Source organism: Hyla sarda, chromosome 8, assembly GCF_029499605.1.
Source record: "Hyla sarda isolate aHylSar1 chromosome 8, aHylSar1.hap1, whole genome shotgun sequence".
NCBI classification, from domain to species: Eukaryota; Metazoa; Chordata; class Amphibia; order Anura; family Hylidae; genus Hyla; species Hyla sarda.
Genome location: NC_079196.1, coordinates 106861269 through 106931388, shown reverse-complemented (window position 1 = coordinate 106931388; position 70120 = coordinate 106861269). Strand labels below are relative to the sequence as shown.

Genomic DNA, 70120 nt, shown 5'->3' with positions numbered 1-70120 from the left:
CATGAAAAAAATTAATAAAAAGTGATCAACAAGTCCGATCAATACAAAAAGGGTACCGCTAAAAACTTCAAATCACGGCGCAAAAAATGAGCCCTCATACCGCCCCATACACGATAAAATAAAAAGTTATAGGGGTCAGAAGATGACAATTTTAAACGTATACATTTTCCTGTATGTAGTTATGATTTTTTTCAGAAGTACGACAAAATCAAACCTATATAAGTAGGGTATCATTTTAACCGTATGGACCTACAGAATAAAGAGAAGGTGTCATTTTTACAGAACAATTTACTGCGTAGAAACAGAAGCCCCCAAAAGTTACAAAATGGCGTTTTTTTTTTTCAATTTTGTCTCACAATGATTTTTTTTTCATTTCGCCGTAGATTTTTGGGTTAAATGACTGATGTCATTGCAAAGTAGAATTGGTGGCGCAAAAAATAAGCCATAATATGGATTTTTAGGTGCAAAATTGAAAGGGTTATGATTTTTTAAAGGTAAGGAGGAAAAAATGAAAGTGCAAAAACGGAAAACCCCCTGGTTCTTAACCCCTTCATGACCCAGCCCATTTTCACCTTCAGGACCAGGGCATTTTTTGAAAATCTGACCACTGTCACTTTAAACATTAATAACTTTGGAATGCGTGGGCGTGGCTTCCTGAGCATGGCGGTTGCTCTGTGAGTAGAGGAGAGGTGCACCGCTAAATCTACCGGCCTGAACTCGGCACAGAACGGCAGAAGGGACTAAGATTGGAAACCTGACTTATGTTGAACTAATAAATATTGGAAATTGGACATTGAATATCTGCCCATCTCATTCGCCTAATAGAAACAAAGGTAACACCCGGCTACCTCTGCCGTTGTCTACCCTGGATATACCTGCTGCACATGACGCGAACAAGATCTAAGAAAAACACAGAAACTCCGGTTAAAATGACAGCTTTCTACTCACCCGGCGGGGAGAAAAGTGGGAGACGCGGGAGTTTGGGGCGGTTCCCTGGCGATAAGGACTCCCAGGCATGAGCTGGATGGACGGGGAGGCAGCCTGGAGGTGGAGGCTCGCCGCTGAGACCCGGAACGCCGGGGAAGCCGGCTGAGAGACCCGGAAGCGCTCGGTGTCCCCTGGCGATGAGTGCCAAATCACAGAAGAGACACGTGACTGGGCCCAGCGGCGGCAGCAAGCTCGCAAAGGGAGGAGATGCAGGCTTCCCCAGTGGACACTGTGGGGAGATGGATGCCGGGAGCGGGTGGCCGCCCCTCCAGGCAGGTGGAGAGGGGGCTGCGGATCGCCGGGATACTGCACCTGAGGCTGGCTGTGACCTGACGGAAGCGGCAGAGGTGGTGAGTGATGCTGAAGTGAATGAGATGGAGGGACTGTTTAAAAGAAACCAGATTAGATCTGTAGAAAAGAGTATTAACATGCATGAAAAGGAAGCACAACACGGGGAAGTACCAACGCTGGCTAGTTTATCTGCCCCTGCAGCTTTTGGCGCAGTAGCCCGTAGACATTCAATGGGAGGCAACCCCAATTCAGACACTGCATGTTATAAGTGGGGGCTGCGAGAAGCTGCAATTAAAGAAACAGAGAGATCTAAACTAGGCAGTGATAATGCAACTGTCAAATATGACCCTAATGCACCAGTATCAGAAGCATCAATAAGATTACTGTTATCAGGCCTGCAAACTTCATTTACCAAAGCTCTCCAAGGAGCAGTTTGTACTATACAAGAAGAGATACAATCACTGGGTACCCGTACCTCCCAGGTGGAAAACAGAGTAGAAGAACTATGCGGTGTACAAAATAAAATGGCAGATGCAGTTCAAAATCTAGAGGGGGAAGTGGCCTTTCTGAAAGTTAAATTAGCAGATATGGAGGATCGCTCCAGTAGGAATAACCTCCGAATCAGGGGGATTCCTGAAGACGTAAAAATGGAAGATCTGAGGGGATTCCTCCTGGAGTATTTTGGAACATTATTACCACATCTTTCAACATTGGACTTAACCTTGGATCGGGTACACAGGTTACCGAGACCTAAATTTATAGCCTCTACTTACCCGAGAGATACTATTCTACGAGTTCATTTTTATAATGTGAAGGAGATGATATTATCAGCAGTCAGAAACCCCCATGTTATGCCTGAAAAATTTAGTAAATTGGCCTTATACCCTGATTTATCCGCAACTACCCTGACAAGACGTCGGGAATTTGCAGAGGGGACCCGCCTGCTGAGAGAAAATGGGATTGTGTACAAATGGGGGTTCCCTGTAAAAGTACTGCTCACTTACAAAGGAGAGAAATACATTGCCAATTCACCACATGCTCTGATAAACCTATGTAAAGAATGGGGTATAACCTCAGAGCGCCGAGGTGAACAGGGAAATTTACACCAACCAGCAGAATGGACGACTGTTAGCCATGAACAGAAGAAGAAGAGGGGGGAATAGAGGGATGTTGAGAGATAATTAATAATTGGAAGTTATGCTTATATGAGTTTCTTATCTCCCTTTTTCTTTTCTTCTTTTTTTCTTTTTTTTTTCCCTCCGTGTTGCTGTTTGTTCTTTTTGAGGCTTTGAATCCCTGTAATAGCCGGTTTAGCTTACGTATAAATATGTTGGAATTTGGCCAACATACTGGGCTGTTTGTGGCCCTTTTGTTCACAGTGTGGTTGGTATGGAGGTTCTGGGGATTAAATTATCTTCAGCAAGAAGAATGAATGTTGTAGTATGTTTTTTTATATCTTATTGGTGTTTAATCGCTCCTCTCCTTCCCACCCAGGATTACGACAGAAGAATATACAAGGCGTAATAGGGAAGAAGCCAGAGGTAGAAAAAACAATATGGCATTAAGGTTAGTGTCCATAAATTGTAAAGGATTGAATTCCCCCCTGAAAAGGAGAAAAATGTGGAACGAGGCTCTGGACCTGAGGGCAGACATTTTATCTTTACAAGAAACACATTTAAAAGTAGAGGATGGCCACAGATTACACCACAAGGAATATCCCCATATATTTCAGGCTCCGGCCCCAAATAAAAAAAAGGGGAGTAGCACTGATCTTTAAAAAATCATTGGCAATTACCAACTTTACAATAGATGCAGATGAAGGCGGTCGATTTATAATATTCAAGGGAAATATAAATAATGTACTTATGACTATAGTAGCGATTTATGCACCCAACACTAAACAAGATAGGTTCTTAAGTACAGTACTATGTAAGGCAGCCTTCTCTACAAAAGACAAAGTAATAATAATGGGTGACTTTAACCATCCGGTCTGGCCATCTGTAGATTCTACTTCGAGAGTACATCAAAATGAATCGACACCTATATTTAAAACCATTTTGAAGAACACATTATTTGATATTTGGAGAATTCAACACCCTACAGAATCAGATTTTACTTTTTTTTCACATCCACATCAGGTTTACACACGGATAGACTATTTTCTTATTAGTAGATCACTATTGGACTTAGCTATATCCTCGGAGATTAAAACCATAACATGGTCGGACCATGCCCCAATCCTATTAACTTTGCGGAGTCTGGAAGTGGGCTACACTCAACGCTTATGGAGAAGTAGTCTGCATATACTACAAAATCAGAAATATAAAGAATCCTTGTCAGATTTTGTAGAATCATTCTTTGAAATAAACAAGGGCTCTGTTTCTACTATGTCTGCATTATGGTGCGCTTTTAAAGCAACACTTAGAGGTAGAATAATAAGCCAAACGGCGCACCATGGGAAGCAGACAAAGTTAAGAAGGCAGGGCCTTTTAATTGAACTGGCAAATTTACACAGACAGAATAAAAAGAAACATAGTTCTAGCATAGTTGCACAAATTCATACCTTAACCGCTGAATTGCATAACATGGACTTATATAAGTTTGAATTAGCTCTAAGGGAAAAGAAAATGGATAAATATTGGTTATCAAATAAGCCAGTAAAAAACAAGTAAAAAAGGAAAAGAGGGAAAGTAAAATCTCGTATATTAATTTAAGTAAGGGTAGAAGGGTCTTTGACCCTAAGGGGGTAGCAAATGCATTTGCCAGTTATTATGAAGCCCTTTATAATTTAAAAGACGATGTGGGAATACCTCAACCAACACAAAATGTGATATACGAATTTCTAACAAAAGTATCACTACCGAGCCTGACGGGCCCTCAAATTATGGACCTGCAGGTCCCATTTTCTGGAGAAGAAGTTGCAAAACACATTTATGCTTTAAAAAATACAAAATCCCCGGGACCCGATGGATTAAGGAATGAGTTTTATAAAATACATATAGGAAAAGTGGTCCCCTACTTAACTGATCTATTTAATGAGATTTTACTCTCTGGAAAAATGCCTAAGGAGATGCTGGAAGCAGCTGTGGTTGTGCTTCCTAAAACCGGGAAAGACCCCACCATATTGGGTAATTATAGACCTATTTCACTGCTAAATAGCGACATTAAGTTATATGCCAAATTATTGGAAGCTAGAATAGGTAAAGAGCTACCAAGTTTGATTAATATGGACCAGGTGGGATTTGTTCAAGGTCGGCAATCTCTAGATGGGACTAGAAGGCTTTTGAACCTTATTGATGTGGCAGTGCGTGGTCGGGTGCCTTCTCTTCTTCTAGCTATAGACGCTGAGAAGGCATTCGACCGCGTCCACTGGGGGTACTTGGAAGCTGTGCTGGGGAGGTTTGGGTTTACCCCTGATCTGGTGAAGGGAATTATGGCCCTTTATGCTGGGCCTTCAGCAAAGGTTTGCGCGGGAGGCTCTATATCTAGAGACTTCTGCATTACGAATGGTGCCAGACAGGGGTGCCCTCTGTCCCCTGTGCTCTTTGTCTTAGCGATGGAGCCATTAGCCCAGATGATTCGGGACTCTGAGGGGATTCGGGGCATACCTGCTGGTACTAAAGTGCACTGCATAAATTTGTTCGCAGACGACATATTAATTATATGTACAGATCCCTGTAATTCCTTAAAATCATTAATGACCCTGTTAGCGCAGTTTAGTGCTGTGAGTTATTATAAAATAAACATATCTAAGTCCACTATATTACCATTATGTATAGACAAGGATATCAAAGACGAACTGCTATCGAGTTATTCTTTTGACTAGGCTGCAGGGTCCTTAAATTACTTGGGGATAAAATTGACAAGGTCTCCTAAGTGCACCATGCAAACTAATATAGAGGTATTAAAGACACAACTTAATGCAGACATAGCGACATATTCCAAATTACCATTATCTTGGCTTGGGCGTATTGCAGTCATTAAGATGTTTTTACTGCCAAAAATACTATATATTTTTCGGAACCTGCCAATTGAAATTCCCCAACAAGTGATTAGGGGCCTGCAAAATACACTATTGCGATTCGTCTGGAGAAACAAAAAACCAAGAGTATCTGGTAAAGTACTGTACTTGCCTCTCAGAGAAGGTGGGTTGGGTTGCCCAAATATTTTAGCTTATTATCGAGCATCTTTACTCACTCAGGTACAGAGATTATGGCAGAATGATAACTCCGCACACTGGGTGTCATTGGAAACACATTTAAACAAATCAATATCACCAAATTGGTTATTATGGGGATTGACACTATTCAAAGAAACCAAGTGTATAAAGAGTCCAACACTGAAGGCAAGTGCAGGAGTCTGGCTATATGCCTTGTCACATAAAATAATCAACCCTATCAAATATGATAAAACACCGTTAGAAGTGATCCAGAGCTTCTTGCCCGCCACAGACCTCTCCCAGTGGATAAGTAAGGGAATAAAAACCCTTGGGATATTAGTGAGGGCAATATCCTTTGGTCCTTTGAAGATATCTCTGTTAGGTTTGATATACCAGCTAGGGACTTTTTTAAATATTTGCAGATGCGTCACTGTATAGCATCACTAAAGTGGGGAAGGGGGGAAATCGATGAGACCCTAGATCTGAGTAAGCCAGTAAGGAGAGGAGGTATATCTAAAATGTATAAAGCCCTACAAAAAGCAGAACCACAAATAACAATGAATTTTCAAGAGAAGTGGGAGAAAGACTTGGGACGCACAGTTTCTAGAGAATCATGGGTCAGGACATATCTAATTCCATCTAAGGCATCTCACTGTGTGTCGCATTTGGAGTCCTCCCGCAAGTTGCTGTACCGGTGGTATCTCACACCAAACAAAATGGCTAAAATTAACACGGCAAACTCCTCAATATGCTGGAGGTGTGGGAGAAGGGAAGGAACATTTATACATGTTTGGTGGGAGTGCACAGGGGCCCATCGACTGTGGGAGGAGACCAGGTGGCTCTTGCGGGTTGTCTTGGATGTTGAGATGGGGTTCACCTGGGGACCAGAGGTGGCATTGCTATCACTGGGATTGGAATTAATGTCGCGCAAAAATCTAACCATAGTCTTTCACATATTAGCAACAACTAGAAATGCAATAGCTAAGTGTTGGAAGGACACGGAGTTACCTAATATACTAAAAATAATAACTTCCCTTAAACAAGTATGCATTATGGAAAGACTGTGGTTGGATAGAATGGTAAACACCAAAAGACAGGAAGGGGAAGTTAAAGTTTGGGAGAAGTTCAATGCAGATTTGGGAAAAGCTGAAAAAATGAAGCTAGGCGCCTTGTGAACAAAGGCCTGGGAAGGAGGGGGAAAGAGGAAGCGATCAGTGAAGGAAGAACGAATGATTGTAGGAGTGAGTCAGTATGTTTTGTTGAGTGATGTATTGTCAATGTGGCTGTATCAACTGTATTGTTTGATTACTTTGTTTGTATCTTATTTTATGTATGTACTACGAAAATAATAAAATATATTTAAACATAACTTTGGAATGCTTTTACTTATCATTCTGATTCCGAGATTGTTTTTTCGTGACATATTCTACTTTATGTTATTGGTAAAATTTCACTGATATTTGCATCCTTTCTTGGTAAAAAATCTAAAAATTTCATGAAAATTTTGAACATTTAGCATTTTTCTAACTTTGAAAGTCTCTGCTTGAAAGGAAAATGGATATTCCAAATAAATTACATATTGATTCACATATACAATATGTCTACTTTGTGTTTGCATAAAAAAATTGACAAGTTTTTACTTTTGGAAGACACCAGAGGGGTTCAAAGTTCAGCAGCAATTTTCCAATTTTTCTCAAGATTTTCAAAATCGTAATTTTTCAGGGCCCAGTTCAGGTTGAAAGTGGATTTTAAGGGTCTTCATATTAGAAATACCCCATAAATGACCCCATTATAAAAACTGCACCCCCCAAAGTATTCAAAATGACATTCAGTAAGTGTTTTAACCCTTTAGGTGTTTCACAGGAATAGCAGCAAAGTGAAGGAGAAAATTCTAAATCTTCATTTTTTACACTTGCATGTTCTTGTAGACCCAATTTTTGAATTTTTACAAGGGGTAAAAGGAGAGAAATCACCCTAAAATTTGTAACCCAATTTCTCTCGAGTAAGGAAATACCTCATATGTGTGTATGTAAAGTGTTCGGCGGGCGCAGTAGAGGGCTCAGAAGGGAAGGAGCGACAATGGGATTTTGGAGAGTGAGTTTTTCTGAAAGGGTTTTTGGGGGGCATGTCCCATTTAGGAAGCCCCTATGGTGCCAGAACAGTGGACCCCCCACATTTGACCCCATTTTGGAAACTACACCCCTCTTGGAATTTAATAAGGGGTGCAGTGAGCATTTACACCCCACTGGCGTTTGACAGATATTTGAAACAGTGGACTGTGCAAATGAAAATTTTTATTTTTCATTTTCATAGACCACTGTTCCAAAAATCTGTCATACACCAGTGGGGTGTAAATGCTCACTGCACCCCTTATTACATTCCGTGAGGGGTGTAGTTTCCAAAATGGGGTCACATATGGATATTTATTGTTTTGCGTTTGTCAGAACTGCTGTAACAATCAGCCACCCCTGTGCAAATCGCCTCAAATGTACATGGTGCACTCTCCCTTCTGGGCCTTGTTGTGCACCCCCAGAGCACTTTGCGCCCACTTATGGGGTATCTCCGTACTCAGGAGAAATTGCATTACAAATTTAGAGGGTCTTTTTTCCCTTTTACCTCTTGTGAAAATGAAAAGTATAGGGCAACACCAGCATGTCAGTGTAAAAAATTTATTTTTTTACACTATCATGCTGGTGTAGACCCCAACTTCACCTTTTCATAAGGGGTTAAAGAAGAAAAAGCCCCCCAAAATTTGTAAGGCAATTTCTCCCGAGTACGGCGATACCCTATGTGTCCCAAAACTGTTGCCCTGAAATACGACAGGGCTCCAAAGTGAGAGAGCGCCATGCGCATTTGAGGCCTGAATTAGGGATTTGCATAGGGGTGGACATTGGGAATCATTGGCATAGAATACACCTAACAGGGTGCCTCCAGCTGTTGCAAAACTCCCAGCATGCCTGGACAGTCAATGGCTGTCCGGCAATACTGGGAGTTATTATTTTGCAACAGCTGGAGGCTCAGTTTTGGAAACAGTAGCGTACCAGACGTTTTTCATTTTTTTGGGGGAGGGGGGCTGTGTATGGGTATGTGTATATGTAGTGTTTTTTACTTTTTATTTTAGGTTAGTGTCAGTGTAGTGTAGTGTTTTTAGGGTACAGTCACATGGGCAGAGGTTCACAGCAAGTTTGCCGCTGGGAGTTTGAGCTGCAGCGCAAAATTTGCGCCATCTCAAACTTGCAGCACTCACTGTAAACCGCCGCCAATGTGAGTGTACCCTGTACATTCACATTGGGGGGAGGGGGCAAACATCCAGCTGTTGCAAACTCCGAGCATGCCCTTTGGCTGTCCGTGAATGCTGGGAGTTGTAGTTTTGCAACAGCTGGAAGCACACTGGTTTGGAAACACTAAGTTAAGTAATAAACTTTCAAGTGTTTTGCAACCAAACTTAGTGTTTCCAAACCAGTGTGCCTCCAGCTGTTGCAAAACTACAACTCCCAGCATGCATGGTCTGTCAGTGCATGCTGGGAGTTATAGTTTTGCAACAATTGCAACAGCTGGAGGCACTGAGGTAGGAAACGGACAATGTTTCCCCACAAGTGTGCCTCCAGTTGTTGCAAAACTACAACTCCCAGCATGCCCAGACTGCCCAGGCATGCTGGAAGTTGTAGTTCGGCAATATCTGAAGGATCAGATGTTGCCGAACTACAACTTCCAGCATGCTTGGGCAGTCTGGGCATGCTGGGAGTTGTAGTTTTGCAACATCTGGAGGTCCACAGTTTGGAGACCACTGTATAATGGTCTCCAATCTGTGCTCTTCCAGATGTTAGAGAACTACAACTCCCAGCATGCCTGGACAGACTGAGCATGCTGGGAGTTGTAGTTTTGCAACATCTGGAAGAGCACAGATTGGAGACCATTATACAGTGGTCTCCAAACTGTGGACCTCCAGATGTTGCAAAACTACAACTCCCAGCATGCCCAGAAAGCCAAAGACTGTCTGGGCATGCTGGGAGTTGCAGTTTTGAAACTCCCAGAGGCAGCAGTGAGATCGCTTTACGGCGATCTCACTGCTGCCAATGAAGATGCCGCACTGCTGCCGGAAACTCACCGCCGGGACGCAGCGCCGTCAGGACCGCCTGGAGGACGTCGCTCGCGCTGGGACAGCTCAGGACTTCGCATGGCCGGGTAAGTGACGCCGAGGGACGGGTCAGGGACACTTAGCAGAGCGGTGTGTGTCCCGATCCCCGTGATCGGGACTCACACACCACGCTGCTAAGTATTCTGATAGCGAAACGCTGCTATCAGCTAGTCAGATTTGACTAGATGATCGCAGCGATCGCTGGGGGGGTGGGGGATGAAACCCCCCGTGGTCGTATGGTAAGATGGCTGGCTATCTGATAGCCACCATCTTACCGGGCGCTGCGGGATGCCACGAGTAGCGGCAAAAATGTTCATGACGTACCTGTATGTCATGGGTCGGGAACACCTTGCCACCCATGACGTACAGGTATGTCATAGGTCGGGAGGAGGTTAAAGGGGTACTCCGGTTAAAAACTTTTTTTTTTTTTTTAAATCAACTGGTGCCAGAAAGTTAAACAGATTTGTAAATTACTTCTATTAAAAAATATTTATCCTTCCAGTACTTATTAGCTGCTGAATACAACAGAGGAAATTCTTTTCTTTTTGGAACACAGTGCTCTCTGCTGACATCTCTGTCCATTTTAAGAACTGTCCAGAGTAGGAGAAAATCCCCATAGCAAACATATGCTGCTCTGGTCAGTTCCTAAAATGGACAGAGATGTCAACAGAGAGCACTGTGTTCCAAAAAGAAAAGAATTTCCTCTGAAAGGATTACAATTTTTTAATAGTAGTCATTTACAAATCTGTTTAACTTTCTGGCACCAGTTGATTTAAAAGTGGGAATTATGACTTACCGATAATTCAGTTTTCATGAGTCCATCACGACAGCACCACATGTGATTGCCCCCTATCTGCATAGGGACAGGAAGCACAAGAGAGGTTAAAAAGGCCCCTCCCTCTATACTCCCTCAGTGTTTATAAATTACTAAGAGAGCAGTGTTAATATACATGTACAAATACACAAATAATAAGGGTGGGAAAATATAGGTGCTGTCATGATGGACTCATGAAAACTGAATTATCGGTAAGTCATAATTCCCACTTTTCATATCGTCCAGTCACGACAGCACCACATGAGACATACCAGATAAGTGTAGATTTAGGGAGGGACCACAGCCTGCAGCACCTTCCAGACAAAACCAAGGTCCTGAGAGGAGGCCACTTCCAGCTTATAATGCTTGAAGAAAGTGTGCGGAGAAGACCAAGTTGACGCTCTGCGATCTGTTCTAGAGAGGCCGAAGCTCTCTCAGCCCAGAGGACTGAAAGAGTCCTAGTGGAATGAGCTTTGATGCCTACCGGAACATCTTGACCCACAGAAGTATATGAATGACTGAATCCATCTGGAAATTGAGTTTTTCGATGCTCCGAGGTTCTAGTGGTCTCTAGATAGTGTAAAACCACTCTTCTGACATCCAGCTTATGGAATTCTTCTTCCTTACTGTTTTTGGGACTTTTTTTCCGTTTCGCCGTGGATTTTTTGGAAAAATGACTAATGTCACTGCAAAGTAGAATTGGTGGCGCACAAAATAAGCCATAATATGGAATTTTATGTGCAAAATTTAAAGCGTTATGATTTTTAGAAGGTGATGAGGAAAAAATGAAAATGGAAAAATGCTGAGTCCCTAAGGGGTTAAAAATATAAAAGTCAGATGAGCTTCAACATATTTTAGGTAGTTTGTTTACAATATTGATGCCAATATTGATATCAGGATTATTATTTTATTCTACTATCTTAAAGGGGTAGTCCAGTGGTGAAAAACGTATCCCCTATCCTAAGGATAGGGGATAAGTTTGAGATCGTGGGGGGTCCGACCGCTGGGGCCCCCTGCGATCTCTCTGTACGGGGGCCAGGCTCTCCGGCCAGATAGCGGGTGTCGACCCCCGCACGAAGCGGCGGCCGACACGCCTCAATACATCTCAATGGCAGAGCCGGAGATTGCCGAAGGCAGCGCTTCGGCTCTGCCATAGAGTTGTATTGAGGGGGCGTGTCAGCCGCCGCTTCGTGCGGAGGTCGACACGCCCCCTTCCCGTGGGCTGTCGGGGCTCCGTACAGGAGATCACGGGGGCCCCAGCGGTCAGACCCCCCGCGATCTGCAACTTATCCCCTATCCTTAGGATAGGGGATAAGTTGTTCACCACTGAGTCACCACTGGACTACTCCTTTAACCCCTTCCCGCAGAATGTCATATATAAACGCCGGGTTGTGCAGTGCGTTCGCGCATCCCGGCGTTTATAAATGACATTCAGTTAACCCGGCGATGCGCAGCATCGCACGGGTTAACTGGCAGAAGTCCCGCTGTTTCCAGCAGGGGACAACTTCTGCTTCACCCCCAGGACCATCAATTGATGGTCCTGGTCAGCGATCACTGTGATTGGTCCCTGTGGACCAATCACAGTGATCTGGGGTGAAAGTTCAGATCCCCCGCACTGCCCGCCCCTGGAAGTCGGGCAGAACGGGGGACGAAGGCTGCGGGGGCTCGCGGGGACCTGCGGCATTCGGGGGGAACACGTGGGGACCGGCGGACTTACCTGATCCAGCGGTGGGACCGAGGAGCAGCGCGGGACCGGCCACGTGGACGAGCAGCGACGGGTAAGTATATGGTCCTCAGAGGCAGCAGTGAAGATCTTCACTGCTGCTTCTAGGAGTCTGAAAACTACAACTCCCAGCATGCCTAGACAGCCTTTGGCTGTCTGGGCATGCTGGGAGTTGTAGTTTTGCAACATCTGGAGGGCCCCAGTTTGGAGACCATTGTATAATGGTCTCCAATCTGTGCTCTTCCAGCTGTTGCAAAACTACAACTCCCAGTATGCACTGACTGTCCAGGCATGCTGGGAGTTTTAGTTCAGCAACATCTGGCCCTTCAGATGTTGCCGAACTACAACTCCCAGCATGCCCTTCAGCTGTCTGGGCATGCTGAGAGTTGTAGTTTTGCAACAACTGGAGACACACTGGTTGGGAAACATTGTCTGTTTCTAACTCAGTGTTCCCTAACCTGTGTGCCTCCAGCTGTTGCAAAACTATGACTCCCAGCATGCACTAACAGACCATGCATGCTGGGAGTTGTGGTTTTGCAACAGCTGATGCAGGCCCCCCCCGCCCCCTGTGAATGTACAGGGTACATTCACATGGGCGAGGCTTTTACAGTGGGTTTCTCGCATCTTGAGATGCAGCAAATTTTGCGCTGGGAAACTCGCTGTAATCCCCCGCCCATGTGACTGTACCCTAAAAACACTACACCTACACTAACACAAAATAAAATAAAAAGTTAAAAACACTACATATACACATACCCCTACACAGCCCCCCTCCCCTAATAAGAACGTCCGGTACACCACTGTTTCCAAAGCAGAGCCTCCAGCTGTTGAAAAACAACAACTCCCAGTATTGTCGGACAGCCGTTGACTGTCCAGGCATGCTGGGAGTTTTGCAACAGCTGGAGGCACCCTGTTTGGGAATCACTGGCGTAGAATACCCCTATGTCCACCCCTATGCAAATCCCAAATTTAGGCCTCAAATGCACATGGCGCTCTCACTTTGGAGCCCTGTCGTATTTCAGGGCAACAGTTTAGGGCGACATATGGGGTATCGCTGTACTCGGGAGAAATTGCGTTACAAGGTTTGGGGGGCTTTTTCTTCTTTAACCCTTCATGAAAAGGAAATGTTGGGGTCTACACCAGAATGTTAGTGTAAAAATTTTTTATTTTTTACACTAACATGCTGATGTTGCCCTATACTTTACATTTTCACAAGAGGTAAAAGGGAAAAAAGCCCCCCAAAATTTGTAACGCAATTTCTCCCGACTACAGAGATACCCCATATGTGAGCGCAAAGTGCTCTGGGGGCGCACAACAAGGCCCAGAAGGGAGAGCGCACCATGTACATTTGAGGTGATTTGCACAGGGGTGGCTGATTGTTACAGCGGTTTTGACAAACGCAAAAAAAAACAAAACCCCACATGTGACCCCATTTCGGAAACGACACCCCTCACGGAATGTAATGAGGGGTGCAGTGAGAATTTACCCCCCACAGGTGTCTGACGGATCTTTGGAACAGTGGTCCATGAAAATGAAAACTTGTACAGCCCACTGTTCCAAAGATCTGTCAGACACCAGTGGGGGGCAAATGCTCACTGTACCCCTTGTTACGTTCCTCAAGGGGTCTAGTTTCCAAAATGGTATGCCATGTGTGTTTTTTTTTGCTGTTCTGGCACCTTAGGGGCTTCCTAAATGCGACATGCTCCCCGAGCAAAATTTGCTCTCAAAAAGCCAAATCTGACTCCTTCTCTTCTGAGCATTGTAGTTCGCCCATAGTGCACTTCAGGTCAACTTATGGGGTACCTCCATACTCAGAAGAGATGGGGTTACAAATTTTGGGGGGTATTTTCTGCTATTAACCCTTGCAAAAAGGTCAAATTAGGGGGGAAACACACATTTTAGTGGAAATTTTTTTTTTTTTTTTTTACATATGCAAAAGTCATGAAACACCTGTGGGGTAATAAGGCTCACTTTATTCCTTATTACATTCCTCAAGGGGTCTAGTTTCCAAAATGGTATGCCATGTGGGTATTTTTTGCTGTTCTGGCACCATAGGGGCTTCCTAAATGCGACATGCCCCCCGAGCAAAATTTGCTCTCAAAAAGCCAAATATGACTCCTTCTCTTCTGAGCATTGTAGTTCACCCATAGTGCACTTCAGGTCAACTTATGGGGTACCTCCATACTCAGAAGAGAAGGGGTTACAAATATTGGGGGGTATTTCCTGCTATTGACCCTTGGAAAAATGTGAAATTTGGGGGGAAACACATTTTAGTGAAAAAAAAAATTTTTTTTTTACATATGCAAAAGTCGTGAAACACCTGTGGGGTATTAAGGCTCACTTTATTCCTTGTTACGTACCTCAAGGGGTCTAGTTTCCAAAATGGTATGCCATGTGAGGGTTTTTTGCTGTTCTGGCACCATAAGGGCTTCCTAAATGCAACATGCCCCCAAAAACCATTTCAGAAAAACGTACTCTCCAAAATCCCCTTGTCGCTCTTTCCCTTCTGAGCCCTCTACTGCGCCCGCCGAACACTTTACATAGACATATGAGGTATGTGCTTACTCGAGAGAAATTGGGCTACAAATATAAGTATACATTTTCTCCTTTTACCCCTTGTAAAAATTTAAAAATTGGGTCTACAAGAACATGCGAGTGTAAAAAATGAAGATTGTGAATTTTCTCCTTCACTTTGCTTCTATTCCTGTGAAACACCTAAAGGGTTAAAATGATGACTGAATGTCATTTTGAATACTTTGGGGGGTGCAGTTTTTATAATGGGGTCTTTTGTGGGGTATTTCTAATAAGAAGACCCTTCAAATCCACTTCAAACCTGAACTGGTCCCTGAAAAATTGTGAGTTTGAAAATTTTGTGAAAAATTGGAAAATTGCTGCTGAACTTTGAAGCCCTCTGGTGTCTTCCAAAAGTAAAAACTCGTCAATTTTATGATGCAGACATAAAGTAGACATTGTATATGTGAATAAAAAAATTTTTTATTTGTAATATACATTTTCCTTACAAGCAGAGAGCTTCAAAGTTAGAAAAATGCTAAATTTTCAAATTTTTCATCAAATTTTAGGATTTTTCACAAGGAAAGGATGCAAGTTACCACAAAAATTTACCACCATGTTAAAGTAGAATATGTCACGAAAAAACAATCTCAGAATCAGAATGATAACTAAAAGCATTCCAGAGTTATTAATGTTTAAAGTGACAGTGGTCAGATGTGCAAAAAACGCTCTGGTCCTTAAGGCCAAAATGGGCTTGGTCCTGAAGGGGTTAAGCAAAAAACTAGATGTGAATGGGGCCCTGTTACAGTATACATCCGGATTATGACAAAAATTTGTGGCGACATACCATTTGGTACCAGCAGCGGGACCATTGGGGAGATTAATCAAGAACTGTGCAGAGGATAACTTGACCAGTTGCCCATAGCAACCATTCAGCTGCCTTTTATTTCTTAGAGCCTTTTCAAAGATGAAAGCAGCAATGATTGGTTTCTATGGGAAACTTCCTCTGCTCAAGTTTCAATGAGTTTCTCCCAGTGACTTAATGAACCAATCATAATTTAGGAATGACCACTTCGGGTCTATTTCCTACACTTTGTAGGCACGCAGAATTGTGGTGCAGCCCATAAAGGGAATATATTTAGAAAACTGACTTAACGTAGTAACTATGGTGGGAGTTTATCATGTGTACATTTATCACAATTTGTGCAAAAATGTTTCAACTAGCCTTTTGCCAAAAAGAGCTTTTTATGAAGGCAGTTTTCTGCTTTTGCGGTGGTTACTGATATTTGTTAAGCAAATTTTTTTTTTCACCGTGCACAGGCAAATGGGGGTAAGAATAACTAGACATACAATGAAGCCCCTCAGTCCCTTAAAAGTCTAAAGGCTCATGTACACCACAATCTAAACAGAACATTCATCCCCCCCCCCCCCCCCCCAAGGAAGCTTGAAACTACAGCACAGGCAGTGTTTTTTCTGTGTACATAAAGTCATGTGTTATGGCAAAACCTGATATTATAGAAGTTGATTAAGCCTGTGCAAGATGATGGCAGCCATCTTATGGGTAACTGCACATTATCCCATTAGTTGAAATAGAATTCACATTAATTTGATTCTTTATGACATCCGTCAGTCTCAGTAATTTCAGAGGTAGAATGGCAAGGCTGTGTTGAACAGAAGTGCGAAATACTGCTGGAATTTTAGCAGGATTGTGTTCTCAAAATACTGCTGAAATTTTAAAGCCCAATTGCAATACAAGTGTAACAAGTAATCCAAAAATATATATAAAAGTTACTTCATAATGAAGTCTTATTATTCTGGCCTTTTAGCATGAAAAAAGTGCCACAAAAGCAGTTTGTAGCATCCCCTCCCCAAATCTCGTGTTCCAAGTCATGGAATTCTGTGATTTCTATAAAAAGGAAATAAAACCACAAAAAAAAAAAAAAACACATTTGAGTAAAGATGGATAAGACTGCTCATGCCACCTGTGCCACAAAAGCTTGTTAGTAAGGGTAAGAACTTATGGCTAAAGTGTTTGCCAGTGATGTGAAAGTTAATTGAGTGCCTCATTGACTTGTCCCTCAGGACAGGAAACTAGGGGCTGGATCCATGTTTATATGGAAACTCTGTTCCCGCTTCCTGTCCTGCAGATGGGAGGCGGTTTCTTCATGGGTACTTTAGCTCACACCTGATGCATGAGCTGCAACATGTTCAGCAGAGTAGCTGAATAAAGCTTATTGAAAGAGTGCTGGGAGTTTTCTATACCGATTTTGTTTCCCTCCACATGCACCTAATCTGTATTAAGTGCAGATGGATTCCATTTTGTCTCCACAGGTGCTGTCCGGTGAAAGGGAAACACCATACAGCTGCCTACAAATCAGTTCAGGGTAGCATTTCATGATTATGGACACTGCTGTCCCTCCCAGTGACATCTGTCTAAGAAACATGACCAGAGGTAAAGCTGCAATGTACATTTGGTGTCCCAGTACTGTATTGCATACTGTACCTTGGTTGGGGGTCCCCAAAGTCAGAGTTCCTAGGAACTGTGGGGATCTACTTCCCTAGTCATCACTTATGTATGCTTACCTTCATAGTGTTGCAGGGCCTTAGGTCATGTAACATGGGTTAGTACTCTGGTAGGTGATAAGACCTAGAGGTTCATGGGTCATGTGATTACCCATAACACTTTGTGAAGTTGGTGTGGACCAATCCAAAAACGCCCATATAAGGGGGTTGCAGCCAATAGTCTCTTGGGTTCAGGATCGTTGAAGAGGCAAGATCTGCACAACTTACGGCAACTACTGTGCCAAAGCCTGCCGGCCTCTGCCTGAAACTAAACAGTGAGTTCTTACAACTTCCCCGCTAGCAGGATCACTGGACCTAAACAAACAAACCCCTAAATCCAGCAGATGTAAGCTTACAAATCCTTCCAAGCTAAAGTTTACAAAGCCCCAACCACATGTCAATTTTAGCTTGCTTAAGCTGTACATAGACTGTTATATGGACTGTTCCGGTTATCCCTGTTGTAGAAAATACAGTAAAGTTTGACAGTTTTCAGCAAAGCTTCTGGTTGTGGACATTGCATTTATTCTTCAACTCCTTATTGCTCTTGGGAAGGAAGGCGATTAACCCTCACCCTGGTGTCATGACTGACAAGAGTTAATTACACCCTTGATATACTGCATAACACCACCCCAACTGCCATACACTCCCCAAGGCACCACATACATGTCACAAATCCGACTTCTAAAATGCAGCCCAAAGAAGTTTGCACTACAGCATTCATGTATACTTGCATTATAAAACCCTTACATTTAGCAACATGTCTTCAAGTGGAAGCTTCATAGAACAGTACAACTGAGTTTAGAGCAAGTTGTTTATTAAGTGCCAAAAGAAATGGAGAGGTGGAATTAGATTTTGTTGAAAGCAGCAACATCCATAGACTGTACAAAGTCCTCAAATGCTGTGATCTTCTCCTCCAAGACATCTGTGCCAACCTTGTCATCTTCAACAACACACTGAATTTGTAGCTTCTTGATGCCATACCCAACTGGAACAAGCTTGGCTGTGAAGTATAATGAATTATAGATTAGCCAACTGTTCTAATGCATAGGAAATGTACTAGCCAAGACTTCAGAATAGAGAAATTCCCTCTGCAAACATTTGCAATGCTTGGATTCTGTGCAGACCAGTAACTAATACTGTAGTATTACATCAAGCAACTATGCTGCTGTAAAGCTCAGCCACCAAGACTCACCTGTAAAGCCTATTTGTACCATGAAAGTAGCTCCCACCATCATTTTTTCTGTCCCTGCCTATTGCCCATCTATCCCTAACCCCCTCCCTGCCTTTAATTTTTTTACTATCTTAGAAATGCCTTTTTGGCAGGGTGATCTGACTTCTGCCCTTAGCTCATCTATACAGGGTCCCTCCAGCTGTTTCACCACTACAACTCCCAGCTTGCCCTAACATCTATTGTCTGTCAGGGCATGCTGGGAGTTGTAGTGGTGAAACTGGAGGCACCCTGTGTTTGAAAGAGTGAAAAAAAAAAAGCCATGGCACTACCCCGCTCTCAGTTCTCCCCGGTGGCTGGTTTTTAAATGTAAATTACACTTGATAAAAATATGAAAGTATATTACCGTATTTATTGGGGTATACCATGCACCCTCATTTTACCAAGGATATTTGGGTAAAAAAGTTTACCCAAATATCCATGGTAAAATGGAGGGTGCGTGCGCATGTATACCCCGATACACCCCCAGGAAAGGCAACAGGGCAGTGGCACCGGTAATGGGTGCCGCTGCCCCATTGCCGGCGCCGCTTCTCTCCCCCTGGCTATCGGTGCCGACAATGGGGCGCCGGCACCGTCAGGAGGAGAGAACGGGCAGCGGCGCCGATAGCCAGGGTGTGAAAAGGGCCGGCAGCAGGGCTCTAGACCCCAGGGCAGGCAGGGGCAGAGAAGCCAGCAGTGCTGGCTGTCTCTGCACCTGCAAAGCCGCTGCAGTTCATTGATTTAAAGCGCCCGCTTTAAATCATTGAACTGCAGCAGCTTATCGGCATAGACTTTAGGCTAAAAATTTTAGCCTAAAAAGTGCGTGTTATACGCCGATAAATACGGTAGTTATGTTGTGTGGCTTATATTTAGAGTCCTAATATAAGTGAACACAGCAAAATCCACAGAACATAACCCAAGTATTGCTTGAATCCAGTCCTGATCTGATCCTTCTGCACAGATTTGATGTGCAGGATTGCAAGCTGTGTTCACTTTACATTGAAATCTGCAGCAGAAAATCCTGCGCATCAAGTCTGCACAGAATACTATGAATAGACCATTAAACCGCTTGTTTGTTACAATGAGCATTCAAGGACAGAGGTGTCCAGCTACAGCATTTAAAAAGGTTGTTTTCTGGTTAGGGATGATCGAAGTTACAGTAATTCGAACACAAACTTCTCGTCCTTCGCCTGCATAAATTAGTTCAGCTTTCAGGTGCTCCGGTGGACTGGAGACTCCTAGGACTGTATCAACCTTTTCCAGCCCATGAAGCACCTGAAAGCTGAACTAATTTATGCAGGATAAAGTCAGCAACTGCTGAGAGGTTCTTGACAATCAAATTACTGTAACTTCGCTAATCTCTAATCCTGGTACATATATTTTAGATACACATTTTTCAAGCATTCATGTGCAATAGTAATTCACAGCAAAATCTGTATGGATTTTTCAGCAAGGATCCCAGACTGTTGCCATCCCCATAGACTATATGAACGGCAATGCAGTCCGTGTGGTCCTAGCACAGTTGGTGGGATCAACGAAAGAAATCCCATATGGAGATTCTGCAGTGTGAACTGGGCCTTCCCCTCAGCTGGAAGATAAGCCCTTTCAATTTTTAAGCCGCATCATGTGTTTCCAACTCTTCTCCCAAGATGCTGCATCTTTTAGCTTGTCTCAGGGGGCCTCATGTGCAATGTCATTGTCTCTGTACGGGGCCCCGGCCAGATCGTGCAGGGGTCAATGCGCGCTCTGGCCAGCGAGCCATGTACAGAGATCGCGTGGGGGCCCCAGTGATCTGAAACTTATCCCCTATACTAAGGATAGGGTAAAGTTTTAAGTTTCTCACCACTGGATCTCTCCTTTAAGATTTGCTCCCAGTGTGATGCAAAAAGCTAAGGAGTCTTCATATTGTGTCTTATGTGCAGTACTGTCTTGTTTTAACAGCACAAATATCACTACAATTTGTCATCCTCTAAAAATGCAACAGTACTGCAAATAAAATGCAGCAAGTAAACACTGCTTTAGAATAGCTAAGATTTTCCAGAAGTCATCGCCATAAGACATGTGGTAAACAAAAAAAACTATTTTAAACTATTTGAAAGTGTCACTTCTCATAAGTTCTGCTTGGAGGCTCAGTGAAAGTAGGAAGTTGAACAGAAACATAGAGGTCACAGGAAAACCAGAACAAGTTCTACACTTCCATTCTAGTACCTTAATATGCAAGAGTGGGAATAAACCCAGGACACTGACAAGCTATTGTAAAGCCTCAAGTTGGCTACGGCATTATTGCAGTTTGAGTGGCAAGTCAGATTAAAAAAAGCTCCATCATCACTATCAGCCGAAAGATGGTGATTGATTTATATCATCATGTATGCCACAAGTCTGCATAGTATTTCCGGTGTACACAGACTGATACTTACATGATCCCCATAGCAAGCCATCCATCTGGATGCTTCTGACACATTCTTCTAGTTTTGCCATATCTGTTTCATCATCCCATGGCTTCACATCAAGCAGGATGGACGATTTAGCAATAAGTGCAGGTTCTGTAGAGAATAAAACTCATGTCAGCTGAACGTAAAAAGCAGTGTTTCCAGCTGCAGCTTATCGAACATTAAACATTTCAGACAAGTTCATGGCAATAATCCATAGATGTCCGTTCTACAGACGGCTCCCTTCAGAGAAACTGGAAGGAAGTGTCTGCAAAACACATTACTGTACCACAGGAGGAATGCTGGAACTGCCACACAGCCAAACAACTCCAGACCAGTATCTGTGGACTTCATGCCAATGGGCCAATACATGCAGCAAGCACATGCCACAGGCAATAAGCCTCAGCTCTGCAGGTTTCATGTCGGACAGGCAGAGTACAAGCTACTTACTTTTGGATTTCTTAGATTCATACTGTGCCAGTCGCTCCTCTCTAATTCTCTTTGCATCTTCACTTTCCTGTAATGAAATATGAAGCAGTCATAAGTACAATTCAGGTTCATTGATTCAGATATAACAAGGGCAGACAGGTAAACTCAGACAGAACCTGTACATCACGTATCAGCCGAAAGATGGTGATTGTGTTCATTCATCATGTTACCACTTGCAAAAAGTGCCACACCTGAGGGACAAGTCCACAGCCTTATTTTACACTGAACTGCAGATTTTACAGAATCAGATTTCCATTCATAATTACTATTACAGGTGGATGGGGCTGTGTACAACATTTATAGAAATAACCCTCAAATAAAAGCTAGAAATGTGCAAGAAGGCTGCCCTGCTAATGTTTATAGAATTATGTTAACTCCCTGCTCTCCAGTACTGTAGGATCATATCACATCCACGTCTCCTGATTGGCAGCCAGGAGGCAATTTGGATGTCTCCCATGAACTTTAATGGGAGTTGAGGAAAAATCATTAGAGCTACATTGTTCACAGGGGATACAGAACTACCGGCACTTACCTCCTCCTCATCAGAGCCAAATAGATCAATGTCATCATCGTCGTCCTCTTTAGCATTTTTAGGTGCGCTGTCTGTTGTGTCTTCTATATTCACTGGCCCGTATTTTCCCAAGGGTTTCTTTACTCCAGGTAGGCTACAATGAAAGATTTAACTTTGCATAAAATAATCCTGCTATATTACAACTCCAAGATAGTCTCCTAATGAAAATAAAGCATATATGTAAATTCTAACCCATTAACCTCTTGGGGGATGCAGGGCATACCTGTACACCTATGTCCAGTTTAATGGGTTTAAACTGTTCTAACCGGCGGAGAACGGATTAAACTTGGTGGGTCACGGTTGCTACGGGCAGCCAAGACCCACAGCTAGTGCCGGGCATGGCCAATCAAGCTGATGCCTGTCATTAACCCTTTAGACACTGAGCAAAGTTGATTAGTTGGTTGATTGAAAGTTGATGATTAAAATCATGTGGTACCGCCGCAAGTGTACATGTCTGAACTATTAAAATATAATGTTTGCTAAACCCCATGGTTGACAGTGTACACGTAAAATACCAAAGTCAAAAATTGTGCAATTTTGGTCACTTCATATACCTTAAAAGAGTAATCTAAAAGTCCATCAAAACAAAAAGTGGCACAGATACGAAACAAACCACCGCGCACCGTATAAAAAAATAAAGTCATGAGATGCCAATTTTAAACATACTAACTTTGGTGCATGTAGTTTATAATTTTTTAAGTATTAAAATAAAATCTATATAAATTTGGTATCCTTGTAACTGTATGGACCTACAGAAGATAAAGTCATTCTTACCAACAAGTGCACTGTGTGGAAACGGGAGCCCCCAAGTTACAAAATGGCATTCATTTCACCCCACAAACATTTTGTTTTGCCACAGGTTATATTATAAATAAAGGGATGTCATTACAAAGTACAATTTGTGATGCAAAAAAACAAGCCCTTATATTAGGGCTGGGCGGTATACCAGTTCATACCGAATACCGATTTTTTTTCCCCTCACGATATGAATTTTGCCCATACCGCAATACTGGTTGGGCCCCTCCCCCTCGAATGAGTGAATTATCCACCGCAGCGCGCTGTCCCCACATTGGGGAACTAATCATATTTGACTCGCGAGCGCCATTCTGCTCCCCCATATGAATTATCAGCTGTGCTGTCCCCACGTCATGTCACCTGCGTGCGCTCCTCTGCTCATCCTCATACGATTTGCAGGTGGCTGGCGCTAAAGATCTGTACTACAAATAACGCTGCAAAAAAAAAAAAAAAAAAAACACTTTAACTTACCTTTCGACTTGGTCTGTCCGCTGCAGTCCTGGGGATGGGAACGTCCCAGAGCCGTCAGCCTATCACCGCCCGCAGCAATGTCCTGCCTCAGCTGCTGATAGGCTGAGCCCATTGTCATGTAATGAGCACACATGACAGTGGGCTCAGCCTATCACCGGCCGCAGTGATGTCCCGCCCTGGCCGATGATAGGCTGGCGGCTCTGACTTTCCCGTCCCAAGGAAACTGCAAGAGGACCACAGCGCAGGACAGTGAAGAGGGTAGCAGAGCAACAGGGGAACATAGGCAGGTTAGTTAAAGTTTATTTTGTTTATTTTTGCAGCCTGGGAAACGTTAATTGTAGTACAGATTTCTAGCACTGCGGCCCGCAACTCATAGGAGGATGAGCAGAGGAGCGCATGCGGGTGACATGATGTGGGGACAGCGCAGCTGATAATTGTGAGGGGGGTGTTGGGAAAGAAGCGGCACCCAGGTCACATGGGGGGGGGGGGAGGAATACTGTTAAATACCGTGAAACCATCACTTAAAATACCGTGATACACGTTTTTGCTCATACCACTCAGTCCTACCTTATATGGGTCTGTAGGTGCAAAATTTAACGAGTTATGATTTTTACAAGTGAAGGAGGAAAGAAAAAAAAAACATTTTAGTTAAAAAAGTCCTTAAAAGGACATCTGCAGTGCTGGGCAAAAAAACTTTTTTTTTACCTCATTTAATAGGTCTTTGAAAGACCTTTCCAACGATGTCTCCCCCATCAAAATTGGCCCAGTCTTTCTCCCGTTATCAGCACACGAATTACGGAGAAGTGAAAATAAAACTACATCTCCCATCATGCCTTGTGCTTACTTCCTGTAAGCTGCTGCCCTCCCCCTGTTCTATCCCCCCGAGCAAAATTATATTGTAACGCCCACATCTCCCTTCCCTATGCATACACCCTCCCCTTCTGCTCATCTCCCCCTCCCCATGCTGCTCCTGTCCAGTGATGAAGCAGCTGCCTCCGTGCTCACTGTAGTGTGGGCTCTGGAGAGTGGATAGTGAAAGTAAAAATGGTAAAAAAACATAATTGTTTGTCTATAAAACTGTCCTGATAGGGGTCCCTCCATCTTTTTCACAACTACAACTCCAAGCATGCCCAGTTATTTTATATGCTGTTCGGGCATGCTGGGAATTCCAGTGGTGCCTCCAGCTGTTGCAAGACTACAAATCCCAGCATGCCCTGTCAGCTTTCTGCTGTATGTGCATGCTTGGAGTTGCAGAGGTGACTCCAGCTGTTGTAAGACTACAAATCCCAGCATGCCGTGACAGCTTTCTGCTGTTTGAGTGTATAAAGGAGTTGTAGTTCACCAACACCTCTACTGTATCAGGAGACTCCTGGGAGTTGTAGTTCACCAACACCTCTACTGTATCAGGAGACTCCTGGGAGTTGTAGTTCACCAACACCTCTATTGTATCTCTGTAGTCTCCTGGGGGTTGTAGTTCACCAACACCTCCATTGTATCTCTGTAGTCTCCTGGGTGTTGTAGTTCAACACCTCTATTGTACCTCTGTAGTCTCCTGGGAGTTGTAGTTCATACACCAGTGTTTCCCAACCAGGGTGCCTCCAGATGTTGCAAAACTACTACTCCCAGCATTCCCTGGTTGGGAAACACTGGCATACACATAACAGGGACTACAACTCCCAGCATGTGTCATTCAGTAGTCCCCCTCCCCCCCTCTCACACAGAATCATCTCCAGTATGATATTTATTCCCTGTAGTCTATACACCACCAGCCCGTGCAGTGTAATATGTCTCCTTCACACACACGTCCTCCCCTCCCTGCTCTGTGGTTTGCTCTGTGTTTCCCCCATGAAAACTTGAATCCTCCCTGTGATAAGTGAGGTCCTATGTAGACAGAGCAGGGGAGGGGGGGGAGGAGCTGTGGACGTCCTCATTCTCCCCCTGCTTGAATCTTACAGATAGGGGCGTTTCTGAGGATGAGCCTATGGCTGCCTCAGAAAGCACCTGCTCATGCATATGCATAAGCAGGGAGGACCTGACAGAGGCTAGGGGGAGCACAAACACTGCTGGGAGGAAGAGATCTCCGTCCCCAAGATGGCGGCTGCAATGTAATGAATAGGGGACGGACGCAGGACTACTGGGCTATGCTGGCAACTCTAATATCTCAGAAACAGCTGCATATAGGTAAATAGAACTAATTCACTGAATTGTATAACTTGTTTGGGGAACATTTGGGCAGGGATTTTTGACCACTACAGTTGTCCTTTAAGCAGAAAATAGGCTGAGTGCTAAGGGGTTAAGGTAAACAGACACTATGCCCACCCTAGCTTTCAAAGCCTTTCATCAAGTTTGTATGGAATACATCACTAGCATCAGGTAGAAGACGACTGGATAAGTCAGGAAGAACATTTACATCACATATCAGCCGAAAGATGGTGATTTGTTCAATCATCATGTTACCAGTCTAAAAGTTACCAAGTTAAAGAATGAATGTACTCAGTGCTATTATATAACTTACCTGGCTTTTTGCTTTTCATAAGATTTGATGTGGTTGTACCAACGAAGTGCATGGAATAGATCAGCAGGGGGAGCGCCAGATAGGGCTTCGAAGACCGCTATATCCGCCTGAGAGGGCACATACCTATAGACGACAAGAAAGCAGAGATCAGCCACGTCGCTGAAGACTAAGCCAGCCACGTAGAGGAGATGGACAGTCTGCTCGCCTTAGGGCATGTTCACACTGAGGCATTGTTTAAAAATTCGAACACTGAATTTCAGTTTTTTTTTCACGCAGAATTTATGCTGAATTCCACACGGAAATATAGAAGGAAGCTTTTTTTGCTTTATGACCACCAGTTAGTCGGGCTGAAATTTTTTTCTCTTGATTTCTATGGGACAAAGACGCAGATTCCGCATGAACGAACATACATGTTCATTCTTCATGCAGAATGGAATTCAATGTGAACGGAGGAGTGGACAGTTACACTCTTGGGGTTTTCATGGCTGAATTGGAGAGGAATAAGCAAGCGGAATTCCTCAGTGTGAACATTCCCTTATATAGTCTAACACAGGAAGCCAAGCACAGAGTGCCTTCTACTGAAGACCACCATATTCACATGCCAGCTAGCCACTTTTTACATTGTGCCCTTAAATATACAAGGCACATTATTTCACTATCTTACATATGGGAGGATTTTATGTCTGGAACGTTTTGCCTATTTAGCAGTCAATCCCACTCCCTTTAGCAGACCACCACCAATTCGGATAAAGTCCCCCATAGCCTGCTCTACAACTGATGGCATATGCCAGGAAATAACTAAGTCGTAGGATTACCTACATATATACATGCTGTCCGATTATAGTGTTAACTGGAGCCTAGAGGAACTATGGTTCTATATGATGAATGGTAACTGCAAACGGATCATCAAGTGGCCTACAGGGGGCAGCAGCTGCACAAACCGCATTCCATACAGCTTAAATAGGCCCAACAAACTAAAGCTCCAAACTGGACCTCCAAATGTAAGTTACAACCTCCAGCATGCACAGACAACCATAGACAAGCCTGCACTAGTCTGAATTATCCCTCTACCTTACTGACATGCACCCTCAGCTAATCTGAGCATGCATATATATATATTTTTTTTTTTGAGGGGCTAGAAGTGAAGAGCTATACTTGCACAGAAATCCACATAAGCATTCCCAGCCATTCATAGACCACCATATACCAGTGTTTCCCAGCCAGGTTGCCTCCAGATGTAAGTTACAACCTCCAGCATGCACAGACAACCATAGACAAGCCTGCACTAGTCTGAATTGTCCCTCTACCTTACTGACATGCACCCTCTGCTAATCTGAGCATGCATATTTTTTTTGAGGGGCTAGAAGTGAAGGGATATACCTGCACAGGAATCCACATAAGCATTCCCAGCCATTCATTGACCACCATATACCAGTGTTTCCCAACCAGGTAGCCTCCAGCTGTTGCTAAACTACAACTCCCAACATGCCCGGACAGCCAAAGGCTGTCCGGGCATGCTGGGAGTTGTAGTTTAGCAACAGCTGGAGGCTACCTGGTTGGGAAACACTGGTACAGACTCTAGCTAACAGATCGGACCATCATAAATAATGCAGTCTGAGCTGTCACCATTGTAGCAATATAAAAGAATCCACCGCTGCTGAGGACCTAGGTCAGTTTCCCAAATGGTGACTCCAGCTGTTGCAAGACTAGAACTCCCAGCATACCTTGACTACAGAATTCTATCCCTGCATGCTGGGTGTTGTAGTAATGCAGCAAGGGGAGATCCCGCCATCCCATGCAGTGTATGCGCAGCAGATCGCGGGCACAGAACACGTGTCAGTCCAGCAGCATGCGGGGAACAATGGCCGGGGAGGGTCATACTCAGTCACACCGCGAAGCCCCCAGTACTCGCCGTATTATCGCTCTTAGTCACTGACCCCTCGATGTAGCTCTTATCGGCCAGAAACTCGTTGAGGACCTTGAGGCCTGCGGCGGACTTGAGATCTCCGAAACCCATGTCTGCTGCTGTGTAACCACAGAGAGAGGAGCGTGCGAAAGAGAACTTGAGGCCCGGCGCCACGCCTTATATAGTCATGACGTCGGCACAGCCCACGTGACTCAGAGGGAGGAGCACAGCCGAGCCTAGCAGTTGTCTTTGCATGATTCCAAATCCGCCATTTTTAATAAGGGAGCGTTCCCTTGTAATTGTTAAACTTAGCCCAGTGTCAATTGGGAAATAAAATGCCGTCAGCAGCTACGAATAGGTCTAGCCCCCTGACTCTAGCCTGGTACTCGTAAAGCGTCGCTGTTCCGGAAGTCGTTGTGTCACTTGCCGGAAATCGCCGAAGTGTCTCTACAATTTCCGAAGGTTGCCGAGTCGGCCATATTGAACAGGGGCAAGTTGACACTGCGGTGGGCTGTAAGGCCAAATAGCTGCGGAACCCCGAAGGGAAGACCGCAGGGTGAGTGAGGCGGGAGCGGAGTGGGCTCTGGTGTGTTCGGCGGGGGGCGGTGAGGGGACTGGGTCGGAGGACGGTGTAACAGACGGGGGTGACTCTCGTGTCCTTGACAGTTCGGGTTGCCGGAGACTACGCTGCTGCTAGTGGTGGCATCATACGGCATGGGGGTGTACCAGGAGGGGTGCCCGTGTGTCTGGACCCCTCTGTTATACACTACCTGGCACACTGTGGTGCCCGGCCGGCAGGGGGCAGCATCTCTACAGGGACTGGTGTAGGGAATCACTATAGACCTCTCCAGCAGAGGCAGCCTACAACCTCATAGGATCTCCATGGCCTGGGCTAGTCCTGCAGTGATCCACAAATCTAACTGGGAATAGTTATGGCAGTGTTTCCCAACCAGAATGCCGCCAGCTGTTGCAAAACTACAACCCCCAGCATGCCCGGACAGCCGAAGGCTGTCCGGGCATACTGAGAGTTGTAGTTTTGCAACAGCTGGAGGCACACTAGTTGAGAATCCACGATTATTGAATCTCCAACTTTTCTCCAAAATTAAAGGTGCAATCTGGTTGCCATGAGCAACTGCACCACTCTTCCTCTACACAGCTTTAAATAATTCTCTCCAAATGTTTCCTGAACATTTTGACATCATGAAATATACCTCAAGTAACGAAAAGGATATTATTTCCATTGCTGGCAAATGTTTTTCCAGTTCAAGTAGAGGAACGATGATGGAATTGTTCAATGTTGTTGGAAAAAAATGGTGGAATCACCTTGCTACTTCACTAAAGGAAAGACCGGACACGTCTGAAATGCTAATGAACCCCAACCGGACCGTTGTTTAAAACGCCAGGATGGAAAGCCAGAGCTCGGTAGAAGATGTTGGTTGTTCCCAGTCTGCTGTCTGAAATATTTTGTGCAAGTGTAAACAAAAGGAGAAGGTTATAAAAGGAAAACATACAGGTATACCAAGGAAGATGTCTAAATGTCGAGATAGAAAGCTTCAAGCAATACAGTAGAAAATGTGCAAAAAAAACCAATGCAAATGCAGTGGGTGGAAATAGAGGTCAGTGATTGTGACAGAACTTTTAGGGCCCATTAAATTACATATTTTCCTAGGGGAATAACGCTTGAAAAATACAATACAGCACCCTCCCGTTCTCAATGGGATTCTGCTGCACCGTTCTCTTTACGGAATTCTGGACATCAGAATCTACCGAAAGAATAATTCTGCCCTGGAATGCATTGCTGTCTATTCAGATGGCACATTTCCGAGTGGTCCAGCGCCTGCTCCAGATGGAATGAGATCAGAGGGTGTATACACACTGTGGAATTTTCAAGCAGAATTCTGCTCATGAATTCTGCTGCATGAATTTAACATTGGTGTGAATATTTTTTCTGTTCACACTGCAGAATTTCTGTGACAATAAATTCTGGACACACTGAAAGAATCAATATGTTCAGCCTTTTGGTGGAATTACGTGCTGACCAAATTTCTGTCATGAGGGTGGTACATGTCCACACCGTCCAAGCGCCAGTTGATACTCCAGAGTTCTGGCATATCTGCTCCATAATGTTTGACGAGCTTAGTCCATGCCATCAAAACAGGCAAAAGAGAAGCAAGAACGCACTAACTGACATTGACATTGAGGGATTCTCTAACTTCCTAGAAACTTTAAATGGGCACTGTCAGATACAAAAACATTTTATACACTGCTCAAAAAAATAAAAGGGAACACTTAAACAACACAATGTAACACCAAGTCACTCACACTTCTGTGAAATCACACTGTCCACTCAGGAAGCAACACTGATTGACAATCAATTTCACATGCTGTTGTGCAAATGGAACAGACAACAGGTGGAAATTTATAGGCAATTAGCAAGACACCCCCAATAAAGGAGTGGTTCTGCAGGTGGTGACCACAGATCACTTCTCAGTTCCTATGCTTCCAGGCTGATGCTTTGGTCACTTTTGAATGCTGGCGGTGTTTTCACTCTAGTGGTAGCATTATACGGAGTCTACAACCCACACAAGTGGCTCAGGTAGTGCAGCTCATCCAGGATGTCACATCAATGCGAGCTGTGGCAAGGAGGTTTGCTGTGTCTGTCAGTGTAGTGTCCAAAGCATGGAGGGGCTACCAGGAGACAGGCCAGTACATCAGGAAACATGGAAGAGGCCGTAGGAGGGCAACAACCCAGCAGCAGGACAGCTATCGCCTTTGTACAAGGAGGAGCACTGCCAGAGCCCTGCAAAAGGACCTCGAGCAGGCCACAAATGTGCATGTGTCCACTCCAACAGTCAGAAACAGACTCCATTAGGGTGGTATGAGGGCCCAACATCCACAGGTGGGGGTTGTGCTTACAGCCCAACACCGTGCAGGAAGTTTGGCGTTTGCCAGAGAACACCAAGATTGGCAAATTCACCACTGGTGCCCTGTGCTCTTCACAGATGATAGCAGGTTCACACTGAGCACATAAGACAGTCTGGAGATGCCATAGAGAACGTTCTGCTGCCTGCAACATCCTCCAGCATGACCGGTTTGGTGGTGGGTTAGTAATGGTGTGGGGTGACATTTTTTTGAGGGGGCCCGCACAGCCCTCCATGTGCTTTCCAGAGGTAGCCTGACTGCCATTAGATACCCAGATGAGATCCTCAGACCCCTTGTGAGACCGTAATGCTGGTGCGGTTGGCCCTGGGTTCCTCCTAATGCAAGACAATGCTAGACCTCTTGTGGCTTGAGTATGTTAGCAGTTCCTGCAAGATAAAGGCATTGGTGCTATGGACTGGCCCGCCCATTCCCCAGACCTGAATCCGATTGAGCACATCTGGGACATTATGTCTCTCTCCATTCACCAACGCCACGTTGCACCAAAGACTGTGCAGGAGTTGGCGAATGCTTTAGTCCAGGTCTGGGAGGACATCCCTCAGGAGACCATCCGTCTCCTGTAGATAATACAATTATATTAGCAATATACATTGGTTAAAAGTTGTGTATATATTTGGGTGAAAAAATGCTGTCCCTGCAGCTATTGTCTGTGTGTCTCTGAGGAGACCAAAAACAGGAATTGAGGGTAGGACAAGCAGGGCTCTGTGCAGGCTCCTGGCTTCTCAATCATCCTTATGTTTTAGCCAGGAACATGTTATAGAGCCTCACTGTACGGAGCCCTGCCTGTCCTCGGTGCACAGAGCCCTGCCTGTCCTCGGTGCACAGAGCCCTCCCTGCCTGTCCACCCTCCCTTCCTGTATTTGGACTTCTCATAGAGACACACATGCAATATTCGTTAGTCATTAATCATTAATTTTCTTCTTCTTTACCATGTTGATGGATAGTTATCTCTCCCCATACACATGAACGTTTTGTATGTTGTGAAAATCCAACACACCCAACCCTTCTCTCCACAGACCTCATCTGTCGGTGAAGAGTTGGGGGGCTGCCATACATGTTAGACAGTTGGCTGACCACACTGATGATGATGGGTTTGTCTGACTTTAGTCTAAGGTGTATGGGCACCATCCCATTAAAACCATAATTCTATCAGTTCTTATGTATAACCACAAATATACAATACAGATCTAAAAGTTGGACACTTTTGTCATGAGTGTCAAAATGCTTCTTCTCATTATTATTGTTAATAAACACTATATTTGTCTTTTTTTTGTTATTTTCAGCACCATGCTGCTATTCCCCGCTGTTCGCAGGGCTCTGACAAGTGCCACTATAAACAATGGTAAGTACACACTGCATGGTTTAGATATCATAGAAAATAAGGAGCACCCAGTAACCAGTTCCTGCGGACCATTTGGAAAAATTAAGCAGTTTCTGATATTAACTTCCGTAAAGTAATATTTATGAATTACTACTATCATTACTTTTTGGAAGTTTATACTCCCTAGTATAAAGGATACGGGGACCTATACAGGATATAGCAGCTTGTTGGGCATATCACCACAGCCCTTGTGAAGCGCCTGAGTTATTTCTATTTAACAGTTTGTGATATTAGTTGCTATGAGCAAATATTTGATCATACTTGGGGTGTGTTCACACGGATAAAAAGCACCCCATGAAAATGCACTTTTTCTTTTTTATCTTCCATTAACTTCAATGGATAATGTTTAAAAATGTGATAATTATTATTTTTTTTTTCTTCTCAGAGGTTTTTGTCCGTGTGAACCTACCCTTATTATACTGTCTTTGCAGAAAATTATGGACTACACAATAACTTGACAAAAATCAATGTATGGAAAAGTATGTCCTTACCGAATAGTGTAGTCACTGTAGTAGCCTTAGTCTGGTGAATGGAGCCCCATGGATGGACCTTTGGCATATATAGTAGAAGCTTTTCCCAGCAGATAACCCAAGTAAAGATTCTGAACGTTGCTGTACATAGGTCCTGAAGTTGTCGCACCTTTCCTCTCCTTATTATTTTCTAATTATTTTAAATTGCATAAAAGACAATATTGCCAAAACTTTAAAAATTCTCTAGTAAATATAGATTTAATTTACTTGCATATTATATTTATACCTTGGGCACTAATTTAATATTAAAATATTATAATTTTTTTAAATAGTCCGTACAGCAAGCACAGCTTCAAGCAACCTGTTGGAAGTCTTTGTAGATGGCAAACCAGTAATGGTTGATCCTGGCACCACCGTGCTACAGGTAAAGTTCTATCATTTTTTTTTTTTTCTCAACTTCACTTGGAATATTTAGAATTACATAATCATATTTTTGATATTTAATACTAAACCATAAAAGTTTTTTCTTCCAGGGTTTGTACCGTTTTAACACTGATTCTCTATCCACAGCATAGAGGATATGTATGATCATGCAGGGGTCCGACCTCTTGGACCCCCACAGGGGAGGTAGCAAAGTGTTGTGCTGTCTTTGGCCTAACCCATAGATCTGCGGTTCCCAACCTGGTCAATGAGCACCCTCAGGATTACACAGCAGTCCTCCTGGGGGTATGCGTAAAAAATTCTGTAATAGCAGCTGATTTACATCTAGCAAATACAAAGTAGGTCCTGGTCAGGCAGTCACTGAGGAGCTGGAGATCTCCACACAACACAACAGTGACATTTGACCAGGATCTGCTCTATATCTGCTGCATGCTGGAGGTGTAGGACCTATGATGATGTCACCATATATGTGGGACAAAGCTCATTAGGATAGAAGAGAATGTGGCTGAAGGACCTGTGGTGACATCAGAGCAGAGCAGCCCGGAGAGAAGAGAGCCTGGGAGGGGGGCCTGGTGAGAGATCTTTCTATATTATACTACCAGGGCTGCAGTCACTACTCCGCTGATGTGGAGTCACTGTGGGAGATTTATCAAACCTGTGCAAAGGAAAAGTGGAGCAGTTGCTCATAGCAACCTATCATATTGCTTCTTTCATTTTCCAGTCATTTTCCAAAATAAGAGGCAAGCTTACTGGTTGCTATGGGCTATATTCTCTTCTCCACAGGTTATGATAAATTCCCCCCCCCCCCCCCCCCCCCCCCCACACACACACACAGTGTATATACATTAAAATCATGCCCCTGTACAAGATCAGTAATGTAATTGTACGGATCAGTACAGGATATGTAATGTGTGTAGTGTGTACAAAGTTACTCCACCAGCAGAATAGTGAGTTCAGCTTTGGAGTATACCAGATGTTACTCCTAAGTTACATCCTATATTAAATATAGAACATAACTTTGGATTAAAAGCAACATCTGGTATACTCCAAAGCTGCACTCACTATTCTGGTGGAGTCAATGTGCACATACATTACTTTTCTCTATCGGCTCCATTACCTCTGGAGACCCCCTGTTTTTTTGTCCACCTTCAGTTGCCCCTGAGGGGGCATATATTATAAGGCACCTTACTTTATGGGGCATGTAGTATGGGGCACTTTACTATGCTTGGGGCCGGGCGCTCTCAGCGCCGGCTTACTTTCACTTTCGCCGGCAGTCTCTGCCAGCGATTTGGCCACCCACTCTATTCCCCCGAGCGCATATGCGGCTAGGCAAGTGCGCTTGGGACAAGGAGCGGGCGCCATGACAGTTCTTCGGCCGGTCTGTAGCTCTGCCTACTGGGCTGGGAGCTCTCAGAGGCACGAAGCAGCATCCAATCAGCGCCGTGGGCGCGATTTTCTATGTGAAGGGGTCGGTTACTGTGTGCCTTGCTTCAGACACACCCCTCCCTCCCTATTGGCTGGCCTGTTCAGTCTCTCTGGCTGCACGGAGCGAGTTCTCCTCACTGCAGCTGACAGGGGACACAGACTAGGGTGAGAAAGTTCCTGTCTTCTTTTTTCCCACATTATGTCCGTACCCAGGGCTGTTCCTCCCTCTAAACATAAACCTGGAAATTCAGTGACTTGTTATATCTGTAAGCACTGTATAATACCAAGATGTCTGGCTCTGCTGAGCCCACTCGCCCTGCCTGCTCCACTGCTCCCCCAGACCCCCTGATGCCCCTTCGGTCCCGGTGGGTTCAGCCGCTCCTCCAGCCTGGGTTTCTTCCCTGTCCCAGTATATGGCTGACTTGACCCAAGTCTCCCGTTCGGTGGCTGAGGCCTCCCGGGAAATGGTGTCCGCCTTGAAGGGGTCTTCCCTGCGCAGGACATCTGAGAGGGCCTGCTCCTCGTACTTCACGCTCTCACAAGCGTGCTAGGGGTGCCTCGTCTGACTCTTCCATTGAGTCTTCTGATAGACGTGAGCTTTCCCCTTGCGGGTCCCGCCCCCCCCCCCCCCATCTTCTGGGCAGAGGACGTTCTCTGAGTCGCCGCTCTGCCACGCCAGAGCCGCGTACCCGGTCTGAGTCGCCTCACTCCAGAACTGCCTCTACTCATTCACATTCTCCTGGTGGACGAGGCTTCCTCTGACTCAGAGGACCGCTCAGACTCAATTGCAACTGTGAACTCATGAGAGACACCTTTCACTTGGAGGATCCAGGATCTTCGGATGTCAATCCAGGAGTATCCTTTCATCGTGCTAAACCAGCACCTCAAAGGTTCAACCCTCACGCTGACTTTGACGACATTCTGGAATCCGCATGGAAACATCCAGATAAGAGGTTCCCGGGAATCAAGACAATTCAAGAACGTTATCCATTTGACAAGGACTTTGTCGCTAAGGTGGTTTCCCCTCCCTCAGTGGATCCACCAATCTCCCGGATCTCTAAGGCGACTACACTGCCTCTGGCAGATGCCGCTGCCTTCAAGGATCCCGCGGACAAGAAGGTAGAATCTTTAGCGAAGTTCGCTTCTGAAGCAGCTGGCTCTTCTCTTCTTCCCATCTTCGCCTTGACAGGGGTGTCCAAGGCCCTGTCGGAGTGGTGCCAAAAGCTCCATCAGGATATCTTAGCGGGATCCCCCCCATAGGATCTATCTGCTCTGGCTCTCCAATGCGCTAAAGCTGGGGACTTTCTGTGCACAGCTTCCATGCAGTCAGCCCGTTGTTCTGCCTTTGCTGTGGGTCACCTAGCGGCCCTCCGCTGCTCTATGTGGCTTAAAGCTTGGAATGCGGATGCCGCTTCCAAAAGGTCTCTCATTGAGCTTCCCTTTTCCGGTGGCCATCTTTTTGGCAAACGCCTTGATGAGATTATCTCTGAGGCAACAGGAGGTAAGAGTTCCTTGTTCCCTCAAAATAAGGCTCGCCCTACTTCCCAGAGGAAGTCCTCCTTTCGGACCTCTGGTCCCAGTAAAGGGTCCAGGCAGGCGCCCTCGTGGGACAAGAAGGCTCCCCTGTTCCAGGCAGGCCCGTCTTGGAAGTCAGACTCCAACCGGTCCGGTCTTTTCGGGTGGGAGGTCGTCTCTTGTTTTTCCGAGACATCTGGACTTCACACATTCAGGACTCTTGGGTCAGGGATGTGGTGTCCAACGGTTACCAAATCGAATTCGCCTCCCTTCCGAGGGATCGCTTTTTTTTCCGATCCCGGACCCCCCGGTCTCCTCCTCTGGCGAAGCAATTTCGAGCGGCTCTCCAGTCTCTGCTTCTCCAGGGGATTATCGTCCCCGTTCCTCCAGGGGAACGTTTTCGGGGTTTCTATTCAAATCTTTGTGGTACCCAAAAAGGACAGTTCTGTGCGACCAATCCTAGACCTCAAGCATCTCAATGGTCACCTTCTTCTCCGCTACTTCAGAAAGGAATCCCTCTGTTCGATGGTGGCGTCCCTGGAACAAGGGGAGTTCCTTTCATCGATGGACATCAAGGATGCCTACCTCCATGTGCCAATATTTCCGGGCCATTATCTGTACCTCTGCTTTGCGGTTCCGGAGGGGCACTTTCAATTCGTAGCCCTCCCCTTTGGTCTAGCCACGGCTCCTCGGGTCTTTACAAAGATCCTTGCGCCAGTGATGGGCCTGTTACGGTCGAGGGGAATCTCGGTGATACCCTATCTGGACGACCTTCTCATCAAGGCTCCAACCAGAGCCCAGACTCTGGAGAATCTGGACGTCACTCTCCACACTCTGACTCTCTTCGGGTGGATGGTCAACCGGGACAAGTCATTCCTCTGTCCTACCCAGTCTCTAACCTTCCTGGGACTTCGATCAGACACTTCCTCTGCCCGAATTTGTCTTCCGCCGGACAAACGTCTGGCGCTCCGGTCAGGGGTGCGCTCCCTTCGGACCCAGGTATCAGTCTCCATCCGCACTTGTATGGAAGTCCTGGGTTGGATGGTGGCAACTATGGAGGCCATACCCTTTGCCCAGTTTCATTACCTCCCTCTTCAACTGGCGATTCTCTCTCGATGGAACAGGTCTCCTCTGTCCCTCGATCGTCAGATTGTTCTCCCTCGCAGGGTTAGTCAGTCTCTGCTCTGGTGGCTTTGCTCCCCCCTTCTTCTCCAAGGGCAGTCCTTCTGTTTGTGTCCAAGTCCCGGGACCCTCAGGCTCTGGCCGTGGACGCCTAAGTGATTCTTTGGGTGGGGTTCGCCCTACCTTATCTGTTCCCTCCTCTTCCGCTCCTTCCCAGGGTGCTGAGGAAGCTCAAGGCAGAGGACATCCCCGCCATTCTGGTAGCTCCAGATTGGCCCTGAAGGTCGTGGTACGTCGACGTAGTCAGGCTCCTGGACGACGCTCCTCTGCGCCTTCCGCTCTGCCCGGACCTACTCTCTCAGGGTCCTCTTTGCCACCCCAATTTACAGTCACTGCATTTGACGGCGTGGCGGTTGAGACCGCGGTTTTGAGGGCCTGCGGGTTCTCTTCCCAAGTCATTCACACCATGCTCAAGGCTCGTAAGCCCTTTTCCGCAAGAATTTACCACCGTACTTGCCGGTCTTATTTTCATTGGTGTGAAGCTCAGGACTTCTCCCCGGTGACCTTCTCGGTTCCCCGTCTTCTCTACTTTTTGCAGTCTGGGTTGGAACTGGGATTGTCTCTCAGTTCCCTTTTAAAGGTCGGGTTTCGGCCCTTACTGTTCTTTTCCAGTGGCCCCTGGCTTCTAATTCTCATGTCCGGACCTTCCTGCAAGGAGTGGCGCACGCTGTTCCTCCATATCGGTCACCTTCTCCCCCTTGGGACTTGAATATGGTTCTGAGTGCCCTCCAGGGTGCACCCTTTGAGCCCCTTAGAGAGGTGTCTCTCCGCCTCCTTTCTTGGAAAGTGGCGTTTCTTGTGGCTATCACCTCCATCCGGAGGGTGTCTGAACTGGCAGCTCTTTCCTGCTGTTCTCCGTTTCTGGTGATCCACCAAGACAAGGTCGTTTTCCAGCCAGATCCTTCCTTTTTGCCTAAGGTGGTCTCGGCCTTTCATCTCAATGAGGACATTGTCCTCCCGTCCTTTTGTCCGGCTCCTTCTTATCCTAAGGAGCGCTTACTACACAAGCTGGATGTAGTTCGGGCTGTTCGGTCTTATCTCTCCATCACTTCTTCGTTTCGTCAGTGTGATTCCTTTTTCATCCTTACGGAAGGTCGTCGCAAGGGACAACCTGCTTCCAAGGCCACCATTTCTCGGTGAATTCGGTCCGCCATTTCGGAAGCCTATCGCTGTAAGGGGAAGATTTCTCCTTTCAGGGTTGTGACTCATTCCACACGTTCTGTTGGGGCATCCTGGGCACTCCAGAATAGAGCCTCGGCCTCGCAGATTTGCAAGGTGGCTACCTGGTCATCTTTGCACACTTTTTCTTGAGGTTTGCCTGATTACTTATCTGCCCACCCAAGGGACGGCTTTGGTACGTCCCACGGTCTGTGTCCCCCAATGGAGCCGATAGAGAAAAAGAGATTTTTGTTTACTTACCGTAAAATCTCTTTCTCGAAGGATCCATTGGGGGACACAGCTCCCGCCCTTTTTGGGTTTTTTCCTTGGTTCTCTGTCCGAGGGTGTGTTCAGTTATGTTTTTTTCTTCTGGTTCTCGGACAGTTTTGGATTTTTCTTTGACCTATTGGTCTCCTCCTATTGCTCTGGAACTTAAACTGACTAGCTCAGAGCCTGAAGGCGGGTATATCCTGCTGGGAGGAGCTGACTTTTTTTATTACCATAGTGTCACACCTCCTAGAGACAGCAGCATACACCCACGGTCTGTGTCCCCCAATGGATCCTTCGAGAAAGAGATTTTACGGTAAGTAAACAAAAATCTCCTTATTCTGTACTGATCCAGCGTTGCATCCGGTATTATTCTAAGAGCTGCAGTCACTATTATGCTGGTGAAGTCACTTTATACTGCTTGACAAAAAAGTAAGGAGCCAGGATGCCGCACGTCACACAACAATATGTCACACAATGTGTGTCCTTCAGCTTCCCCAGATTTGTGAATGGCAGATCAGCTTCTCTGCTATTCAGAAGCTGAATGACACACATGGTGACAGTAATACCAGGAGGACCAAGATGGAAGCAGTAACTTCACTGCTAAGGTAATGTGCAGTACTGACCCTAGCCTTCTGGCGTTTTCAATCTACTCCCCTCTTGTACTCGTGCCACTGTGTCCCCTGGATACCCCACTCATAGCGCTCCGGCATTCATTCCCTTCTCACGTTACTCTTTTCAATGCGTGTGGAGGTGAAGCGCTGCTCGGGTGTACAGTCATGCATCGCGAGAGAAAGTGGCTTATGTCCTTAGACTGCATTTTTCCCTATACAGTAAAACAGCAAGACCGTTTTGCTTTCTTATGGACCATCACAAAACTAGATCTTACACTGTATATGGTTTTTACTTTTGGCACCTATGGGCAATGAATGCCACTGTATGGTTATATAGTGGTATACATCAAAGTTATAGGTTAGGAAATGTTCCCATTTTATATGTCTGATTGAAGGTTTAGACATGGGAGCAGAACCTAAAGCAAATACATCTCTTAATATATTGTCTCAACTACTCTCTTTTTTTCAGAAAAAATACACAATCGACAATATTGTTACTTTGATCATGATTTATTTTTCTATATAACACCTCTTTGGCTGCTGTGAAGACCAATCACATTTAAGTTGTTTTGCTTTTAAAGTGCTATTCGGGCAGAAAATGTTATAGGCCATTGTGCTTTGGTTGCTTTAAAATAGAAAATAAACATTCGTTTGTCTTCTTCACTCCGCTGCCGTCATTCTCACGGGGGTCTGGCTACATTGTGCAGCTTTTACGGAATCAGTTTTTCGAATTGCCCACTAATCTGATCAGTGGCTTATGGTGGACACCACTGAGAGCACTGATTGGCTAAGCAGGCAATTCTTCTTGCTGAACTGGGATGTGCTGTACAACAGAACCAGGGCAGTAAGGGAGGAAGGTAAGTATATATTTTTCTTCTATTTGACAGCTGCCTGTAACAATTGCCTATAAAAAATCTTTCCTTGGAATACCCTTTTAGGTTGTGTCACTCCAATAAATCCAGGAAAGAAGCAGACATTCGAATGTTTCATTTTAAAAAGCATATTTTTCATATTGCTTCGCAGTGGTGAAAGATTGACTTGTACTTCACTGCAGTAGTTGAGAGGGTTAACACTATTTTGCTGTATGGAAAACTGTCTGCGATAAGAGAGGATCAAGTGGATCACTTTAACTTGGTGTGGGAACCCTGGTTTTCCTCTTCTTTCTGCCCTGAAGTTAGCCACCCTTTCTCTCTATTAGGGTTTTTTCTGGGGGGTGGTGGAGAAGGGGGGGGGGGGGGGGGGAGGTGGTACGCGGGGGGGTTTGGGGAGCTTTGTTATCTCTGTTTTTATAGTTTCTATTCCCTGGTGCAGTTGAAATGCAATTTACATGTCATGACGGAAGTAACACCTTATTATACTTGTATTTATGATACCTTTGTACTTTGCTAAATTATGCCTGTTATGCTCTGTACCTGGATTTTCTGTTCTTGGTTAGGTCTACGGACCTGTTTTTTGCTTTATATTATGCTATCTGATATTCATTTCAATAAAGCTTCATTGTTTGATGGTTAAAAAGCATATTTTGTGCATACTAGAATTGTAATTTATTTTAATTTTTTTGTAATCTTCTACCTTACTTTTTCATCCCTCACAGGCATGTGAGAAGGTGGGCGTACAGATACCTCGCTTTTGCTATCATGATAGATTGTCGGTAGCTGGAAATTGTCGTATGTGTCTTGTAGAAATAGAGAAAGTTCCCAAGGTTTGTGAAACAATGTCTAAATCATCCAAAGTCTTTGCTAGTTAAAGGGGTACTCCGCCCCTAGACATCTTATCCCCTATCCAAAGGATAGGGGATAAGATGTCTGATTGCGGGGGGTCCTGCCGCTGTGGACCCCCGCAATCCCCCTGCGGCACCCAGTGTTCATTTAGACCGTTGGGTGCAGTGCCGGAGGCTCGTGACGTCACGGCCATGCCCCCTCAATGCAAGTCTATGGGAGGGGGCGTAGCCTTGCATTGAGGGGGTGTGGCCATGACCTCACGAGCGGACCATGACATCACAAGCCTCTGCCACGCATCACCGGAATGAAGTTCGCTCTGTACACCGGATGTCTCGGGTGCCGCAGCAGAGATAACAGGGGTCCCCAGCGGCAGGACCCCTGCGATCAGACATCTTATCCCCTATCCTTTGGATAGGGGATAAGATGTCTAGGGGCAGAGTACCCCTTTAAACCTTGTAGCTTTATGTGTTCTGGTAATAAGATTATTTATTTTACATTTTTATGGGGAAATGGAGGTGGGGAGGAGATTGAGGATGTATTTAATGGAGAACTCCAGCCACAATTAACTTATCTTCTACCCACAGGAGAGGGGATAAGTAGCTGAATGTGAAATCTCTGGAACGGGACCCGGCTCTCAGTGAGGAGCACGTGCTGCAGACGGCATGCACTCCATTCACTTCTATGGGAGTGCCAAAAAGACCCAAGTGCAGCACTCGGGCATCATTGGCGCTCCCATAGAAATGAATTAAGCGCGTGACATCTACCGGTAGACGACACATGCTTCTTACGGAGAGTCGGGGTCCTGGAGATCACTGAGGGTCCCAGCAGTCTGACCTGCGATCAGTTACTCATCCCCTATCCTGTGGAAAGAGAAGAAATGAATTATTGCTGGATTCAGGAATGTAATAAATAAACAAGGAAAGTAGCAGAATCTAACTTAAAACATTCTAAAATGTGTAAAACTGGAGCTCTGTGTTTTAAATAATCTCACTGTACATCTTTTGTTTTCAGCCTGTAGCTGCTTGTGCTATGCCTGTCATGAAAGGCTGGAACATACTGACAAATTCAGAAAAAAGTAGGAAAGCAAGGTATGTAAACAGTATCCTCTGTAATGGCTGACATGAGTTTCCCCCCCAAAAAATGCCCTTCTCTTATTTAATTAATATTTTTAATAGAACAAATCTGATGTGCAGGATTTGAAGCTGTGTTTATTTAGTTTACATTGAAATCAGCAGAATAAAACCTGCAGCTTCAAATTCTGTGCATTCAATATGCGCAAGATACTGTACGTGTGAATAGCCCCCTAAGGTCACTTTACACTGGCCGATTATCTGTCCAATGAGTAGGCTAATAGGGACACTTGTTCCCAAAAACTGGGCTGTGTAAAAGGGCTATTGATCAACAAATAGTGATAAACTTAAGAATTGCACAAACGATTCAGCAATTAATTGAGACATGTGAAGGCTTGGTAAATAAGTGCTGATCAACAAGATTGGCACTTGTGTTCTTGTCAGACACACTTGAAAGATCCCTTTACTTGCAGCTGTGTCAGTGGCTATATGAGCTAAAAGGAACAGCCCGAGATAAGCATTGCCCCAACCCAGTTTTCTGCAGCCTGTCTTGGGGTTTCTGTTACTAGAGATAGATTGAGCCTAACAGGTAGTGGACTGCAAATTCAGTGGAAGAGCGACCCATTGTTGCTGAAACTTTACTCTTTTGTTGAACTAACAAAGAAACATTTTTTAAAGGGGTACTCCAGTGAAAACTTTTTTTTTTTAAATCAACTGGTGCCAGAAAGTTAAACAGATTTGTAAATTACTTCTATTAAAAAATCTTAATCTTTCCTGTACTTATTAGCTGTTGAATACTACAGCGGAAATTCTTTTCTTTTTGAAACACAGAACTGTCTGCTGACATCATGAGCACAGTGCTCTCTGCTGACATCTCTGTCCATTTTATGAACTGTCCAGAACAGCATATGTTTGCTATGGGGATTTCCTTTTTACCCTGGACAGTTCCAAAAATGGACAGAGATGTCAGTAGAGAGCACTGTGCTCATGATGTCAGCAGACAGCTCTGTGTTTCAAACGGAAAAGAATTTCCACTGTAGTATTCAGCAGCTAATAAGTACAGGAAGGATTAAGTTTTTTTTTATATAAATAATTTACAAATCTGTTTAACTTTCTGGCACCAGTTGATTTAAAACCAAAAAAGTTTTTTTCACCGGAGTACCCCTTTTAAGATATAAAATAAGATGAGCACAAGTTGTATGAAAAGTTAGTGTCCACTTAATTAGATTTTTTTTCTCTTTTAATGCAGAGCAATCTCTCAACTGCAAGCCAGTTTCTTTACCAGTGCTGATCTACTTGTTTTTTGTTTTGTTAGGGAGGGAGTGATGGAATTCTTGCTGGCAAACCACCCGCTGGATTGTCCTATTTGTGATCAAGGAGGAGAGTGTGATTTGCAGGTAAAGTTCCTCAGTGTACAAAGTTGAAACCTGCCAAAGTTCCTTGGACTTCCGATTGATGCTACATACTGATTAAAAACTATAGAAATGGAGTACTGCAGCATTCCTGTACAACTCTAATGGATTTGGGGTGTTACGAGGATGAGTGATGTAGTTTAACAATTATTTTTTTTTCTCTCTTGTAGGATCAGTCCATGATGTTTGGTAGTGATAGGAGCAGGTTCACTGAAGGAAAACGCGCAGTGGAGGACAAGAACCTTGGACCCTTAGTGAAAACTATCATGACCCGCTGCATTCAGTGCACCCGTTGTATTCGGTATTCAGATGTATTTTAGCACTCTGCTTGGTATGGTATCCTGAAAACCTAATAAAGGGAACATTGCAAATGCAGTCCAGTCTGTGGGCATTATAGGGCAGGAGGAGCTGAGCAGATTGATAGATATAAAAAGGTTCCAGGATAACTTGCAATTTATTCGTGTAAAGCCCTGCTCGTTCTGGGCTAAGTAGTCATGTAGGCGGTCCTAATGAGTTATGCCACCTCTCTCTATGCACATTTATACATAAATAAAATGTTTTTTTTTCTTTTTTTTTTTTCTTTGCTAGGTTTGCTAGTGAGGTTGCTGGTGTGGATGACCTTGGGACTACAGGCAGAGGAAATGAAATTCAAGTTGGCACTTATGTAGAGAAACTGTTTATGTCAGAATTGTCTGGCAACATAATAGATTTGTGCCCTGTTGGAGCATTAACTTCAAAACCTTATGCATTCACTGCACGGCCCTGGGAAACGAGGTATGAGGGAAAGCTTACATTTGTATTTTATGGCTGGTATGCTACCATTATCTACTGTAATGCTTGCTATAGGGATATTCCCTTCTGGATGTTTATGATATATGCACAGGATATGCCGTCAGTGTCTGATGCAGATCCCATCTATGGCCCTTTCACACTATACAGTCTTCCGTTTTTAAAGATCCGTTATATGTTCCGTTATGAAAACCCTGAAAATTGTTCCCTACAAAATCCCATTATAGTCTATGGGATTTTTACATTATCCGTTTTATCCTGTCATAGCCCGTTATTAATAACAGACATTATTTTGTGACAGGAGAAAGAACGGAAGAAATAAAAGGGTTAAAACAGATAGTGTAAAAATCCTAAGACTATAATGGGATTTTGTAACGGCCGTTTAACGGGAGATTTTCAGGTTTTTCATAACGGAACATATAACAGATCTTTAAAAACAGAAGAATCTATAGTGGGGAAAGGGGCATATGAGACCCACACCAATCTTACAAATGAAGGACCCTTGGCCCTCTTAGACCTGGTTGCAGAGTTGATTGGGAAGTCAAAACCCTTTTGGAATAACCCTTTAAACTCTGCATAATAAAGCATTGTTTACTTTAAAGATTTTAAAGAGTATGTACAATTGTATCATTCTCATTGATCTGGCATAAATGTCTGACCATGAGACTGGGGTTGCTGAACGTTTGTAGCATATCAGATGTTTATAGCATATCAGTTTACAGAGAAAACTGGGGAAACCCCATATGAAGACACTGACTAAATGGACCTTATTAATTGGCTTTAAAAACAGGAAAACTGAATCCATTGATGTCCTGGATGCTCTGGGTAGTAACATTGTGGTCAGCACAAGAGGTGGAGAAGTGATGAGAATATTGCCTAAAATGTGTGAAGATATCAATGAAGAGTGGATTTCTGATAAAACCAGGTATTTTTCCACCATTTAGTACTATGCACATAATTTGTTCTAATATTTTAACCACATAATGCCTTTCTCTGTAAACAGATTTGCTTATGATGGTTTGAAGCGTCAAAGACTCACTGAACCCATGATCAAGGATGACAAAGGTTATCTGGTTCCTGCTTCCTGGGAAGATGTACTAACTAGGGTGGCTGGAGTGGTGAGCATTATACATTTATTTAAAAAAAGTACTTTAGTTGATTGTTTAAGGCAGTGTTTCCCAACCAGGGTGCCTTCAGCTGTTGGAAAACTACAACTCCCAGCATGCCGGACAGTCCAGGGATGCTGGGTGTTGTAGTTTTCCAACAGCTGGAGGCTCCCTGGTTGTGAAACACTGGTTTAAGGGGTTGCAGTTGTTGACATTGTGTTGAAAAATGCCTTCTGGGACACTTTGGAGAAATGGCTGCAGCTGGATATCTGGCTCATAGCCCAGTGTGGAGCAAGCACCTTCTGATGGTTTGTGTAGACACTGTTTGATGCCCTAGGCTTGGTATGTGATGTCCAGTGTCATTTGCAGTACAAATAGATCACTACACACCATTCTTCTAATCTGATGATCCGTCCATGCAGAAGTTCGCCTCTGTGCACTGTTTGCTGTCATTCTAGTTCATTGTTGGTCTCCCAACCACTGGAACACACACTATTGAACAATGCTGACATCTCTGCCTACACGTGTAGCGATCTGCCGAAGTGATAAACCAAGGTCTCTCAGTTCAAGGATACTGTCCCTCTGTTTGTGACAAGTGACAAAACTGGAACATGGGCATTTAGGAGGCATTGCACAATCATACTTTACTAAATTGATACAATTTAGAAGTTTTATGTGGATGAAAAAAATGCTTTCAATCCACATGCCCCTTTTGAAGCTTAGTGCTTGAAAATGTGACCATTTGCAGATCTTAAAAGAGATATCCAGTGGTGAAAAACGTATCTCCTATCCTAAGGATAGGGGATAAGTTTCAGATCGAGGGGGGGGGGGGGGGGGGTCAAACCGCTGGGGCCTCTTGTGATCTCCTGTACGGGGCCCCAACAGCCTGCTGGAAGAGGGCGTGTTGACCACCGCACGAATCGGCAGCTGACACGCCCCCTCAATACAACTCTATGGCAGAGCCGGAGCGCTGGCTTTGGCAATCTCCAGCTCTGCCATAGAGTTGTATTGAGGGGGACGTGCACGATCTGGCCTGCGAGCCGGGGCACCAGCGGTCGGACCCCCCCCCCCCCCGGATCTGAAACTTATCCCCTATCCTTAGGATAGGGGATACGTTTTTCACCACTGGACTACCCCTTTAATGGTGCCGGATACTTCATCAAATTACAGCTTATCCTTCTTAGTGTTGCAATTTCAGAGTTGAGGAGTGTAAAATAACAATAACACGTATTCAGAAGCAAAAAACAAAATAAGTTGTGAGTGAGGCAAAAACCACAAATTGTATGCTTCAGAATTAGCGTCCATTCCCCAGCAGCTTCAATGGGGTTCTAAGCGCCAGGACGTGGTGATCAACTGATTGCATCGGGGGTCCTGACTTGCCACCTAAGACAACACTATTTATCTAGCTGTTATTATTTATAAATTCAGTAGCACATTACATTTTCCACAAATTGTAGGAGAGCAATTTTTAAAATCTGTGACAACAATATATATATATTTTTTTTATGTTGTAGTTGCAAAGTGTCCAGGGCAAAGATATAGCAGCTATTGCTGGAGGGCTGGTAGATGCAGAGGCTCTAGTTGCTCTCAAAGATTTGCTGAACCATCTGAATTCCAATACCCTGTGTACTGAAGAAGTTTTTCCTAATTCTGGAGCTGGGTAAGAGAAGCCACAATGCTTCCGATTAAAAATAACACATTTTCTTATTTTTATAAAGACCTGTTGATTCTCTGTTTTTAGTAAATAATAGTATTCTCTGAAAATAAGTTCTGAAGCATTTTTTTTTTGGTTTTTTTTTTTAGTATATCATTTATTTTTATTTTCAAAATGTTATAGCAAACATGTTTTGCAAAACCATAGTACATCCAACAATATATATATATATATATATATATATATATATATATATATATATATATATATATATATATATATATATATATATATATATATATACACACATATATATACACACACGGGCAGTTGCAGCGCACCAGAGTGTGTGTGTGTCTCTCTCGTTCTCTCTCGTTCTCTCTCGTTCTCTCTCGTTCTCTCTCGTGTTCTCTCTCTCGTTCTCGTTCTCTCTCTCGTTCTCTCTCTCTCGTTCTCTCTCTCTCGTTCTCTCTCTCTCGTTCTCTCTCTCTCGTTCTCTCTCTCTCGTTCTCTCTCTCTCGTTCTCTCTCTCTCGTTCTCTCTCTCTCTCGTTCTCTCTCTCTCTCGTTCTCTCTCTCTCGTTCTCTCTCTCTCTCGTTCTCTCTCTCTCTCGTTCTCTCTCTCTCTCGTTCTCTCTCTCTCTCGTTCTCTCTCTCTCTCGTTCTCTCTCTCTCTCGTTCTCTCTCTCTCTCGTTCTCTCTCTCTCTCGTTCTCTCTCTCTCTCGTTCTCTCTCTCTCTCGTTCTCTCTCTCTCTCGTTCTCTCTCTCTCTCGTTCTCTCTCTCGTTCCTCCTTGAAATGTATAGAGAAATTGATAACTGGCTGTTACCAGCTGGAGTTGTGTTCCTACACAGTATGACACCATCCATTCAGAGGGTATATGTATAGTGCCTGACTATGTAGGGACATGCCTGACAAGGAAAATGGTAACAAGTTGTCAGTTTACTTTTTAATTTACTTTTCTGAAAGTTAAAACAGAGGAATACACAACACAGAGTTATGAGAGAATATGTTCTCCAGAATTGTTATCTTAAAGGAAATATTTACTAAAACAAAAGCGTCCAGAGAGCTGATTGGTCCTAAGTTCACACCTTAGCTTGAAACTTGGCAGGATTTGAAGGGATCTGGAGCTCAGAGATTTGCTGTGGCCCCAGTTGTTGTTATTACTAATATTTCTTTCTAACATGTTTTATGGAAAAGGGAAAATCTGCTACTACTTTATTTTTAGTGATGCTCCGTGTTACATAGTATGGTTGAAAAAAGACATACGTCCATCAAGTTCAACCAGGGAATTGAAGGGAAGGGTGTAAGGGGATAAGGGGAAGGGATGTTGTTTTATAATTCTGCATAAGAATTAATGTAATTTTGTTCCATAACATACAGACAGACTCCACCACCTTTTCTGTTCATTCTATCCTTGCGAAACAATGTAAACCCCTGCAGATTGACAGCCCAGTCATGCGAGGAGTCCAGCCATGTCTCAGTGACCCCAACTATATCAATATGTTCCTCCAGTATCAAGGCCTCAAGCTCCCCCATTTTATTTGCTAGGCTTCTGGCATTTGTGAACATACACTTTACATTTCCATTAAGTTTTACACAAATAGTCTCACTAAAGGGATTTTCTGAGTTATTGGAGTTAATGTTATTATTTGAGTTATAAGGGCTAAGTGTACTATTTAAGTTATTGGGGCTAATGGGATTTTTTGAGTTAATGGGGCTTATTGAAGTTATTGAGTTATTGGGGCTAATGGAATTTTTTGAATTATTGGGGTTACAATTTTTTGGGCTACATTTATTTTTACGCCTGGTTTGTAACCCATGGATCTCCTTATCCACTGCTTTTAACCTCCCCCCACAGGACTCCTCTCCACCCACCATTATGTCCTGACCCCTCTCTAACCTATCCATCCCACTGTCTGCTTTCTTTGCTTTATTATCCTCCCCCCACTCGCCTAGTTTAAATACTCAGCCACCCCTTCCAGGATTCTCTCCCCCAGTACAGCGGACCCCCTTCCATTCAGGTGCAAATTATCCGTAGAATAGAGTTTGTACCCCAATGAAAAGTCAGCCCAGTGCTCTAAAAACCCAAACCCTTCCCCCTCACACCACGACTTAAGCCATGCATTTAACTCCCTAAGCGCTGTCTTTCCTGCGATGCACATGGCACAGGAAGTATTCCAGAGAACACAACCTTAGAGGTCCTTCCCTTCAGCTTGGCACCTAGTTCCTTGTAATTATTCTTCAAGGACCTCCACCTACCATGTATTCTGTCGTTGGTTTCCACATGGACCACGACAGCTGGGTCATCCCCAGCCCCCCCTAGTAATTTCTCCACCCTTTCCACCACATGCCGAACCCAGTGAGACAGCAAACCATTCGGTTGAGGTGGTCTTGGCGACAAATTATTCTATCCGTCTTCCTGATTATAGAATCCCCTACCACAACTGTCTTGGCCTACCTGCGTTACCATCCCCCACACTACTAGTTGAGCTGTTCCCCCGGCTGTTAGGGAGACCAGAATCCACTAGGGTTGCCATCTCTGATACTGAGGCCCTCGCATCATCGCCCAACTTGGCAATTTTACTTGGGAGATCAGAAGCAGAAGTGACCTTCCTTTTCCTTGCCCCCTTTCCAGTCCCTCTAACTACATTAACCCAGCTCCCTACTTGGGCCTCCTGGCTAGTTTCTCCAACCTCCATTTCTACCCCACTAACTGCTTGCTCTGTAAGATTGTCAATCGCCCTCAATGTTGCATTTTGCTCCTCTAGATCTCTAATACGAGCTTCCAGGTGGGCAACATGCTCACATTTGTCACAGCGGTATTCACCCTGAAGCTGCTGCTCCAGAGATGTATACATGTGGCACAATGTGCACTGAAGAAAACCTCCAATCCTGCTGTCCATATCCTTGGTGACAAACAGCTGTTATTAACTATTAAGAAAAACTACTTTTATCAAGGGAGTGTAATACTTACAGTTACAGTGGGTCCTGCTTACAACTCCTGCTTTTTAAACTTCTACGTATAAAACTTCTCAGATGTTCACACTTAAGAATACAAACCAAAGCTTCAGAGAGACTCGGTCAGAGCAAGGCTCACGGAGTATCCCAGTTATTTTTATACACCTGAGAGCAGTTAATCAATTAACCCCTCCCCTAGGTGTGCTACAGACCACAGTTCCTATCCTCTAACCACAAAAGTGCCAATGCCATTCACCAAAACATTTATCATTATATGCCACACACAGAGTGGCCTCAATCATACGTATACCTCCAGCGGACACTGCATTTTGTTTCTTTTCATATGAATAGCCATTTATAAATAAATTGGAAAGTTTTACACTTTTACTTTGGCCACTGGAGCCGAGATTTAAAGGGGTACTCTGCCCCTTGACATGTTATCCCCTATCCAAATGGTAGGGGATAAGATGTCTGATCAGGGGGTCCGGCTGCTGGGACCCCCCACGACAGGAGATAAGATGTCTAGGGGCAAAGTACCCCTCTTGTCATCTCTTTATCCTAAGATGCCAGTGTTACAGGGACAGGATGACAGTTCTGTTGTACTACAGAATATTATAGATACTCTTTACAGGGATTAGGCTAGATGTTTATAATTATAGATCTACATGTATTTACTGTATGTGTGCAGAAAATATATAATGTGTGAAATTGCCCACTATATTTTTGGGTCATCAAGTTGGTTTACTTCTTTTAGCCCATGTCTAAACAGGTTGTCTTCTCAGGGACACCTTCTTTCCGATAGCAAAACCAGCTGTTCAGTTGACTGCTGTGTTGTCTGAGAAAAGCATTGGCCAGCCAGACTTGTCCACAATATGTTGTATACCATAACAACCACTTAGAGTGGCTCTCTATTCTGCCTTCTTGAGGACTCCTCTCTGAGCTTCCATAAACCTGAATAGTGTGTATAGACAGGCGTTTTTTTTAAGACACATCTTATAAACTTCAAATAAACTTTCTGCAGTGTTTTTCATTAATACAATATTAACTTTTTTTCAATGTTTCTTCTAATGTTAGCACTGACCTGCGGTCAAATTACCTGCTGAATTCAAGGATCGCTGGTGTCGAAGAAGCTGATGTTCTACTGCTCATTGGTACTAATCCACGATATGAAGCTCCACTGTTTAATACAAGAATTCGTAAGAGGTTTGTGTCTTTCTGCCCGTTAATATCCCCTTACTTCTGTTAGGCTAAGTTTCCACTTGTTTTTTTTTCTGGCAGTTTTTGGAGATCTGCCACTGCAGTTTTTGTGCCAAATCCAGAAATGTATTCTAAAGGAATAGGACATATAAAGGAAGGACTTACACTTCTCCTCCCTTATGGATCCACTTCTGACTTTGGCTCAAAAACTGCAGTGGCAGATATCCAAAAACTGCCAGAAAAAAAACTAAGTGGAAACTTGGCCTTATTCAGGCCTTGAGTATCCCCATTTAGGGTACGCTCACACGTGCATATTTTCTTATGCAGATCTGCTGTATCAGATTTTGCTACTCATTAAAGTCAATGGGTAGCAAAATCTGCAACAGCAGATCTGCAGCAAAAATACACACATATAAATGTACCCTTAGTGTGAACTGAATTTCAGAAACTCCTAACAGGAATGTAATCTTGTGTGTTTTATGTTAAGCTGGCTTCACAATGAACTTCAAGTAGCTGTTATAGGAAGTCCTGTTGATCTGACCTACACTTACGATCATTTGGGAGACTCTCCTCAGATAATCAAGGATATTGCATCTGGAAAACATCCATTTAGTAAGGTGAGTAGTAAGTCCCGAATATTGTGTTTGTATAGGGAAACCAGTAAGGGAAATGTTCTAACTACATTTCATCTTTTAAATTTATATGTCTTTTCAGTTGTTGTTCCAATGCATTTAGGCTGCTTCTGCAACTGCTGGGATCAAATTAAACTTTGACCCAATAATTTAACCCCTCACATGCTGTTGTCAAAACTGACTTCTACATGTTAGGAGTGAATACACTCCACAGGCAACACACACGAGTTAATTACTTACTTAATGTCCAGCAATAGTGGGTAAAAAGTATCAAGTATCAAACCATATGTTTCATCCTAAAATTGTGTACTCCTGATGCACCGTAATAAAAAAGCCAAGAAAACGGAAGTCACTTGTAGATCGTAAAAAAAATATATATATACTTTTTAGTCACATTAAAAATACTTAAAAAAGAGGCAGCACCCTATACTCACACTAACCATAAACAATGTAACATCCAAATATGTTTTTATGATCTACAAATGGCTTCAGTTTTCTTTGGATTTCATGTTACATGTTAGGAGTATGAGCTCCCTCAGTCTGACCATCGGCACTCCACTGTGGGATGCTGTGGTTACCTTGGTCTGACAAAGACCCCCAGGTATGTATTTGGCTTTTTGCCTGCAAGACCTAAGTAACACTGACAGGCAGCTATGCTTATAAATGGTATTTATTGCAAAGAAGTGTAGTAGCGATCACATGATGGATTTTTTTTCATAAACACTTTTTTTTTAAATGAACTGGTGCCAGAAAGTTAAACAGGTCTGTAAATTACTTGTATTAAAAAATCTTAATCCTTTCAGTACTTTTTAGCAGCTGTTTGCTACAGAGGAAAATCTTTATTTTTTGAATTTCTTTTTTGTGTTGTCCAGAGCAGGAGAAAATCCCCATAGCAAAACTATGCTGCTCTGGACAGTTCCTGACACGGACAGAGGTGTCAGCAGAGAGCACTGTGGACAACACAAAAAAACATTTTTTAAAAAGAAAAGAATTTCCTCTGTAGCATACAGCTTCTAAAAAGTACTGAAAGGATTAAGATTTTTTAATAGAAGTAATTTACCAATCTGTTTACCTTTCTGGTACCAGTTCATTTAAAAAAAAATAGTGAAGGAGAAAATTCAAAATGTTCATTTTTTACACTGGCATGTTCTTGTAGACCCAGTTTTTGAATTTTTACGATTTCTCTCGAGTAAGGAAATACCTCATGTGTATGTCAAGTGTTCGGCGGGCGCAGTAGAGGGCTCAGAAGGGAGGGAGCAACAATGGGATTTTGGAGAGTGAGTTTTTCTGAAATGGTTTTTGGGGGGCATGTCACATTTAGGAAGCCCCTATGGTGCCAGAACAGCAAAAAAACACATGGCATACTATTTTGGAAACTACACCCCTCAAGTAACGTAACAAGGGGTACAGTGAGCCTTAACACCCCACAGGTATTTCACAACTTTTTGTAAAAGTCGGATGTGTAAATGTAAAAAATTTTTTTACAATTTTTACAAGGGGTAATAGGAGAAAATTACCCCCAAAATTTGTAACCCCATTTCTTCTGAGTATGGAAATACCCCATGTGTAAGTCAAGTGCTCTGCTGGCGCACTACAATACTCAGAAGAGAAGGAGCGCCATTAAGCTTTTGAAAAGGGAATTTGTTTGGAATGGAAGTCGGGGGCCATGTGTGTTTACAAAGACCCCTGTGGTGCCAGAACAGTGGACCCCCCCCCCCCCACCTGTGACCCCATTTTGGAAACTACCCCCCCTCACAGAATTTAATAAGGGGTGCAGTGAGCATTTACACCCCACTGGCGTTTGACAGATCTTTGGAACAGTGGGCTGAGCAAATGAAAAATTAAAATTTTCATTTTCACGGACCACTGTTCCAAAAATCTGTCAGACACCTGTAGGGCGTAAATGCTCACTGCACCCCTTATTACATTACATGAGGGGTGTAGTTTCCAAAATGGGGTCACATGTGGCCCCCCCCCACTGTTCTGGTACCATGGGGGCTTTGTAAACACACATGGCCTTCAATTCCAGACAAATTTTCTCTTCAAAATCCCAATGGCGCTCCTTCTCTTCTGAGCATTGTAGTTTGCTCGCAGAGCACTTTACATCCACATATGGGGTATGTTCTTACTCAGAAGAAATGGGGCTCCTTTTACCTCTTGTGAAAATAAAAAGTAAAGGACAACACCAGCATGTTAGTGTAAATTTTTTTTTTTTTTACACCAACAGGCTGGTGTAGACCCCAACTTTTCCTTTTAAAAGGAGGTAAAAGGAGAAAAAGTCCCCCAAAATTTGTAACGCAATTTCTCCCGAGTACAGAGATACCCCATATGTGGCCCTAAACTGTTTCCTTGAAATACGACAGGGCTCCGAATTGAGAGAGCGCCATGCGCATTTGAGGACTAAATTAGGGATTGCATAGGGGTGGACATAGGGGTATTCTACGCCAGTGATTCCCAAACGGTGCCTCCAGCTGTTGCTAAACTCCCAGCATGCCTAAACAGTCAGTGGCTGTCCGAAAATGCTGTGAGTTGTTGTTTTGCAACAGCTGGAGGCTCCGTTTTGAAAACACTGCCGTACAATACGTTTTTCATTTTTATTGGGGGGGGGGGGGGGGGGGGGGCAGTGTAAGGGGGTGTATATGTAGTGTTTTAGTGTAGTGTAGTGTTTTTAGGGTACATTCACACTGGCGGCGGATTACAGTGATCTCCAAACTGTGGCCCTCCAGCTGTTGCAAAACTACAAATCCCTGCATGCCCAAACAGCTGTCTGGGCATGCTGGGAGTTGTAGTTTTGCAACAGTATAGTGGTCTCAAACTGTACCCTCCAGATGTTGCTAGGCAACTTACCGGCTTCCGTCGGAACCAGGGAGCCAGCCGCACGACATCGGCGGACTCCGATCTCCTTCACCGATCGTCGTCCGCAGCCTCGCCCGCGGGGTAAGTGGACGTCGGCGCCGGTCCTCTGTCATTTCCCTGTTCTGCCCCGCCTATTGTGGGTGGGCAGAACGGGGAAACCGAAAGAAAAGCCCCCCGCCCCCGATCTGCTATTGGTCGCGTCTAGACCACCACTAGCAGGGATAGGAGGGGTGGCACCCCTGCCACCTCACTCCTATGCCTTCAGGGGGATCGTGGGTGTCTTGGACTAGGAATCGACCGATATCGTGTTTTTTTTTAGGGCCGATAATCGGTGGAGGTTAGGGCGGATAGCCGGTAACTTATACCGATATTCCGGTATAAGTTATCGGCTATTTATCCCCGCCGCGACACCGCTGCAGATCATTGATTTAAAGCGGGCGCTTTAAATCAATGCACTGCAGTGGCTTTTGTGGTGCCATAGGCCGCCGCCACCACCACCCGCTTCTCTCCCCCCTACCTGTCAGGGTGGTCCGGGCCATCCATCCTTCCTGTAGTGTCTGGCGGCATTCCGGGAGGAGGGTGAATCGGTCCTGGCTGTCCTTCTTCTCCGGGGTTCATCTTCTCCACTCCGGGCAGGCTCCAGGCCTAGTAACGCAGCATAGACACCGCTGCGCAGTGACGCCCGTGCGCAGCGACGCACCTGACGTCACGGCGTAGTGGTGTCTATGCTGCGTACTAGGCCGGAGCCTGCCCGGAGTGGAGAAGATGACCTCCGAAGAAGGACAGCCCGGACCGGTTCACCCTCCACCCGGAATGCCGCCGGACACTACAGGAAGGATGGATGGCCCGGACCACTCCCATTACGGGTAAGTTTAATTTTTTTTATTGACTCGGAGGGTGGGGGAGGGGCCCGACCGGTATAGCTGTATGGGCAAAAATCCATACCGGTATACCGCCCAGCACTACGGTGGGGGGGTGCGGTGCTGTGGGTCGGGGGGGGCGGTCGCGGTGTGGTGGGGGCAGTGCAGGGGGCAGGGCATTATCGGCTTATCGGCAAGGTAATTGCCGATACCGATAATGCCCAAAATCGTGATTATTGGCCATACCGATAATCGATCGATCCCTATCTTGGACAACCGCGATCCCCCTTATATTCCGGGTCACCATAGACCCATATGACCCGGAATAGCCACAAATCGCAAGTGTGAATTAACTTGCGATTTGCTTCGATCGCCGACATGGGGGGGTCTGGTGACCCCCCCCTGGGCATTTGCGCGGGGTGCCTGCCGATAGATATCAGCAGTCACCCCTGTCCGGTCCCCGTCCGGCGTGCGGCAGGGACCGAAATTCCCACGGGCGTACAGGTACGCCCTTGGTCCTTAAGTACCAGGGAGCAAAGGCGTACCTGTACACCCTTGGTTCTTAAGGGGTTAAGCTTTTCTCTGGATCAACACATTTAGGGTTTTAGGTTGAGCTTCATGGTCTGTTGTGTTTTTTTTTTTTTTTTTTTTTTTAACCTTTATAAACTATGAACATGTCTCCATTGATGGAAGTATTAAAAAAAATGGCTTTTTTAATGCAGTGGTAAAAAAGGTAAATAACTAGGTCATTAAATGACCTGATTGGCCTATTCAAGTACACATCAGACATGTAGACATTCAGGAGCACAATTAAACCTATATGTAACTACAGTGTAGGGCAGTGTTTCCCAACCAGGGTGCCTCCAGTTGTTACAAAACTATAACTCCCAGCATGTCCATGCTGGCAGTTGAATTTTTGCAACAGCTGGAGGCACTCTGGTTGGGAAACACTGGTGTAGGGTGTGACCTATATTCCTGAAGACAACTTGTATCGGTTGAAGAATGCACAGCTCTTGTATCTATGTGAAAAGGTGATGATGGGGTTTAATAAATATGGCATTAAAAGTCAACACCATATTACACAATGCAATAAAGCAAACAGCAAAACTGTTCAATTGCACAAAATGTGCCCCACTTTCTTTGGCTCTTTCATCTTTGTTTGCTTTTCTTGAAGTGAAAAGGGTGGAATTCCATAGACATCTTATACCCTAGCCAAAGGATAAGGGTTAAGATGTCTTATCGCGGGGGTTCCATGCTGGGACCCCACGATCTCCGTGCAGCACCCGGCATTCTGTGCCAGGCTGCTGCTTCAGTCTTGGAAACCTGTGTTTCCGGGACTGGAGACGTGACATCAATCCCCCTCCATTCATGTCTATGAGATGGGGCGTGACTGCCCTTACACCATGAGTGCCTGGTCAGAATACCCCTTTAAGTCTGTGTCTTGCATACAGCTTTCATAAGTACTTGTGTTTAGGATGGCCAGGTATATACCAATGTACCAATTAGAGATGATTGAACTTACAGTCATTCGATTCGTCACAAACTTCTCGGCTCAACGTTCGCTTACTTTTGCCTGCATAAATTAGTTCAGCTTTCAGGAGACTCTCTCTCCTAGAACTGTATCCACCTTTTTCAGCCCACTGGACCACCTGAAAGCTGAACTAATTTATGCAGGCTAAAGCCATCAACTGCCGAACCGAGAAGTTTGTGACGAATCGAATTACTGGAAGTTCGCTCATCTCTAGTACCAATATTTTTTTTCCATGAAAGTGCACCTGTCCCCCATGTATCACCTGGAATTGCACATCTGTAAAGTGATTATTTTCTATTTAACTGTAGGTTCTTAGCCAGGCCAAAAAGCCCATGGTTGTGGTAGGCAGCAGTGCCCTGCAGCGCAAAGATGGGGCAGCCATCCATGCTGCTGTGTCTACCCTTGCACAAAATGCCAGGAGCAGTAGTGGGGTCCCTGAGAATTGGAAAGTACTGAATATTCTGCACAGGTAAACTTTCAGCATATTACATTAGGACTTGTTTATGTGAATACAGCATGCTGTTGAAGAAATACTAGTTGTTAGTCTGGGGTGACAATCACAAAGTGACGCTCATGTTTCATGGTAAAATCACAGCATTACAGTGATGTTGTTTCTGTTAGTAAAATTTAGAAAGATTTTTTTTTTTTTTTTTTTTTTTTTGTAGAACCTCTCAACTTTTTCCTCACAGAAAAATATTAGTTATCTACAAATATTTGTAATGGTGCAGTTAACTGTGAATCATTGGTGGCTTATGATGCCATGCTGCTATAGACTTATTGTTTGTGCATCAGTGTTAGATAAAGAAACACGTAGTAGACTGTATGAAATATAATTGTTTTAAAGAATTCATAACTATGATCTGAAATGCCACTTGTTTTACAGTAACTAGTTAACAAGCATATAGCAGGCATACTATTCAGTGATTTGATAGTTTTATTTCCTTAAAAAACATTTTCACACTGTTCTTGAGTGTCTGAGAGGTGTGGCCCCTGGGGTCCGCTATGCCCCAGGGCTGCAATGCCTCTTTGTTGACATCATGACTGTGTCAGAGAGAGGCATTCACAATGTGTTTGTGATGAAGTGATAACATTTTGAGCTTTCTTGGGGGCCGTGACCAGTAGAAGTACTTTTTCTGTACAGCTCTGCAGGGTTTGAATGGTATGTCTGTTGACTGCCATATTACCTGTGTACTACTCTATATCAGTTCTCATTCTTTCACAGAGTTGCCAGTCAAGTTGCTGCCCTAGATCTGGGTTATAAACCAGGGGTGGAAGCCATACGCAAAAATCCTCCAAAAGTTCTCTTCCTCCTTGGGGCAGATGCTGGATGTATAACTCGTCAAGACTTGCCAAAAGATTGCTTCATTGTCTACCAAGGTAAGGTACTATACTATGCTGAATGTATTAATTTGGCTACTATTCAGTTGTTGCATATAACCAGTTATATATCAGTTAGTTTTAGTAATGTTGCATTATGCCACTGACCAGGTCATCATGGAGATGTAGGAGCTCCTATGGCAGATGTGATATTTCCAGGAGCTGCTTATACAGAAAAGTCTGCTACCTATGTCAACACAGAAGGGAGAGCGCAGATAACATTCACTGCAGTGAGTCCACCTGGAGCAGCAAGAGAAGACTGGAAAATCATCCGTGCCCTGTCAGAGGTACTAGAGTTAAACCAGAGCTCTACTTTAAGGGTCACACGTAATGGATCCACAGCATATATTGGGGCGGGTCACCAGTGGATTAGCAGCGTAACATACACTGCAGATCCATTTTGTGTGACCCTACCCTTGGGCAGAATGTACAAATGCTTTTTTTAACATACTTGTGTTTATATAAATCCCTTAGAATGTGGCGCAAATTTAGAAAAACCTGCCATGTGCCTATGCCTACTTTTATTAAGTCACCGACCTTGACCTATCTATTATTATTATAACACTTTTTTAATTCTTCATTTAAGAGGTATTCAGGAGGACATTATTTTTTTATACAGACTCCATCTTAGGGTCCTGTCAAAAACAAACAAACACATACTTGCCTTCCTTCCTCCTACTCCGCCTCTTTCATTGTGTGGGTCCCCCCAAGCTACACTATTTTATCAGCACAGGGATGTCAGCAAACTTGAAAAGAGAAAACTGTGCAATCAGGCTCCCCAAAAAATTTGATTAAAATCTCAAAAATTTATTGGTTCCTATTAAAAAAGTGTAGAAAAATTAGAAATGCTAGAATGACACAAAACATTTTGCATAGCTTTAGCACTTCTATTTTTCTACACTTTTTAATGTGACCCAATACATTTTTGAGATTTTAATCTATTTTTTTTGTTGTTGTTTTGGGGGAGCTGGATTGCACAGTTTTCTCTTTTCAGTTTTCAAGTTTGCTGACATTCACCAAGGAAACGACTTTACTTTGATCTGTGCTTCCTTCTACAAAGATTTGCATCCGAGAAGCTTCAATACTAAATGGCGGTGAGCTGGTTTACATGTTTTTTAGCACAAGGATGTACCTACCTTTTTGTTTTACCTTTTCCCTATGACTTAATAGCTTTGTTATTTTTTTTATTTTTTTTTTATGATTAAAATGACAAACATGGGATTTTATGGAAAAAATTTATTTGTTTTAATGCCTCAACACAAATTGCATACATGTAACTTGTGTTCTTATTGTCCTCCCTAAAAGTTAGCTGGTGTAACGCTCCCATATGACAACCTTGATGCTGTAAGGAACAGACTTCATGAAGTTTCTCCAAATCTGGTACGACATGATGACGTGGAGGAAGCAAATTATTTTAAACAGGCAGCGGAGCTCTCACAGGTACTCTTAGAATTGGACACTAGCTATACACATGTGTAGGATTGCTCTAGATCTCTATAGTAATATTTTTATTTTCATTTCAGATTGTTAACCAACAGCTCCTTGCTGATCCACTGGTTGCTCCTCAGCTTTCAATTAAAGATTTCTATATGACAGGTAAGTTATAGATTAATATTTTTAGCGGGAAAGGAACCTATCATCTTAAAAATGCATCCCACTCTGTAGGTCTCTATCTATAGCGCAGGTGGAGCTGAGCAGAATGATTATATAGTTTTGTGGGAAACCTTCTAGGATAACTTGTCGAATATTCATGTTAACCTCTGCCAATTCTAGGCTATGTAGTCTTTTAGGAGGTCATACTTGAGTAACAGCTATCTGTGTGAATAAGTGCATATAGAGACTATCCGCTTGACTTCTTAGCCAAGAATGAGCCCAGCAGTCAGGTGCGTGCTCCTAATACATTTGATAGCTCTCTCTATGCACACTTATACAGACAGCTGTCAATCATTGAGTATGACCACTCAAATGACTACTTACAGTGCATAGTGAAAGTATTTGGCCCCCTTGTACTTTTCGACCTTTTTCCACATTTCAGGCTTCAAACATAAAGATATAAAACTGTAATTTTTTTGTGAAGAATCAACAAGTGGAACAAAATTCATTGGATATTTCAAACTTTTTTAACAAAAAAAAATTGGGCATGCAAAATTATTCAACCCCCTTAAGTTAATACTTTGTAGTGCCACCTATTGCTGTGATTACAGCTGTAAGTCGCTTGGGGTATGTTTTGCACATCGAGAGACCATTCCTCCTTGCAAAACAGCTTGTGTTCAGTAAGGTTGGATGGAGAGAGTTTGTGAACAGCAGTTTTCAGTTCTTTCCACAGATTCTCGATTGGATTCAGGTCTGGACTTTGACTTGGCCATTCTAACACCTGGATATGTTTACTTGTGAACCATTCCATTGTAGATTTTGCTTTATGTTTTGGATCATTGTCTTGTTGGAAGACAAATCGACGTCCCAGTCTCAGGTCTTTTGCAGACTCCATCTGGTTTTCTTCCAGAATGGTCCTGTATTTGGCTCCATCCATCTTCCTATCAATTTTAACCATCTTCCCTGTCCCTGCTGAAGAAAAGCAGGCCCAAACCATGATGCTGCCACCACCATGTTTGACAGTGGGGATGGTGTGTTCAGGGTGATGAGCTGTGTTGCTTTTACGTCAAACATAACGTTTTGCATTGTTTCCAAAAAGTTTGATTTTGGTTTCATCTGACCAGAGCACCTTCTTCCACATGTTTGGTGTGTCTCCCAGGTGGCTTGTGGCAAACTTTAAATGACACTTTTTATGGATATCTTTAAGAAATGGCTTCTTCTTTCCACTCTTCCATAAAGGCCAGATTTGTACAGTATATGACTGATTGTTGTCCTATGGACAGAGTTTCCCACCTCAGCTGTAGATCTCTGCAGTTCATCCAGAGTGTTCATGGGCCTCTTGGCTTCATCTCTGATCAGTCCTCTCCTTTTATGAGCTGAAAGTTTAGAGAGACAGCCAGGTCTTCGTAGATTTGCAGTGGTCTGATACTCCTTCCATTTCAATATTATCGCTTGCACAGTGCTCCTTGGGATGTTTAAAGCTTGGGAAATCTGTTTGTATCCAAATCCGGCTTTAAACTTCTCCACAACAGTATCTTGGACCTGCCTGGTGTGTTCCTTGTTCCTCATGATGCTCTCTGCGGTTTAAACGGTTCTCTGAGACTATCACAGTGCAGGTGCATTTATACGGAGACTTGATTACACACAGGTGGATTCTATTTATCATCATTAGTCATTTAGGTCAACATTGGATCATTCAGAGATCCTCACTGAACTTCTGGAGAGAGTTTGCTGCACTGAAACTAACGGGGCTGAATAATTTTGCACACCCAATTTTTCAGGTTTTTTTATTTGTTAATAAAGTTTGAAATATCCAATAAATTTCGTTCCACTTCATGATTGTGTCCCACTTGTTGTTGATCCTTCACAAAAAATTACAGTTTTATATCTTTGTTTGAAGCCTGAAATGTGGCAAAAGGTCGAAAAGTTCAAGGGGGCAGAATACTTTCACTATGCACTGTAGCCCATAATAAGTAGAGATTTTCATGATTACATTACAAGTTATTCTGGAACTTCTCCCACAAAAACTGTTTCAGTCTGCTCAGCATTGCCTATTCCATAACAGGATGCCTGCAGATTGGACTACCTTTTTAGCGAGAGAGGTTCCCTACAAAATTATTTGGCCTGTTAGTTGAAAATACATTTCTAGATAACTAAGCTTATGTAACAGAGAAGTAAATACTAAGTGGCAGTGAATACCTGTGACCTGAATACAGCTCGTGTGTCCAGTACTGACTGAATAATGACAGTGATCACCAAGAGGGTATGTTTCTACATTAAAGGGGTACTCTGGTGAAAACCTTTTTTCTTTTAAATCAGCTGGTGGCAGAAAGTTAAACATATTTGTAAATTACTTCTATTAAAAAAATCTTAATCCTTCCTGTACTTATTAGCTGCTGAATACTACAGAGGAAATTCTTTTCTTTTTGGAATGCTCTCTGATGACATCACGATCACAGTGCTCTCTACTGACGTTATAATAATAAGAATAACGCTTTAATTATTGTTGTTCTTAGTGGGATTTGAACCCAAGTCCCCAACACTGCAAGGCAGCAGTGCTAACCACTAAGCCACCATGCTGCCCTTAGCATACATCTGCTATGCATGGTTGCTAAAATGGACAGAGATGTCAGCAGAGAGCACTGTGCTCGTGATGTCATCAGTGTTCCAAAAAGAAAGGAATTTTCTCTGTAGCATTCAGCAGCTAATAAGTACTAGAAGGATTAAGATTTTTTAATAGAAGTAATTTACAAATATGTTTAACTTTTTGCCACCAGTTGATTTAAAAGAAAAAAGGTTTTCACCGGCGTACCCCTTTAAGGATTTCTTGCAGATAATCCAATCCAAATTGTTTGGAGTTTTGGGAATTTTTCATTGTATAAGCAGAAAAAAGAAACCAATCCCTTCCCTTTCTTGGTGCTCCCATAGCAATGCTTCTATACTTCTCCATTTTTGGAAAACTGCCACAGCGGTTTTTCAGACAAAGCAAGAAGTGGATCCATCAAGAAGTAGTATAGGTCCATACTTTAGATTTCCCATTGCCTTTGAACCAACTGCTGGCCTTGGCCCAAAAACTGGAGTGGCAGATATCTTGAGATGTTTTGTTACATGTGACTACTGCATACAGACATTGTCAGGGGACTAGAGAAGCATTGCAATGGTAGCATCCTGGGACATGTGTGTAGAGTTTCTTTCGTGATTTTTTTTTTTTTTTACTTTTTGTGTGTTAGTTTTTGTTAGTGCAGATTTGGAAATCCACAATATCTGTCAGTATACACATAGAAAAATCTCCACAGAGTGTAGATGCGATTTATTTAAAGGAGATATCCAGTGCTGAAAAACTTTAAGGATAGGGGACAAGTATCAGATTGCGGGGGATCCGACCACTGGGGGGGCGGGGTTTTGACCACTGCACGAAGCGGCGTCTGACATGCCCCCTCAATACAACTATATGGCAGAGCCGGAGCGCTGCCTACGGCAATTTCCGGCTCTACCATAGCGCTGTATTGAGGGGGCGTGTCATCCACCGCTTCGTGCGGTGGTCGACACCCGCTATCTGGCCAGCGAGCCAGGCCCCGTACAGGAGATCGCGGGTGGCCCCAGCAGTCGAACCACCTGCAATCAGAAGCTTATCCCCTATCCTTTAGGATAGGGGATACGTTTTTCACCACTGGACTACCACTTTAAATCTCATCCACTACTGTAGCTGTATTGTAAATCCAGGTGGAAAATACACAGCAAATTTGGTCTGTGGAAACATAGCATATTTGCCCTGTAACTTACTAAGGCAGTCCTAGTTAAGGTGTAAAGTAATTGATACAGTTGCCTTTTTTAATTATATAAATATGCAAAGAAAGCAGATACATCAGTCATCAGGAAGTAGTAAACATCACTATAACGAGTACTAAAAGATCAGGTGCAGGGGTGTGAAATGTAAAAAAAGTTATTATCCCAGGGACTAAAACGGAACACTTGTCCCTCATGAAAATCCACTTGTCCTGATACACACAATTATTTCAACCAAAATAATAGGTCAATAAGGGCTTATTAGTTTTATTTCATTTTTGCGCTTTGTTTTTTTTCCTCCTCGCCCTATAAAAGCCATAACTCTTATTTTTCCATTTACGGGACCAACTGTACTTTGTAATGTTACCTTACATTTTTCCATAACTTATGCACCAAAACAAAAAATAATAATTTGTAAGGTGCAAATAAAAAATGTGGAGTTGGGGGTTTTCTTTTTGTATGCCATTCACCTTCTGGTGAAACTTGCATGTTATTTTGATACTTTAGGTTGGCCTGATTACACCAATACCAAAATTGTTTAGTTTCAGTCATGTTTTACTAATTAAAAAAAAAATCCAAACGTTTTAATAAAAAAATATTCTGACACCTACAATATTTTATATATTTCGGTATACTGGGCTGTATGAGGGCTCATTTTTGGCTCAGTAATCTGCTGTTTGAAGCGATAACATTTTGGTATTGATCGAACTTTTAGATTGCTTTTTACTTAATTTTTTCTGGGATATGATGTTATAAACATTTTAAAAAGAAAAAAAACGCAATTCTGTGGTTTTGTATAGAGATGAGCGAACTTACAGTAAATTCGATTCTTCACGAACTTCTTGGCAGTTGATGATTTATCTTGCATAAATTAGTTGTCAGGTGCTCCGGTGTCAGGTGCTCCGGTGGACTGGAAAAGGTGGATACAGTCCTAGGAAAGAGTCTCCTAGGACTGTATCCACCTTTTCCAGCCCACTGGAGCACCTGAAAGCTGAACTAATTTATGCAGGATAAGTCATCAACTGCCGAGAAGTTCATGACGAATCAAATTTACTGTAAGTTTGCTCATCTCTAGTTTTGTATTTTAGGTTAATGTCATTGACTGTACAAGATATTTAATGTTATATTTTAATAGTTCGGACAATTGCGCACACTCCAATGCCAAATATGTTTGTTTTTATTATGTTTACATATTTTTTTTATATGGGAAAAGGGGGTGACTTTTTTATATGGAAGGGGTTAATGTTTTATTTTTTTTATTAAACACTTTTAGTCCCCTTAGGGGACTTTAAGGAGGAATCATTAGATTCCTCGTACAGATCAATGCAGTTCTATTGAACTCCATTGATCTGTATCCATTTGGCTGAGCCTGCTTCAGGCAGCTATGGAATGAGAGGTAAGCCCTCCGGCTACCTCCATAGTGGATTGCCCCAAATTCCCCCCCCCCCCCCCCCCTTTCTGGGATTGCACTGCAGGGGGGCGATACGCCCCACTAGACCACCAGGGCTAGTTAAAAAGTTCCTTTAGATGCTGGTCAACTTTGAAAGCGGCGCTCTAAAGGGTTAATAGTCGCCCGCTGCAATCGCCGCATTCTGGCTTTTAGCGGCGGCCCCCAGCTACAGGAGGGGCTGTGACGTGGGGCTGCCGGGTATGGAGTGTGCTCAAGTCAAAAGCCCACTCCATACGCCCTGCGTGCTGGTGTAATAAGATCAAAGGGGTAAGTTGGTCTGGCCCTGCTTGCCCAAAGCAAGGCTAAATGAATGAAAAATGTATTTGCCCGGCACATGGAACTGCATGTCTCAGGCATCAGGCAATAGGATTTACTGGTGCTTCCGGGGTACACACATGCAGAAAGATAACTCATAAAGACAAATGTCTGGGGTATGGGGAGAGGACATCAAAGGTTACCATACCTTATTAAAAAGATAAACCAAATCAGCCCTGAGCACATTGAGTTTTTCAGAAATGAGAATCTCATTGACTCGGGTGATCACAATAGGAACCAATAAAATTGGGGAGTGCCAATTGGAGGCAACATGTATACGTGCTGCTAAAATAATAAATTGGACCAATCAGGTCTCAGTGTGTGTTCTGCTTCCCTGTGACTGACGAGATAAGATCTATGATTTTTACACCAGAAAGTAGCAACAAGTGAAAATGTCCTCCATATGTGGAGCATGGATCCCACCTCAGAGCAACCCCAAAAGCAGGGAGGAGACACCTTCGGGAAAATTGTATGAAGGCGGCCTGGTACATAATACGTCCTAAGTAATATTTTGAAGGCTATGCTACCCTTACTCAATTGAGTACATCAATCGTGCCATTCAAGAAGAGTCATTGCTCATCACTGGGGGTTGAAATCTCATTAGGAAGGTTTATTTAGTAATGAGCGTCTTCCCTACAAGAAAATGATGGATACGTGTAAGTCCAAAGAAAGGTGGAAGGTTGTAAATCCAGTGGAAAGGAGGTGTTATGGAAGATCGGTAAGGCTGGTGAAAGTGAAGATTGCAGAGGCATCTTAAAGCGGACAGAGCACCAGAGGAGTAGAGCGTATCGAGACAGTAAAACTGAGGGTGGAATATAAGAAGTCAGAGGTCCATAAATCCACATAAGTAAACAGAGAGTATGTGGTGGAGACAGAAAGTCATTTTCTTAAGACAGTAAGCCATCCAGGATAAGAGAAATGGGCATTACATATGAGAAGTTGGGCTTATCTTGCAGCTCTATAGTATTTAAAAAAGTTGGGTACAGAGAGAGCTCCAACTCCTTTATGATAGTTCATAATGGCCTGTGGGATTCTGGGATGGAATCACAGCATATGAATCTAAACACATCTGCCTGTAGTGCCATTATGTCCTTCAAATGGACCGGTATAGGGAGTGCACGGAAAAAGTAAAGTTGTCTTGGTAAGACCACCATTTTGATAGAATGGAGACGACCCAGCCAAGAGATATAGGAAAGGTTTCATCTACCAAGGTCTTCCCTAATGGCTTTTAAGAGAGGAGGATAGTTTAGCTTATAGAGAGAAGAGCGATTCGGAAGAGAAATACCAAAGTAGGGTAGGTAAGAAGTAGAAGGGTGGAAAGCAAATTTCAGTTGTATTAAGTGCTTCCTATTTTAATCCTTCTGCTCAGTATCGCCAATTTCATGACACATCTCCCCAGACTGGTCCTCCTGTATCTCCCACAGACCAAGCACTGCCTGTTTCCTCTCACACTGGGGGCTATCACCTAGAAAGTTCGGAAATCTCTAATAGAGCTTTTACAGGTAGTTTCTGCTAAGCTACAGAATGTGTTCTCAGAAAATGACCTATTTTTTATCTGATTGTTATGAAAATAAACTACAAAAATTATTTAAAAATAACTCCATTTTGCTATGTATATTTTAGAATGATTCTGAAATCTTGCAATTTCCATTCATAAAACTAAGCAGACACTTCCTGTTTTGAACTTCCTGTGCTGTACTCCAGGATAGACAGGACTACAGTGAAAAGTGACGCCAGTAGAGAGAAATCACTGGATCAACCACAATTCACAGCAGAGCTCTGAATAGGTCACAGAAAATGCCAACCAGTGTCTCCAGGTCCTGTCTATTGTCTGTTTTTTTTATGTCTAAAAAAAAAAAACATGCACAGAGGGTTAGTACAGTGGCCATTCAGCGCTGGGGTCCTGGGTTCAAATCCTGCCTAAAGCAACATCTGCATGGAGTTTATATGTTCTCCCGTGTTTGTGTTGGTTTCATCATGGTACTCCAGTTTGCTTAAACACTACAAAACCTACTGGTAGGTAAATTTATATAGAGAGCTCCAACATGGACTGATCAAAGTAATATACAAGCACTGAGGTATATGTTGGTACTATATAAGTATTATCTATTAGTATCTGGCTATGATTAGGAAAAATAGGAGATACTTCCCTTTCATTATCTAGGGGATACTTGTCTTTTTAAAGCGTTAATGCTTTAAAAATAACTTTTGACATCTCAATCGGACATGTCAAAAGTAGTTAATCACGCCTGGTCTCACTCCTGAGACCCACTGCGATTTGTGAGTTATTAGCCGAGGAAGCGGGTGGCATTGTGCTCCACTCCCTGGTTGGCTGAGCGATCTGTACATTTCTTTGCATTCAACTCTCAGATCTCTCAGATGATGGACATGCCAAAAGTTGTTTTTAATGACAGTAAAGCTTTAAAGGAAATCTGTCATCAGTATCACCCGAACTAACCTGTCATATAGGCTTGTAGTGTGGGTGAAACTGATCAAAATGATACTTACCGCATCTTGAGCTGTTGCTCCGTTACGCTGTAATTCTTCTTTTTCTGTATATGCAAATTATTTGCTTGGGGCACTGGCGGAGCTACGAACCCTGCTTCAGGCACTGTGACATCATCTTCGCTGGTTGGGTGCTCCGCCTAGCTCCTCCATCTTCATAATCCCCCTCCCTGCTCACTCGGTGTACGATACTGTTCGGCGCATGTGCCGCTCCCTGGGTAAACCCAGAAGCGGCGTTCAGGCACACAAGGATGCTGGAATGAAGCTCAGCCATATGCCACTTCCGGGTGTACCTAGGGAGGGGCGCATGTGCCGAACAGTATCGAACACTAAGTGAGCAGGGAGGGGGATTATGAAGATGGAGGAGCTGGGCGGAGCACCCACCCGGCAAAGATGACGTCATCAAATTTAGTATTAGTTCAAAAGCTGGTGTTGGATTAAAGATATTGGGGGAGATTTATCAAAACCTGTCCAGAGGAAAAGTTGCAGACTTGTCCATAGCAACCAATCAGATCACTTCTTTCATTTTTGAAAAGGCCTCTGCAAAATGAAAGAAGCGATCTGATTGGTTGATCTGGGCAACTTTTCCTCTGGACAAGTTTTGATAAATCTCCCCCATTGGATGGAAAGAGATTCCAGTTACTTGGATAAGAATGCTGATAAATATACCTTGTAGTTATGGTTAACTTTATTTAATCCTTAATGTTTGCTGTTAATATTTTGCAGATCCAATATCCCGTGCATCACAGACTATGGCAAAGTGTGTAAAAGCTGTGACTGAAGGAGCACAAGCTGTAGAAGAACCTTCCATCTGCTAAACTGTTATCCAGCAATATACTAAGATTGTTCTTCTCACTAATGAATTCGATCATAACATGAAGCAATCTTACTTACTTACTGTTTGCAAGGACCAATGTCCAAGCAATTTAAGATTTTGGTTTTTCATCTGTGCTTGTTTTGAAGCAACTTAAGGCAAACTACACATCCGAAATCGTGTGTACAAACTACTTGTAATCTTATTAAATGGTTTATTACATATGCTTCTGGGGTGTGATGCTTCTTATGCTCTAGCTATCTGTATTGCTGATGATCTGAAGCTCAATGTTTGTTCTGCAACTATTCCTATCTTTATCATCTCTGATCTCCATGCTGTAAGCTAGTATTTGGGCTAGCAAAAGGCTGTCTCCGACATTGTACACACAGTTCTCATGTCCCTCGATGTTAGAGTATTGGCATCTGAGTCTCCTGTAAGAATGAAGCTGTGTTCGCAAGTGTTCACTACAACTTTATTCATCCTCTATGGGAACCGCTGGATATAGCCTAATGCTGCACTCCGCTATATGTGGCACCTCCCATAAAGAATGAATGGAGCGGTGGTGCACATTGGACACCTAGGGTCAGACCCCCTGCGATCAGATAGTTATTTCCTATTCTCAGAATAGGACATAAATTGTAATCATGGGATAACCCCCTTTTCCCACTCTCAAACCTTTGTCTCCCTAGTAGATAAGTAGTTGAAATGCTACAAATGCTTGCCTCGTGTAGAGGAGTTGGGAGAGAAGCCTGTAGTCAACATCTGTTTTGTCTATATTGGCTCCATTTTTTTCTATTGGAAAAATAGGCCTTAGACTTCTCCCTCCTGCTGTATCCACTTCTGGTTTTGGCTTTAAAAAACCCTGCATCAAAAACTTGCTTTTTCTAACCTCAGGGTGGCGATTACTTATATGCAACTCCTTCTTTTATGATTTATGATTTGGTTCTTGGCAGTCTCTCCTGCACTGCACCACTAGACAAATTGAGGTTTAAGACTCTAATCTCATTGGAGCCTTTTGTCAGACGTTGGGAGTAATACCAATGCATCAGATATACAGTCTTTTCCCTTTTTACTTTCTCTGGCAAAAGACAAACTAAAAACCTCAAAATGCAGCTTAGCCTGGGCTCACACTGCACAAGTCTGTCCATCCTAAATAAATTTGTGTGGGAACTGGCCCGTTTATAGTTCTTAGCTCAAAGTAGGGCCATTAAACAAAATGGGCCTATTGCAGTAGCCCAAAGTATAAATCGGTATGTCTGTCACTGTCACTATATTATGCTGCAATTAGCAGGTGCAGCATAAACACTGTAAAATGGATTGCTGCTTTTTTTTAGGCTAAGTATCTTTGGCAGCCTTAATTAGGGATCAACCACTATCTTCACAAAAACAAAAATGCCCCAAGGGTAAGTAGGGGGCCCTTATATGATTAAATCCAAACCCCAGGGCCGTAGCCCAGGGTATACATTTTTTTTAAACTTTTTATTGTGTTTTGAATAAAAAACCCAAAACAAACAAGGATTAAACCAATATG

At 43.7% G+C, this 70120-nt stretch overlaps 2 protein-coding genes and 1 non-coding gene across 3 annotated transcripts; 1 reads left to right on the top strand and 2 right to left on the bottom strand.

The window, feature by feature from the left end:
- Positions 1–17982: 17982 nt before the first annotated feature.
- On the bottom strand, positions 17983–27823 carry EEF1B2 (eukaryotic translation elongation factor 1 beta 2). Its single transcript, XM_056536444.1, has 6 exons — positions 27600–27823; positions 25663–25785; positions 21843–21975; positions 21272–21338; positions 20810–20935; positions 17983–18185 (listed from the first exon to the last, which is right to left on the bottom strand). Exons 1-6 carry the CDS (start codon positions 27677–27679, stop codon positions 18031–18033), a joined length of 684 nt encoding a protein of 227 aa, XP_056392419.1. The 5' UTR covers positions 27680–27823; the 3' UTR covers positions 17983–18030.
- LOC130290153 (small nucleolar RNA SNORD51) lies at positions 25532–25607 on the bottom strand. Its single transcript, XR_008847522.1, has one exon. It is a non-coding gene; the product is annotated as a small nucleolar RNA SNORD51 (small nucleolar RNA).
- Positions 27824–27910: 87 nt separating the features above from the next.
- On the top strand, positions 27911–68815 carry NDUFS1 (NADH:ubiquinone oxidoreductase core subunit S1). The gene is made up of 19 exons (XM_056536443.1): positions 27911–28124; positions 31792–31850; positions 32692–32783; positions 40556–40663; positions 41694–41770; positions 43068–43149; positions 43335–43465; positions 43753–43938; positions 44744–44878; positions 44957–45071; positions 46574–46719; positions 50748–50876; positions 51358–51487; positions 57058–57218; positions 57972–58126; positions 58238–58413; positions 59432–59566; positions 59650–59722; positions 68502–68815. Exons 2-19 carry the CDS (start codon positions 31796–31798, stop codon positions 68591–68593), a joined length of 2178 nt encoding a protein of 725 aa, XP_056392418.1. The 5' UTR covers positions 27911–28124; positions 31792–31795; the 3' UTR covers positions 68594–68815.
- The last annotated feature ends 1305 nt before the right edge of the window (positions 68816–70120 follow it).

What these genes read in the sequence shown, in the direction of transcription:
- EEF1B2 (XM_056536444.1), bottom strand. Translation starts at nt 27,679, where the DNA reads ATGGGTTTCGGAGATCTCAAGTCCGCCGCAGGCCTCAAGGTCCTCAAC. An exon ending in TATGAAAAGCAAAAAGCCAG is followed by an intron (nt 21,976 to 25,662) that starts GTAAGTTATATA and finishes CTTTCATTGTAG; the next exon opens with CCTACCTGGAGTAAAGAAAC. An exon ending in TGAATCTAAGAAATCCAAAA is followed by an intron (nt 20,936 to 21,271) that starts GTAAGTAGCTTG and finishes TATTCTCTACAG; the next exon opens with AACCTGCACTTATTGCTAAA.
- NDUFS1 (XM_056536443.1), top strand. Translation starts at nt 31,796, where the DNA reads ATGCTGCTATTCCCCGCTGTTCGCAGGGCTCTGACAAGTGCCACTATA. An exon ending in TCATCCGTGCCCTGTCAGAG is followed by an intron (nt 58,414 to 59,431) that starts GTACTAGAGTTA and finishes CCTCCCTAAAAG; the next exon opens with TTAGCTGGTGTAACGCTCCC. An exon ending in AGGCAGCGGAGCTCTCACAG is followed by an intron (nt 59,567 to 59,649) that starts GTACTCTTAGAA and finishes TTTTCATTTCAG; the next exon opens with ATTGTTAACCAACAGCTCCT.